The 72,089-nt window shown below is 37.5% G+C and overlaps 1 protein-coding gene across 1 annotated transcript; it reads right to left on the bottom strand.

Annotated features, from left to right (window-relative positions):
- Window positions 1-19,153: 19,153 nt before the first annotated feature.
- On the bottom strand, window positions 19,154-54,059 carry AGPAT5 (1-acylglycerol-3-phosphate O-acyltransferase 5). The gene is made up of 8 exons (XM_072408432.1): window positions 53,631-54,059; window positions 43,068-43,134; window positions 42,753-42,868; window positions 41,461-41,550; window positions 36,647-36,737; window positions 34,054-34,215; window positions 25,516-25,639; window positions 19,154-23,217 (listed from the first exon to the last, which is right to left on the bottom strand). The coding sequence occupies exons 1-8, from the start codon at window positions 53,847-53,849 to the stop codon at window positions 22,992-22,994; spliced, it is 1,095 nt and encodes a 364-aa protein (XP_072264533.1). The 5' UTR covers window positions 53,850-54,059; the 3' UTR covers window positions 19,154-22,991.
- Window positions 54,060-72,089: the final 18,030 nt, after the last annotated feature.

Genomic DNA, 72,089 nt, shown 5'->3' with positions numbered 1-72,089 from the left:
CATTGCCATCTTACGGAAGCCCCCATGCTGTTTGGAGGGGCAATTCACTGTTACATGTTCTCACTGTTAAGTAGTATCTCAATGTAATGTGCATATTTTGTGTTTTTACTCTGTTTTTACGGTTTCTAGCCCTGGTGGCTGTTATAGCACCCCACCACTAGGTAGAGCCCCAGATGTTTACGTAGGTCATCTATAGAAATGGTCCAGTGTCTGTGTCACCATTGGGGAGATTTCCCTTCACTTCATCTCTCAGTAGCAGGATGTCAAAGGGGCAAGAAATCCATCTGCAGTATATTTAATGTCAAGTGCATATAGGAGATAGTTGGGGGGGGGGGGGGTTGTTCCATTCTAACTGCAAGTGCAATTGACTATGTAAAATAGCCCTAGTGCTGGATTCAGTGTTTTTTTACAGTTTACAAGTATCTGCTATATTTTTTACTTTACAGGACAGGTGTGGCTGCCAAGATTCGGGTGCAATAAGAAGTAATAGAAAAAACAAGATCCATGCTTCTTTTGTGAAGATTCATTTCTCTATGATGCCTAAAGATGTGGACATTAATAGGGCTTGTTTTTATTAGCTCCCACTGCTTGTCAGGCCCCAGAAAATGTGCAGGCCCTTTGCATCATAAAGGACCACTATAGTCAAAACACAAATGCAAATACATTTAATGTAATAACTTAAAACATTCACAATAAGGTATGAAAAAGTGCTCACAACTTTACAGAACCTGAAGCTTTAGACCTACTGTATGTTTGCTTTTTTGTGCAGCCTATTATTCTTTGGAGGCCTCGGCTGTAGAAAAGTCACTTGCAAGTATTAAAACTTCAAATACACTGTCCAATATGTTTTTCATTTGAAATATATAATGCAAATATTAAGAACATTTCTTTGCACAAACAACTTCATAAATACTATATCAATAATGCACATGGGTTTTTTAAATAAGGGCTCAAAATGTTAGGTATCCAAAGCTGTAACTAATGTGAACACAGAAATTTACAATAAGGTAGCCCTGGACAATCTCATCTATCCAGGTGGTTAAAGTGTTAAAAAAGTTGAGAAATGCACTATCTATTATAAAAGGAAAATGCAGCACAACAAAAAATGATGATGAATAAATCAACACCTCCCTACTACTCTTCTGCTCTTCTTTGCCCTCATTAATTTATTGTTGGCAAGAAACGGCTTGACTTCATTATCAGATGAACCCATTCAGGGCTCCAAACATGACTGAGAGCTAATGATTCACCTTTTACACGTCATTCCTAAATCCTGTCATCCTACAATAGTCACTGTGACCCCTGGGTTAAGCATTTCCTGCTTAGATTGAGAACTCCAGGCACAGAGATTGTCTGGCAATAATGAACAGGAAGAGGCCTCCAGACTGTTATGTCTCTTATTATATTCTTTTTTATCCAGTATACCAGTCTACTTATCTAGTTAACTCGAGACTTGTTATATAGTAATGAAATCACTGATTTTCAATAACTGTATTTTTGTTTCCAAATTCCTTTTCAGAAGCTGTGGGGTATGAATTAACACATTCTTTACATTTACAATAAAACACAGGGAAAAGTACATGTATTCCAATATATGCTAAGTTTAGTTTTGTTATTTTGCCTTGAAAGACACTTTAGGAAAATTTTAGGAAAAGTTTAATTTAAACCAAGCATAGGGAGAACATACAAACTCCATGCAGATAGCATCCTGGCCAGAATTCAAACCTGTGACCTAGCGCTGCAAAGGTCAGAGTGCTAACAACTGAGTCAATCGTGTTGCCCGTAATCGACAGTGTTTGCAAATTTAGATCAGGTACTCTGTAACTTTATGGGAATTTAATTCTGACTTTCATGCCCACCCTCTACTGCAGATACAAAGTCATATATAACACCTAAAAGTACTGATCTGAAAACCAGTGATCGGTCAGATCTTTGTTGCAGAAGGGGACGGGGGATGTCCTTTCTGCAATAAAACTTGCCTAGTGTATGATGCCTGGATTTACTGGGTATCCTGGCTTTCCCCAATTAGTGTCAGGACTGAATGAACTCTTGCATGCATGGGAGTTATATCATTCCTGCACGGCCAATCAAGATAGTCGAAGATCAGAACACAAGAAGAAAATGGCAGTGCCCACAATAGGACAGGGACAGGTGAGTATACTTAAAAAATTGTGGTCAGGCAGGTATGTCTATTTTACTGCACATGTTGGTTACCTACAAGTATGTTTTGAGAGATCAATGTGGGAGGGAAATGATGCATTACAATATTAATAGCTCAGTTCTATTAGCTACATATAGAGCATTTGAATATAACCAGCACCATATCTAATTATTGTAAAGATAATTGGTCATTATATAATAGTCATTAAATAGTGTTGTGCTACATTTTACCTAATACTTCATAAACTAAAAAAAATGAGCAAGACTCCTCTAATGTGTGCACCCAATGTTATTTTGACCTTTCTTGAAAACAAAAAGATCCTCTGCAATGCAGAAATGATATCCTTTTTTTTTAAATATGTGGTTTTATGAAAGGATGAGTTATAGAATGTTAGTCATAAATAACACAGAGCATTTAACCAAACAGATGAGTTCCAAAAAGTTTAAATGAATTCATGACTTTGTATGTTGGCCTCCAAAATGAAGCAGCAAGGATCAAAGGAAGAGATTACATGCTGCTTTGAAACATAGAGAAACAAAATATTGATCGGATTTCTACATGGTAAAATGTTGTTTTTCTTTCATAATGTACTTTACACTTCACAGTCTGAAATCCTATACGTCATGTCAAACTAAGGCTAGGTCTAATTTGATAACTGATCTGTGAATGGGGTGCAGATGGCTCTAAGAACTGTTTATTTGTTGAACAAATTAGATAGGAGTTGCAGTTGTATAATGAAAGAGGGCAAGAAATGTTAGTGGACCTGTTTATCAGCCTGTCTTCAGATGTAAAAGTAGGAAATCACAGACTACTCTAGGTCTCTTGATGCATTATTGATGCCAATAACTTGCTAACCAATATTGTCAAAAGACAAGCTGAAAAAGTGAGGGATAGCAAGGTAGGCCGAATTCTGGTATTTTTGACCCACTTTCACAGGCTTGAAAAAAAATACCAACGGTGGGGATATATTCTTAATGTTGCTCCATTCACTGCATTATTGCTGTTAGCAAGGCTGAATCTCACCCCCAGCCACTTAGGCGGTCTAGGGCACCATGGCTATTAGTGGAGACATTTCATACACTCCAACAACTTGGCTGTACAATACGAATTGTTCTGTCTCTGTAGCTGGCTGGGAACCCTTGTAGTGGTATGTATCTTATATTTTTATGTTGCATGCTAAGTTTCATTGGCAATTTGGCTTGCCCCAGTTGCCGGGATGACATCTATACATATTTGAGTCTTTCAACCTGGTCTATATTTTACTGAAAAGTGTGTTGTGGCTGAGCACCTCACCCTTACTTTTTGTGATGCCTCCCTTCTTTTTCCTCCTCCACTATACATCCCCATGGCTGCTGGGTCAGTGCAAGGAACAGGGCTCCTATGGGGTGTGCTATTGCCCTAGCCTGTTCCTGGGATGTTACCTTTTCTTCAAACATATGCTCCCTCAATACTGTACCTTTGGTTACAACTTTTGATACTATCTCAGAGCAAGGGGTCTGAAAAGAAGAAGAATTTTAGTGTTTACCCGTTCAGCTCATAGCTCATTCCATCCCTGAGCAGTTGACTTGCAATTTCCTTTATTCTGTCTTTTTTGAACATTTTGAGTTACTGACTCACAACTCTATAATGGTATGAGCTAAGACGTTCTATGAGTTTGGCATTATTTACCATTATTTTTATTTTGTGTGTCCCCCTCCATCTCTTTATAGTGTCTGAGTGTTTATAGTGGCTGTGTTTCTACAGCTTGAGCAAAAGGTAGACACCATATATACAGTCGAATGTCTTTCAAATGCATAGTAAATAACTATAGGACTTTATTACAATTTATAGGCCTGTAGAATGTACAATGATGGAGCTAGGGGCAGCCTTCCAGTAAACCCGGGGAGGTGTTTGGATGGGGCAAAAGCTAGTCTAGGGCAGAAAAAAGTATAAATGTGGTTCTGGCTTTAAGCCTAGGCTATGTAATAACACCTAGGGGATGATCCATGATGGCGTGAAGTGGCAGAAAATAAATACTGTGGGGGAAAGCTGCAAATAAAGGTAAGCATTTAACCAAAAAATGCCTTTTTAACATATTTTTTATTAATGTATTCTTTTTGAGGGCATAAATTCTTCCTTAAGTATTATCTGTTATCTCAGCTTTAGGGTTACGAATTGGCTATCAGTCAATGGTCATATTCTTTAAAACAGCAATAAAATGTGATTTCATATTTATTGAAGTATGTACAGTTGACATTCAAAAATCCGGCAACCTCGGGACCCGAGAAATGCCGGATTTTCAAAAATGTTTGATTTTTAAAAGTTATACTTACCTCCACACACAGGCCATCCTTCTCGCAGCACCCGCGGAAATCTGGCACAGTTCCGGAGTGCAGGCAGCAGGGACCTCTCAACATGTATTTAGTGTAGCAAGCAAGACCTAACAGCTGTTTCTGCAGAACAGCGCCAGGAAAACATTAGTGGCCAAAACAGTGTACTGCGATCCCTGTATTGAAAATGTGATCTGAAATTCATGCCTGAAAACTGAAGGAAACAGATTATTGATGGTCGGATTTTCGATTGTCAACGGTAAATGTTTTTATGTAGCAAAAGGCAAACGTATGGTCTGTATTATTATATACTTTCCCAAATACAAACATGTTGCTTTTATTTAACAGGCTGTAAAAAGTGCTATTTTTCAAAGAGTTTGTGTCTTTCTATGCCTGCATCAAAATGTCAAGTTTGCATTTTGTTTGTAGATATCAGACAAGCCGTTGACTTGATCTGTATTTTCTCTGTGTTTATCTTTTGTGCCAAAATAATGCCTTGTACTTCCTCTGTAATTCACAGCAATCACAATCAGTACAGTACAGGACAGAAAAGTAAGGATAAATGATAGTGCTTTATATGGGTCATGTGAAATGTGTGCTCCCAGGAAAAGGGACTCTCATCACCAAACACAATACAAATCTGACTTCTAACAAACCTGAGAGCACTTTCCCATGCCTTTTCCAGCTCTCTCCTGCAGTCTAGAGACATCCCCATCACACCCCATCACATATTACCAGTGACTCTATTTTATACAATAACCAGGATCAATCAAGAATTGTAAAATATAAACTTTTGTTCTCCACATTAACTGTGTGTCTGAAATGTGTAATATTATATATATATATATATATATATATATATATATAATTATGCATTGATATTGCTCTCTTGCTCTCCCTCTCCAGAGAACTAAAGGTCATCGCCTTTTACAAAAGTAAACTCTTCTGTTTTTGAAGTATCTCAAAGTTCTAGAACATAAAATTCAAGTAAAATCTAAATTTAGCTAAGATTCCTCTTTCTAACTAAATATGACATGTATTGGCACTAGCTTATTTATCTAATTAATTTGCATTTCTTGCTGTGAACCTTTGTTGTGAAAGCAGGACCCTTTTGCCCTTATACAGTTATTCTATTTTAATATAATTTTGTGCCCAATAAATAAGCCAAGAAAGCTCAAAATTAAAGGCAGAAGATAAATTATTGTGACAGCAACTTTCTAGGGATACCTCCCAAACCTGACAGTAACTGCTGCTGACATTCTTAATAATGAAACACAAAACCAAAAGTGACATGAACTATCAAATTCAACTGTGTGCAAATATTACATTTTTAAAACAACAGCAGTTCTTAAACTAAACTTTCAAATAACTTGTGTGAGTGTTTAGCCAAAAAGCATTTCCAATGATATCACTATGAATATATAGATATCACCATGCATTACTATTTGGACTAGTTTATTTGGCCCTAAGAGATGAAAAGAATCTTTTGAAAAAGTTAACCTCTTTTAACATTTTTTAAAAGTGCTACTGAATCCATGTTATCCACAGTATTAAGTGTCTGAATAACAAGATGTCTGGTAGGTGTTTGGGGTAATAATATATAAAGGAAACAAGAGACATGTAATAGTATGCAGGGATCATGACATATTCTTCTTTATAGTCTATAAAGAAATAAGAGAATAATAACAGCAAGAAGAGACTATCCTGCCTTGATAGAGCCATCTAACGCCAACATTCTTGTTTGCAAATAAGTTCTGAATATCTACACCGACTTTATTATGTATGCCTTTCAAAGTCAGGAAGAACCCTTACGGCAGCTTATTGGGAAGCAGAATATTAATAGAATTTTCATCCACAGAAAGGAAAGTTACTTAGAAGTGAAACAGGTATGCCAAGGCGTGCAGAACTGAACTTTTGAAGCTGTGCCTGAAAAGGTAGGCAAAAGGCAAAAGAGAGGCCCGTAGCCGTAAGAATTTACGCATAAGGCCACATGACGGGGGTGGGAGGCTGGGGGGTGTTAAGGGTTAAAAAAATGTAATAATGCTAGAGGGGGCTGTGCTAGTGTGGAGCATGGAGTAGGAGGGGATTAGGAAAAGGATGAGTTAAAAGGGGCTGGACGGAAGTGAGAGGCCCTCTTTTGGAAGAAAAAGTTTCCCAACCACCCACCCCTTTTATAGTTATAATTTGAAAGTGTGGTTAATTTTAGCGGTTGGGGTCCTGAAAGGCAAGGATCCAGTGCATTGGTAAAGTGGTGGAATTTTGCGGGGGGGATTCTCTTTGGTGGGGTCTGGCCCTTTATGGTGAATGGATGATTATGGCTCCGGAGGCGGTGCTGGGCGGCTAGGGGCCAAGGTGGAGATGTTGGAAGAATTAAAGCCCTGTTGGGTGCCGATTTTGCCTTCTGAGACCTGCAACCTGGTTGTTTGGGTGTATAACCGGGAGTATGGAGTTTGATAACATTCGGGATATTGTTATTATGGTTAGGAATTGATAAAAGGGGGGGGGGGGAATTTGGTTGTTGAATAAATAGGTTAATGATAATGAAGTGTTATGTTATGTTAATGTATGCTTGCATGTGTGTAAATGTATTTATTTATTTGTCATTTATTTATTATTAGATATTTGTTAATTTGTTAATTTATTTAATGGTGTTAAATTAAAAGGCTGCTTGCCAGCCAATTTAAATCCAAGATTGGTGTCTGGGTATTTAATGGTGGAGGAGTGGTTAGTAAGCAGGTGGGGGCTGGGGGTTGGCAGAGGTTCTGATGGTGGTGGGGAAGGATGGGCTAGAAAGTCCCAGCTACCCTCGGCATGATGAGTCACTTTTATTGTATGTGGTATATGATCTGATTTACAATGCCTTGTTCTTCACTGTCACTTTGTAGTGTTCCAATGAACAGTAATAAAAAAGGAGCACAAAACTTCCTTGTGTAAGAATCAACAATTTATTGTTCAACAAATACAGCCTGGCAGTTTATGATATAGTGACCAGATATGATTTTTGAAAATTGGTGAGGCTGCCATTACATTAAATGACTAATAGATGGATCCTGAAAGGGACAGTTTTTAAAAATCCTTTTTTTAAGAATTATGTAAATTTAATATATGCAGCCTGCAAGCTTCAGTTGTCATTATTCCTCTTTCTGTAAAGACTCAGCAACAGATAAACTAGCAAGTGTGTTTTATTAAGAAACCCATGCGATCACAATGATTAGCTCCCATTGTGCTCACATGAACATCAACTGATTATCATGATTATTAGTGTAAGCTCTATTAGCGACAGCATAGCTGCAGAACTAGGAGCGTGCAGCAGTTCTAGCATAGAATGTAGATTAACATTCTCTCAGTGAGGGCAATGTGCTGGGGAACATTAATTTAAAGACTGTTGGCAGGAAGCAAAAAGGGAAACGTCAGGCTTTGCGTACAACTCCATCCGGCTATAACTGCAGAATTAATGATCATTTTTGGTTTGCGCTGAAGGAAACCTCTGATAATGCATTTTTTTTCATTATTTACCAAGTCAGACTTGCTTAGGCTTATGGTATACATTACAAGTATACATTAAAAATGGTCACGTGTACATATGTGGGTCAGAGTGCTATATATACCAGCCCTGCCTTCTATGCTGAGCCCCGCACTGATTCTAATGAGCGCCCTGTATAATACATAGTGAATGTTTATTTTCCATAGATTGTGGGCATTTTAGAAGTTTAGAAAGTGAAAACCTTGTTTGGGTGATGTGTCATAACTTTATCTTAATACTTGGAAACCAGGAAAATATGTTAAACATCCATTTTTATGTAAATCTTTATCTCAGCTGGCAGAACAGTCTGGGAAATCTGCAGTGTGAACACTCAGCAGATTCAGGACTAAAATATGAATGTCATTAATGTGATTTAAATGTTTTAGTGTTCCTGTTATATTAAACTTCAGAAACTTTTAGAAAGTCTTCCAAGAGAACTAAATGTCAAATCTGAGCACATTTTTTAAATGTTAGAGATGGTCTGAAGGCAGCAGCTCGTTTTACAGTAATTCAGGTTTAAGCCCTAAAATTTCTAGTACTTAACTATATATAGATTTTTAGTGTTTGCTCGGAAACTTTGGATTTAAGAAGTAAACTAAACTTTAAAGCAGAACTAAAGAAACTTTTTGTATTGTGAAAGATCTGCAATTGCTAGTTAAAGTAATACATGCAAATTTCTTACTTTAACTAGTATACTGTATTATGCAATCCATCTTCCTCCAACATTATTTGTAGGCGCTGAAGGTGGTCCTGTGCTAGTGGGAGGCGATGAAGATAGTGCTGCATTAGTGCGAGGTGATGAAAGTAGTGCTGCATTAGTGCGAGGTGATGAAAGTAGTGCTGCATTAGTGGTGAGGTGATGAAGTGGGAGGTGATAAATGCAGTAATAAACTAGTGGGAAGTAATGAAGACGGGATGTCACTAGTGGAAGGTGATGAAGGCAGTGCTGCATTAGTGGGAAGTCATAAAAAGGCTGCTACATTAATTGGAGCAGATAAAAAAGGGCTGCATTTTTGGTAAATGATAGAAGCTGTTTATTAGGCTACGCCCCCCTGGACAGGTGGCAATGTCAATTACCCAGGGAGCAAAGTCCAAGTGACGCCTGATACCTGAAAGTAGGGAACCGTAGTAGTTAACTGGCTACTATAATGCAGGGATGTCACCAGGTTGCAGCCCCCAGGCTCTTCCCACCAAGGACAAGCAGGATCTGATATAGTTATAAAAGACAGGCAGGTAGTGAGTACAGGACAAGCTGGGTCTCAGTAGAAGGTGTAAAGGCAGACAGGTTGAGGTCCAGGCTGGTGGTGGGAAAGAATCAAGGTCAAAATCGACCAAGGTCAGGCAGGGTCAGAACAATCTGAGGTTAGGCAGGCAGCAGATGATAATAAGGGTCAGGACAACCCAAGGTCAGGGCAGGTGGAAAACAGGCAACAGAGTCAGGGTTAAATTGGGATCAGTGTCTGAGAAGTATAGTAGCAGTTAGCACGCCATGGATCCAGCAACTTGTGCGTAGAACTAGAGAGGCCTAAATAGGACTAACAGCCAATAGTAGGACAAGATCATGACTAGGAACCATTCTGTTCATTGGTAACAAGCAAGCATTCATGAAGTCCAGGGCACTGCTGTTCACGTGGCATGGCTGAAGAGAGCACTGTGAGCAAAGGGGGGGACACACAAGCAGAACTGTATTAGTGGGAAGTCATGGCGCTAAAATGAATAGCCAATGTTGAATTCAAGTGAAGTAATGAATGAGGTGCTGCATCAATGGAAGGTGATAAAAATCGATGAGTGATGAATTGGTGGGAGATATTGATGTCAGGGTGTCGGTAATGGGAGGTGATGAAGGTAGTGATGCATTAGTGGGAAGTGATGAAGGTAGTGCTGCTTTAAAGATAAGTGATAAAGGCAGTGATGAAGTAGTGGAAGGTAATAAAGTCAAGGGGTCACTAGTGGGAGGTGATGAAGGCGATGGCACATTTGAACGAGATGATGAAGGCAGTGTTACACTTCTGGGAGTTTCTATACCCTTCCTATTACCTACTCCTGTTTTCCAAATGCTTCTGGTAATTTAATGGGAGATTGTTTTTGTGCAGTGACGCACTCTGCCCTTTATGCAGTAATAAGGAAGGTATGGAAAGCCTATGATTTCTGAGCTATGCAGCCAGTAAAGATTAAATCACTGTTCCATACTCTAAAACTAAAATAAATTTGGGCTGGAGTTTGACTTCTTTTTTTATTTTTTTATGTATTTGTGCTTTTAATGAAACATAGCATTGGGGCATAAAAAAAATATTCCTAAGCCATCAGCAGCATAACAATTAGAGAAGCTGTGAATAACTACATTAAAGGAGCTTATGATACACAGTGATAAATATATTAGTCAAAACTGTAATAAAATTGTAATAAAAAAATTAATTTCAAGCACTTCCTGCCTCAGGTCAGTACACCCTTCATACCAAACATCAAGACAAAACAGAATACTGATAACTAAGAGATTTAAAGGCTGTAACCCAGTTTGCCTAGGAAACTTTAAAAACTTTGAAAAATCAGGTGACAACTGGAAGAGCCCTGTGACAGCATTCAGGCTGGGGGTGAGAGAGCCAGCACCTGGGCTAATCAGGTGTGCTGCATCCACATGTGCGCACATAAAACATGACAAGAAAATGGAGCAGAGAGATGGGCTCATCAGTCTCTTGCTGCTCTTTCACTGTGTAACTGTCGATTCATAGCCTGCAGGCAGGGAAGTGACCTACGGTACCTGTGTTATGTAATTGCAGTGGAAATTAGTCAGGCAACCGGGCTGGTTTTGCTGTATGGCAGAGCTGTGTAAATCTCACGACCAGATGGATAAGCAAAATACAAATTCATTGGAAGCTCTCAAATATATATTTCAAATGTGGAATTTGTTAGGTTGCTATGAGTTCAGTAATAAATCATAACTTTTCCCAACTGTAAAACTTAGGTAGGTGTATGTATTTGTCTTATGGCTAGGAATATATTTAATGAACCCAGCAGTAAATACCTACCTTTCACTGTTTCATTTATCGTCAGGAGTAAAACGCTCAGGAGGGAAACGCTTGGCACCTTCCAGCAAGGGTGGGCAGACGTCAGTTTGTAACCTGTACATGTAACCTATACTTTTCTTTACCAGTCTCTACGGTCAGATGGAGCACTGCAGAACTGAGTGATCCTTTTATTTTTTTCTGAATTGGCAAACTAACTGTAACTAACCTAATAAATTGTCGACACATAAAATGTACATTAGAAAAGGTGAAATTTTGCATGTTTTTCACAATTGTATTTATTAATAAATTGTTTTTTTTACAAATCTATTTTTGTTCTGAAGAAACCTTGCTAACAATGGCCAAAAGATGGCAGCAATACATTATATAAAGTAACTGCAAAATATAACAAGGTTTTGCAGAAAAATCACATAAAACAATATTATTAATAATATTATTAGCATTTAATTATAGAGCAATTACTGTTACACATCCGCAGCTACTGTGTAGTAAACAAAGTACATTTGTGACATTTGGACACAAGAGGTAAAGAGGTCTGTGTTAATGAAGGTTTAGATCTATGACATGCAGCTCCAGTTTGTATAAGAAATGATGTGTTTTGTAATTAAAACTTCAGTTGGAGCTTTGCAATTTCAGGCACATGAAAACATAGAAAACCCATTTGAACCAAAAATTTTAAACAGCATTAATGAGACCTGACTTCTCAAACTTTTATTTATTCTCTGCCCAATGTATAAGGGTTTTAGCTCATCTGCCTCAATTGCAAAACTAATCATGAGTATTTCTGAGCATAAAATTCTATTTGTGTTGTGTGCTCCTTTCCCTTGCTTATCCCTTTGTGATACACATCTTATTCAAGTGTCAGAAAGTCTAAAGGACAGAAAACCTGTGTCATTTATACTGAGCATATGATAAAAATGCAACAAGAGAGATGCATACAAGAAAAGTCACATCGTTCAATATTAGGCATATCCAGGGATATAGGCAGCAAATCTCATTTTCTGTAAGCTTAGCCCTTTCCGCCTGTTGTAGGGCTCATAAATAATAGCATCTTTACTGTTAAAACACAAGCGTGTAGCTGATCAGTCAGCACCTGACCATACCTACTCCTGTCTATTGATTTCTGGATTGGGAGAACAGGTTTGGGAGAACAAACCCTACTACAATAAGCTAAAGTGTCTGAAAAAAGTGGGGCATGACACCCAAATGGAGGGAGTTTGTCTAAATCCAGAGACCTAAAACTATTTTTTCTTTAATATTATTATAGTGCATGAATATGGGACCAGTTTAAATTGCCAAACAGGAGCCTTCAGATATAATTTCATTTGACAGTTTTAGTTGCTTTTATAGCAACCATTTATCCAATGTTTTGACAGCTTTTAATAGCAATTGCTAGCTGTAATTTGCAAGCACAACATCAGTAAATTCTTTCCTAAAATCTCATCCTTGATTAAATACACATGCCTATAGTTCAATGCAAAGTACACATCATTAAAGCAAGGTGTAAAGATTGGAGATCGTTTGATAACACAGGTCAACACAAAATTAGTTTTGATAATCATCAGAAACCACAGCAAACTTTTCTAAATCAGTTCAGATCTGTTTTCCCCTATCATGTACAGTTCCTGAGTTATGAGTACTATTACAGTTAACATTGTCTGTGCATGTATTTTGTAATAAACGTAAGCATCATTGAAGTGAATGTTAATACATCTTCAGTGTTAAGTAAAATAAGGCACACTGTGTTATAGATCTACTGAACAGTGTCAGTCAAATACCATTGTTTGTTCAGAAATGCTTAGAGTATGAAATTCTTGTGTACTCTTTGTCTGGATTGTCGTGGTACAGCATCCATTAGTAGTCAGCTATCATATTTTCATTCCAGAAACCTTGGTAGCGGTGCTCCAAGATTTTCCTGAAGAATTCTAGATGTGAGTGCAATAAATGTATTTTTAATTGTATGTGACAACCCAGTTTCTGGTATCAAGCAGAGGTGATTTTTCAGAAATTCAGAAATATTTTATGCGGATCAACCAGAGGCAGAAACTTGACACTGCTTGTTCCGGGTTAATAGGTATCTCTTGGTAGACAATCATACTTGATATAATGGTCTCCCGTAGATCAGCTGTCCCACCGGCATAGGAAACAGCAATATTTTGTGAATTCTCCTTGCATTCCCATCAGCAAGCCAATGACATTAGATCCCCACAGATGTTCCACATGCTCTTGTGACAAACTGTTAAGGAGTGCATTTATATCATGACAGTTGCACAGTGAGCCATCACTAGTGAAGAATGTTGTCAAGTTATGATTTATTTTTCTGTAGTGAGTTACAGTTACACCATTTGCAACCAAGTGCTTCTGTTTAAGCCTTGAAGCTAGAAGTTCTGCTTTGTCTTTGGAGAGACTTGGATCACGAACGAGATCATTCAGCTCTGCTTGTGTAAAGGTCTCTGGTTCTGAATCTTCATGGGCCAAGTACTCAGGATCAGATGATTCGGGGTTGTAACTGGTTGCAACTCCAGCACATTCCTCATCACCTTCTACAGAAGCAAGTACACCATGTGATGGTAATGAAACTGGCAATGAATCATCATGGGGAACAGGCCTAATTGCAGAATCGAGGCTGGGATATACAATTTTGTGCTTAGTTTTACCTGAGAATCCACTTTTGTTGACGCAGCAAAAATAGCAGTCAATTAGATGGTCTAGCAGTTCTCTGCACACCATCGGGATTGCAAATGGCATTGCTGCTTTACGACGATTTAACCAGTCACGCAATCCGTTGAAACAGCTGAAACAGATGACATGTGGAGCCCAAGATTTATCCTGGTCACCAAGTGGACAGCCTAAATACATTTTATATGTTTTCGGGTTCTGTGGTAATTTGGCAACATTGTGCTGTCATTGTGAATGAACCACACACTTAACAGAAACTGGATCATTAAGGCAATTTTTAGGCATGATGACAAATTAAATCAATCAGTTAGTGCAGTCTCTAACCTTAAAAAAAGAAAACTGTTGTTAAATGTTGTAATATGTTAAGGCTATTTATAACAAATTTCATATTTTCATTTTCATATATAATTAGCTGCATCACAAAAACTAGACGTGCTAGAGAAAAGCTGAACACAGATTTGAAATTCGCACCAAAAATACTACACACCCACATAAAATTATATCTGATGAAAATGACATGTTGACCGGTGTAATTAAATGATCTTATTTCTTAAAATTTAAAGACAAAATGTTTCATGAATAAATAAAACTATATATTGTTTTTCAAAAGCAGGTAAAAAAATGTTTTATTAAGTAATGTAGACTCCATGACCGGGGCATTACAATCCTGGCTTTAATGGTAGCAAGTCTGTCAGCCGGCACAAGCAAAATAATCTAAATACCCAACCTGCTTGACTCTCTAGTTAGTTAGTGTGGGATCAGTATGACAACCCTGGTGACATTATTTCTATAAAATTAGCGGTGGCAATTACCAAATATCTAATCTTCACTGGGTTAGTTTAGGAAGCAACAATATGCTGAGTCAAACAATACTTCTGGCTGAAAAATGACAGTCTTAAATTTTAAATAATGGATACTAGGCATAATTTATTTTCACTGTATACTGTACAGTTCTTTAACTTTCATTGCCAGAATAAACATTGGATGTGCAAATATGTTTCACATTATGTGCATGTTGTCAGAGCTAATGGTTGTATCTGACAGGCAATAAAGAGCTTTGCTCCATATGCCTTATGTAACTGCACAGTAAAGATATGTGAATATGTTCTTCCTTATTTATTATAACCACTGGCGCATCACACAGAGAATCTCCAAAGGCAAATATGATGAGAGAGGTCATTCTATGGTTGGTACATTATTATGTTAAAGACTTACCCCTCCTTCACATCACATACCTATAGTTTCAGACTATTATTATTAATATTAATATTAAACAGAATTTATATAGCTCCAACATATTACGCAGCACTGTACAATAAATAGGTTATGGCATCTCAAAACATAAACCCATGACCAATGTACCTGTCACCTTTTAAATTGATTCTCAGGGTTTTAAATGTTTAGAGGTTTGTGGTATTTTATTTCTTTTATAGGTTTGCAGTTTTTACTTTTCCCTAGTTGTGTCAACAGAGCTCTAAAGTTTTCTACAAATTACCAGATGATATCATACTCAAATGGTATCATACTCAGATGGTATCATAATCAAAAATTTAGCCACATGCATATTCTATATGTGGGCGCTGTGGGACAGACCTGGGAACATTTTTTCCATATTATTTGGACTTCACTTCACTGTCATTCACTGTCTTCATACTGGGCAGAAGTTGGAAACTTCATACATATTCCTTCAGTGTCACAAAAGGGCTCCCGGAAATCCTTGGTGCAGCAATTATTGAATGTGGCGCAGGCCTGCAAATCAACCTTTTGAAAGCGCTCTTCTCCTCCCACTCTAATTCATTGGCTGCATAGGGTGAATGGCGTTATGCAAATTGAGGACTGGGTGTCTACAGATGAGCCGAGTGCCAACAGATTTACCTAATGTGGTTTCATTGGATGCATTTTACTGATACTAATGAATATCACTCCCTAATTAGACAGATAATGCCGTGAACATGTTTATCTAAAAGACTAAGAGTTAGGAGTGCCAGTACCTCCTTTCCCTTGTACCTCCCTTTTTCTTTCCTTATCTTCCTCTCTTTTCATTTATTTTACCCCTTTCCCATATAGAAAAAGTCCATCCCACGCCTCAGTTGTTAAATAGTTTTCTGTTTCATCGCAGATGTTTTTTGCCAAACAACTGCTTAATATGTCTTTGGTTCTTTATTTTTTTATCTTTGTAATTACTGCATTGTTATTGTCTGAGACGTTGGGTTTAAAACAAAGTAAAAAAAAAAGAAAAAAGGCAGAGCTCTATAGTTTTCAAGCTAAAATTCACTCGAACCAATTCATAAATCACAGTAAAACTTATTTTCCTCATCCTTTGTAAAAGGTTATCTAATGCCTTTCACATTATACCTGAAAGATGTCTGCAGTGCTCTTCCTTTAGAAAACCCATAGCACTCTGGGGATCACTTGTCATATTCTAAATGTGCAAATATAATACAAAAAAAGAATAAAACCAAAATCCAAGTCATCACTGGGACAGTATAACAAAGGGCATGTAACAGAGACCATCAACACAAGTGAAAAATGAATGGTTATGAATATGTTCATGTTAGGGACTACGATCACTATCACTAGAAGCAGACACTGAAAACAAGTGGTGTTGTCATCAGTTTGTATATAAATGCTTTATTAAATAATTCAACCTCACAAAACCTTGTGGATCTCAGGGTCTATATGTTGGATCTTTTACAGAGAACATTGAAGGAGCTTGTTTAGTTAAGAAGCAGGCTGCGTTGAAGGAAACCTAGAGTACCTATACAGAAACAATATGTAAGCTACAATTTCTGACCCTATCCAAAAATACAGCTTTCCTGGTTGGTGTGGTAATCACTGACCTCAGATGTTCAGAGAATGGACACAGTTGTCTGCATCCCTTTTTCAGGTGTGACAAACTAGTGAAACCAAATTCAACTTACATCCAGGTAATTGTCAATCTTTGGAATGGGTTCAGCAACAGCAGTTTATATCATCTCCCATTGTGGGTCCCCTTTAAGGGTAAATGCGTCAGCAGGATGCATGTTTTCTGCAGTTGGACTCCAGTCTTTCTCTGTTATCCACTGACCTTGGAGGTTACATGGACCACTCTATGTCTGGCTTTTAGTAGCTTGAATTCATGCTTCAGGTAGTGTACATGACACTGCAAGTGTTAAATGGCTGATTGGACAAGACCAATCCAATTATATTTTATATGAGTGTGGGGATCATCCTTAAAATATAAAACAGAAAGTACAGTGATGCTGGATATACTACTGTTCACTGACTAAATGCAAGAGAACTTATTTCACATACAACTTTATGGTGCCGTCTACAATAAAAACATAGATTGCGTTAACAAAAACATACCTATTATTACACTAAATGTGACTTGGATGTTTATATACACTCAGTTGCACTTAAGCTGCGTACACACCTGCAATTTTTCTCGTTGGAAAGGATCTTTCACGATCCTTTCCAACGAGAAAAGACTGCACGATGCATGAACGATGCTGTACATACAGCACCGTTCATGTTCTATGGAGAGGGGAGGGGGAGAGCGACGGAGCGGCACCCTGCTGCGCGCTCTCCCCTTCCCTTTCATTAGGATCGGTCGTCGTCCATCGTCCATGGATCCGCCAGGACGGTCGTCGGACGATGGACGACGACCGACTGTACACACGGCAGATTTTCGCCCGATAATTGGCCGATAACGATTATCGGGCGAGAAAAATTTGCCGTGTGTACGCAGCTTAAATCTGCATTTGTTGCTTGTATATTGCGGGATATTTATATACCCTCAGCTGAGGTTTTACTCCAATCGCTTACATTACAATGTGAAATTATTACCATGTGTTCAAAATATATGTGAAAGCCATTGAGTTGCACAATCATACAAAGTGGAACTGTAGTGCGTATATATCCTGACCTGATCACACAAAGTGTGATTCTTTTATGATTGTCTAGCTGTACAATATACGTGAAAGCAAATGAAGGGCATAACTACAATTTTGATATTTGTAGCAAAATTGCTAATGGCATATACAGTATTGAGACGTCTTTATATATGGTATGAGTGCCTTCATAACATATGTGGAAATTGTTTAAATGCCAGGTCTTCACATGTCACTTATAAGAAAAGGTCATCATCACTAAAAACAAACATTCAAGAACTATATTCAGAAGGACTATTGTAAGCTTTTTGTCCATTTATGCTCCTTTGGAATACAAATATGCTACACCAAGGAGGGTTGGCCCAGTCCAAGATTTGGGCTGCATACAAATGACAGTTTAAATCATCCTAGTTGGATAAAATTGTTAATGCATTTTAGATGTATTAAGGATTTTGTTTTTTTTATCTATAAAGAAATATTGTATTATTTAGATAGGCCCTACTAAGACCTTTGTATCAGTATACGTTTAGACTGATGTAATGAAGATACATTACTAAATTCTGTGTAAAAAAAAAAAAAACTCTATGATCACTTTGTTGCCTTGAGAAAATATCTTATAAGTACAATTATTCTTAAACTATCTAATGCCAACAATTTGGCTTGTTTTAGGTTACAAAATTATTATAATTATTTTAAAGGTTGTCATAAGGATGCTGCCATAGAGCTTTTCCAACTTCTAGTATGCCTCAGTTGAAGGAGGCCATGGGGATGAATTAAAATATTATGAATTGTATATATGTATATTTTCTAATTGGCATAGCAGGATCTTGGAATCCCCAAAGACTACTTGAACTCATGGCAAAACAAAGTTTTTATTGGCTGTAACTAAAGCTACAGCTAAGATAAGAAGCTTGAAAACATGGTTGCAATTTTGTGTACTGACAGTGTGAACAATAGAGATAAATGATCTCCTTATATAAAAGTATTTAATGTCTGTATACCAAAAATCACATAAAAAATAAGAACACTATAGTTTTATGCAAACATTTAGTCATGCCACACAAACAATTGCTGATCAGTTGAAGGTTGTATGTCCTGAGAAAAACATTGCCCTGCTTTTGTAGATTGCTTCTTGAAATAGGACAGTTGAACGGCTGTGTTATGCTGCTTCTTTCATTAGTACTTCGGAGTTGAGGAACTAGAATAAGAATACAACTTTTTTTTCTGACCTTGTATACTTGTGTCAAGGACTCCATATAAGAGCCAGACAGCAAGCATTTTCAGAATTCAGCCTACAGATTCATGAAGGGTTTGCTCAAGGAATTTGATTTGTATTAGAGTGAGAACTAGATTGTAAGCTCTTCGGGGCAGGGTCCTCTCCTCCTGTATCACTGTCTGTATTAGTCTGTCATTTGCATTCCCTATTTATTGTACAGCGCTGCGTAAAATGTTGGCGCTATATAAATCCTGTTTATTAATAATAATAATAATAATAATAACAACTGCGATTTAACTTGTAGCATTTGCCTGAGGAGCAACTTTGATTTAAATTTATTATAAAAATTTTGAAACAAAATACAAGGAAATTTTGTAATACAATATGTCAAATGTTTATTGTCTTTACAAATTTTATTAGACATCACAAGAAAATATAGCTCTACAAGTGACTGAAGCTTGGTTGAAAACCATGGCACTTAACAATTAGATGAATTAATGTGTAACATACCACTGTAAATAAAATTCACATTTAATCCATTTATAATGTTGCTAAGCCCGAAAAACAAGGAGAATTATACTGGTGGCATTCTTAACAGAATAAAAAAATAAACAAAGAACAATCTTCAGTGCTTTTTATGTTCTTGCTATACCAATAAATGAAGCAAACAAGAATTATTTCCTAAAAGGTCCACTGAGTCCTCATTGCTTTTACAGTTTCTGTTCAGATGTTTAAAAACACATTTTAATGCAACAGTTTAAATCCCTTTTTTTTTTACTTACCAAAGCCAATGACTTAAGGTTATGATGTAAGATTATAAGAATGATACAGCTAGACAGATCTTTCTTTCCCACTAAATCCTCACTCCCACTGACAACTGTATTCTGATTCGAGAAGCATAGATTTCCCACATATAACCGGAAAAAAAACATTTTGATATGTATGTAGGTTTTGGGTGGGAAAACCCATACTAAATCCCCAAACCAGTTTGCGATCATAAAGGAATCCTGTCGTTTAGGTCAACCTGTCAGAATGCCAGTTTTTACCCTTCTAACTATGCCAAATGCTAGGGTACCACATCAAGGTAAACTTTCCATTTTAAAATGGAAATTTTGCTGAATGCATATTAGAGGGCAATTGCCTATGATAATTTTGTAAGTGACACAAAGTGAGAAAATGGAAAATTCTAAATTTGTACTTTGCTGCATGTGTTTGTATCGGTAATGTTATTCAGAATAGTGTGGGTCCTCAGCATTCAACACTTGTACTAGTCAGTCAGGCTTCAAGGCCAATCAAGCAATAACTGCAAAAGCCTCTAATACCATTTTGATGTTTGTGGCAGATGACAACCGTAGAAGCATCACATTTCTAAAACTAGCATATATACTAAGTGCTTGGTGTAATATGATTTCACACTGAGGACCATGTCCAGTTCCTTTTAAATTGTGAGCCCTTTTAAATTGTAAGCGATGTTAAAGTCCTCATCACTGGCACAGGTTGTATACATGAGTGTGAACAAGCTACTATCATAACCATTTGCACCCAATTTTCCCATCTGCACCCAATTTTCCCATCTGCTACGCTTTCTAAAATTATCTAAAGCTACATGAATATTTCAATAACTTTCATGCTGGCAAACTTCAGACCTCCTTGGGAGGCAAAACTTGGGTTAATTTTTTTACAAAAAGACAAGAAATTCCATTAAGTTCCATTATCTAACCTACACTAAAAAAATAACTTATGGTGGTTTCAGCAATATTGCCAGTTCTTGCTTTCACTGAAAACCTCTCTGCAGGTATACGTAAAAAAAACATTATCACTGGGCAATGGCAAACCATCTGACTTCTGAAATATTTGTCTTGTCTAAAGAGCATTCCCAGCTTGTGGGTTTTCCCACTAAAAAAATCCTAACACATCTAATTAAATTTAGGAGGGATGCAATAGTTAACTTGAGAAAAATATTCAACCTTTCAAAAATTGCTCACTTCAGTATCATATAGCCACATAGATGTTGTCCGAACGAACACATTAAAGATTGAAATAAATTACTCGAACTTCTAGGGGTAACTGTATAGCTTTATAGTTTTCTTTCCAGGCATAGGTGGCAAACAATAGATAAAAATGGCCACTTGCATAGTGAACACACCATTATTTTGATGAAGATCTATAAGTTGTCATTTAAATTAAAATTTTAGGCAGACATTTGGCATCACAAATATTTAAACACAAAAGCAATTATGTTTAAGCACTTTTTTAAAATGTAATTCCTTAACTCTGCTATAGAAAATATCCTCAGCATGCTCAAAAGATGAGCTACATTATAAAATACAGATAAAGTTCCAGGACATTGTGGGACTTACAGGTAAACTTGAGTATCCTGATTCCATAGACATCACAAAATGTCAAATGTAAGAACAAGATGGCTCACACAATGAACTGAAAATCTAATATCAATTTATCAAGCAGAACATTAATATAGGATATCCTACCTGTAAATGAACATAAGCTAACTACTAGGCCATACTAATTGGAAATGTATAAAACAAAACTTACTGTTGTACCACTTTTGTAAACCCTAACAAAAATTGTATAGTCCCCCATTTAATGTTGATATGTCTAAAACGTTTTCTCATCATTCATAGTGAAAGATGAAAACATCCTCATTGATATCCCAAGGTCTAGTAGATGTGTCTTGTACTCATGCAAAGCACAAGTTTGCATTAAACCAGAGCCAGGGTATAGGGGCATGGAAAAGAGAATAGGGATATAAATGGATCTCCTTTAAACCTGTCTCTATTCATCTCATGTGTAAGTAAAACTGTGCATAATACTCTTACAAATTCATATATTGTTACAAATAGAAATGTTCTAACCCTGTCTACAAAAATGAAATTATATATGAACCTAAACATTACAATTTCAACATGAAAATTAGAACGATCACAAAATGAAGGCAAAACAAAAAATAAGTTAAAAAGGCACATATGTGGATGAGGTTTAGTACATTAATTCTCCAGTGCATTGGCCAGCAGTACAGCATAGCACCATACCAGCAGTTTAACAGATGACACAAACATTTATAACTCTGACTTTAGAGGAAAAAAAAAAAAGGAGGGAAAGAGTACCTAGTGTAATTTGATACAAATACATGTAACATATAGACGCACAAATGAAACATGCAACACAATCAGAAAAGCACAAAAACATGCTTTTATAAACCTGTAGTATCTAGCACCACAACTTGAGTTATTTTCCTGATTTTATTTTAGTGTGTATTGACAGGGGAAATATGGAATAAGCATACACTAAAATTTAATTCCATGAAAGATTCCTAAATACAAACTCTGCTGTTTGATAATTCAGACTCCTGGACAACAGTTGTTTTGAGTTCACATAAAATTTTGAGTTCCCATGTTCCAGTATAGTGCAGTGCATTGATTTACATTGACCACTAATTGTATAGCCTTCATATTTTCTTGTAAAATATTTGCAAAATAATTGCAAAAATGCTTTTTGTAAATTTAGTTTTAGAATATTCCCTTACTCCTGCCTTGATGTGTGACATTTAAGAGGTCTCCTGAACACACACTATCCTATTGGGCAGGGAAGACCCAAAAATGAAAGGCTTTAAGATAGATAAGTGCATACATATGAATGGGAGGTGTGTACAGTGTGAATTTACAGTAAAACAAACCATTGGAGGTGAATGGTTAGAAACCACAAAGATGGGTTCAGTGACCATTAAATGTCTAGCTGCAGAGACAAATGTGTGTGCACCAAAACTGCAAACACGTTTTGTATTTTATGTATTTAAATTTTATTTCAAAATATATTTCTTGAGTCATAAATATCAGTTTCAGGCTAAAGTGAATGGCAAAATTCATTATTAAAACTTTATGGCGGAAGAAGAATTGTAATGTTTGACCATTAATTTATTTACACGGTGCACACACAACTGGCAAATAACAAAATAGGTATTCCATGGCTACAAAATCAGTAAACCAAGTGACCCTTTTCTTCAAAGTTAGGAAAAATTGAATAGTAAGCAATTACCAAAGATTACTTGCATGACATGTATTACATTGGTATCAGTCTTGAATTTTGTCTAGGTAATCATGGATAAGGCAATATTTACAATGTCTTCTGTTATGGCAAAAAAAAAATATTTTGGTATGAAGTACATCTTATTTTAGATCAAGTCTGTTTGTTTAGGCCTTTACGCTGACCCAAAGACAGCCAATTAAAGTTCCATAAATCCATGTGTTGACATAAACTTTTCTTCCAGTTTCTGTACATAGCATGCCAGCAGTTATACCAGTTAAAAGTAGCAAAGATGGCACAGTCTTCCTTAAGCCGAGTTTGGCGATTTGACCTTCCCCAGGAAACTTATTACGTTTTTCAGGATCTGTGGCCTCATAGAACTCTGTCAATAACCTAGAAAATAAAGAATACAAGTATTGTTACATTTATTTTAAGCTTTGAGGGACAGCTATGATGTTTACCCAATAATTATGGTCAGCACAAAATCCACATTAACCTCACAACAGTCACTGCAAGTATTACATTAGGTTCTGTGGTATATTGGAAGATAACGTGAGGTGCCTTCTAGACAAGCGGTCGCCAAGCGGTGGTCCGCAAGAAAATTTTGGGGGTCTGTGGCCCCAGGGCGGGGTCAGGAGAAGGACGCACCGGCCAGAGCCGCGTACCACATTCCCGTACAAGTCCTAAGGCTTGAGAAAGTGGAAGGGCTGTGTCCCTGGGCATAACCAGGCCACTCTCCCATTGCAGGCTTAGGTGGGAGAGTTGGCGGGGCTATGTCACAATGACATCACTATGGGGGAGGTTTCTCCCCCTTTAATCGACACCTGGCTTCCCGCGCATGCGCGTTTAGGAGCCGGTGATTTTAGTGGTCCGCAAAACATAAAAGGTTGACGACCACTGTTCTACAGTTAATGGAACTGTAACACAGTGGTCCCCAATCTTTCTGGCAGCAGGGCCCGGTAACAGAATAAAATGTGGCCACAGCTCAGTAGATGTACAGCTTTATACTACTCTGCTATTCTCAGCAGCTTGGCCTCCTGTCAAGCACACTAGCTGAGAATAGCAGAGTAGTGTAAGAGAGCCGATGTGTTGTCAGGTTGCAGAGCTGCTGGGAATGGCAGAGAAGTGTAAGCCTTCCATACATTGTTCTGCCATTCTCAGCAGCTCCTGTGTAAGGAGTGTGAGGAGAGCCGTCCACGTTCCTGCTGGTTAGGATCCTGCTGTCACACTCTCATTAGCTTTAGAGGAGAGCGGCCGACAGCGAGAGCTTCTGCCTCCTAACATTTGCCGCCCTCAACTCACCAGCCAGGGACCGACACCGGCCTAAGGCCTGAGGACCACTGCTGTAAAGAACTATGTCTGTGATTCAGGTAAAAACAAACATTCAGGGTAAATTATGTTTGACCAGCATTTACAGCAAGTGCTATCTCCACTAAGCACAGATTGTGCCTACTGCTGTCTTGTTAGACCCACAGACATCACCAGGAAATTTTCAGCAGTCAAGTAATGACTTTACAGTGGCCTACAGGTCCTATGAGAAATCGGCACCGCAGACTGATGAAATTAGGCCATTGTGGAGAGAATGAGTGTAAAGCTATGACAGATAACCATCCCCTAAGAACGATCCCCATTGAGGTCCCAGTTGCTCGACCTCCCCTCTCCACATAACTAAGCAGCACTGTGTGTACAGTGCTTGTTCGTTTATCTGTCACTGGAAAATTACTGAATTACTGAAAAAAAAAAAAAATTCTTCCAGCAACAATCATCTGATGTTACACTTCACCATCCTGATTCCCTATATTATGTGCAATAATCTATTAAATTTTGATCTCTGCCAGAACTAACAGATGGGGGGGGGGAAACAAGGGCGACAGACCATATGTTACATGCTATTGGTCTTCCAAATGATCCTGCTTAGACAAATGAACTGTCTCACAATGATTAAATCCAGTATTATCAGATAATACACAGCCTGCTGCTTTGTATTCAGACACTTTGTAATATTTATTGATATGTTTTAATTTTTAATCTTGTTTTGCCAAACAATGGAGATGTAATGTGCTCTGCATTGTGAGCTTACAAAGATGGAACATTACAAAGTGTTTAAGTATTGCATTCCAAGTTTTATGTTCATTCTCAACCCAAAACCAAAATTAATTGCGGTTTTCTTTATTCTGTATTTAAAGCTAACACCCCTATATTTTGTCCATCCTACAAGGGAAAAACACAATTAAAAGCAAATATGACCCTGGAAAAACTTTTATGCAAAAAGCACTGCTGCAGGTTACCGTAATGGAGTAACAGCCCTGTCACAAGCATGGGCATACCATGTGGATCACCAGGTTGTACAGGGAATCCTTCCCTTCAGGAAAAAGATCATATGACCAATGTTCCAGCAAATAAAAGTTCATGTGACTACACCTTGAGATATTATTTTCTGAAATGTTCCAGGTAAAAGCATTGTTATGTTAACCCCCCATTTTTTTTTTTTAGAACTGTTCGCAAAAGCAAAAAAAGCAAAAAAATGTATTTTATCTAATAGAAATATCACTTTTTTGTGCATTGCTATTACTTACAAGGGCTAAATCAGATATGTTGTTGATCAATGCCAGTACAGGCTGACAAGCAATTTCTAGTAACATGCATTAGATTTCCAGGAAGTTGTCATTGATCCTCCACACAATTACGTACCTGTCTTTAATTTCAAATCGCTCATGTAGCCACCTTCTCATAAATCTCTGCTCCTTAGGTATGTCCTTCACACTGATTCGCTCTACAGCTATATGAATTCTCGGGCATTCCTTGCACAGAAACTCTATACAAAGAAATAAAACAAAAAATTAAAATACTTATCTAGTCTGTCAAAGTGTTTAAGAAAAAAAAAATAGGTTTCAGTCCATATAAAAATTTTTGTTATTTTATTGTACAGAGTGAGTGTTCATGGAACGATGCAACATAAAAGATTGTGCCATTCAATAATTAAAAAAAAATTGTGTGAAAAACTAAGTATACCCCATGATAATTTGTAGAACCACATTTAGCAGCAATAACTTGATTTTATCAGTCTCTGACACGGTTATAGAAAAGCTTTGCCCCAGTACTCTTTACAACATTGCTTCACTTCACTGAAGTTTGTAAGCGTTTATATATGCACCACTTTCTCAAGATCCCAACACAGCATTTGAATTGGGTTGAGGTTTGGACTGTGACTGCACCATTGAAATTCCTTGATTCTTCTTTTTCAGCCATTTCAATGTAGTTTTGCTGGTGTGCTTGGGATCATTGTCCTTTTGAATGACCCAATATCAGCCAAACTTCAGCTAAAAAGTTGGCCTCACAGTTGTCTCCACAATACTTTGGTATACAGAGAAGTTTGTGGTTGACTCAACGACAAGATACCCAGGTCCTGTGGCCACAAGACAAGGTAATATCATCGCCCCTCCACTGTACTAGACAGGTGGTATGTGGTGCTGTGCATTAGGGCCAAATATCTCCACTTTGGTCTCTCCAAAAAACATTGTTCAAGAAATCTTTTGGTTTGTTCGGATGCAACTTCCCAAACCTAATCAATTCAGCCATGTTCCTTGTAGAGGGAAGAGGCTTTCTCCTGGTAACGCTTCCAAACAAGCTTGTTCAGTCTTTTTTTTTAACTGTACTGTCATGAACTTTGACATGCTAACAGAGGTCTGTAAAGTCTGAGATACAGGTTTTGGTTTATTGTTCTGTAATTTATCTGAACATTGCATGAAATAACCATGGAGTGAATTGGCTGGGACATCTACAAGTGGGAAGATTGGCAACGTTCTGGAATGTTTCACAATTATAAATAGTCTTTCCCACTGTAGAATGATAAACTACAGATTGTTTGTAAATGGCCTTATAATCCTTTCCAGATTCCTGGGCAGCAACAATTACTTCTCTAAGATCACTACTGATGTCTTTCCTCCTTGGCATTGTCATAACACACAACAGAATGCTCAAGACTAGCAAACTACCAAAACTTCTGGTTTTTTAATGGTCACACTTGTTGATGATCAGTAGCACCTGGCTGTTACTTACCCTCTCCATTCCATTGGAAGTGGTAAGGGGGGTACCTAATTTATCACACCCTGGTTTTACATTTTGCAGTGTTCTCCCCAGCCCCTTTTAGCTGGGAGCACCACCCAGGCACTTTTCAGCAGCAACCTGGCTATTTTTGGGTGGTTACTAAAAAGCTGGGTTACAATATGTGGGCTGCCACAGAATTCTCTCATCCAGCTTAAAAAAATGTCTGGGGAGAATAATTTTGGGTTAGTTTTTGGTAAATAATGACACCATGTACTATGTGATGTGTTAGTCACCTAAAGTTGTATTTATCTAAATTTAGACCTATGACAACATTTCGATCTGTTTTGTTTCAACCTCCCTAGCCTTCTAATAAAAAGCAGTACAATTTTTTTGCATGGAAATGTATTTTTCATTGTAGGCTAAAACTAGATATGGCTTAACTGGATTTTTAATAAATGTAATACTTTTAGTAATAAACTTTAAATACCAAAACACAAAAATCTGTTAAAATAATATATGAATATTTTTTTGTATTGGACTCAATACAGCTATTTTGTATTGAATCCAATACAACATTATTTGATTTTCCTGCCGATCCGCCCGCACCGACAAACCCCGGAGATCGTTGCTGCATTCGGCGGCTGGAGATCGAGGAGGAAGGACCTGTCCCCAGGACCTGCGGGGAGCAGCAGGACGAGGGGGGAAGACAACGGAGCAAGGTAAGTGGGTTTTTTTTTAGTTTAACGCTACCTCAAGTGTGACTCGGGTTTACCACTATCTGCAGGTAAAATACACCCCGAGTCACACTTGGGAATACCGCTAGGGGAGTTATTCAGATATTAATTATAATGCTATTAAATAAAGTAATGTCTTGGTAGGAAGACATAATACAACACTTGGCTTCGTCTTCAAAAGTCAACAGCTGTTTATGTGCTGTAATCATAGCTCTGCACAGCCAATGGCAAATATACAAGACAGGGTATGGGACGTTGTTTATCCATACTTTAAGTAAACTATTATGGGACAGAAAAAAAATGTTATCACTTAAGCGATAACACATATTTACATGTTTCTCATACATATTTTATCATTTTTACTTGAGAAATACATGCTCTGTATCATTTCTTTACATTACACTGATATATTTAATCCTACTCCGCTTGAAACCATAAACATTTTAAATGCTAAAAAAAAAAAAAAAAAAATACTTCTATCTTCCATTTATATTTTTAAGCATCACTCTAAAATACACAAATCCATTGCACTTCCATTTATGCAAAAAAGTTACTGCATAAATGAAGGTAAACCCCAGTAAACACCTAATTGTCATAAAAATTCATCACGAAAGATTTGACTATCCTGCTCAAGCCTGGAAAAAATGACAAAAAAATCATTGGAAAGACTGCAACTCTGAATGCAAACACTATGAAACAACCATAGTATCGACTGTGTAGGACTATACCCATCTGCATTACATTAAGTAAAATAAAAATCTGTGCTTTATATATTAAAGTGATGTTTTGTGTAAAACCTTCTGCATTGAAAAAATGGATTTCCCTTCTACTTTCCAAATATGTAGCAATTCAAAATGCTACAATGTAGTAATTGAAGTGTAACCACTCATTTCTTGTTGTCTACCTATAGATTGTATGCTGCAGGCAATGGGAATATGTTTTTCATTGAACCCATACAAATGTATGCATGTGTAACACTCCAAAGCCCTATTTATAAAATAACACACACAGCAAAGCCCTCCAGGTAAACCTGTTAACCCCAGACAATCCTTCTGCTGGTTCTGCTGCCATTTACAAAACTAGGGTAAGCAGAAAAAGTGCACAATATTCCATTATCTGTAACAAGGTTTCACCTTGAATTAGAAAAACTACCTAGTTATTTCCAAATATAATTAACTGCCTAGTGTTCTATGTGCACTTAATAATGTCCCCTCAAAAAGTGGGCAGGCTATGTTATGGTTTAACCCGCCAACAAAAAACAATTTGAGAATGTGGTAGGTAAGTCCTGTATTATTTAAAAATTACTTTCAGGTAAATCTAAAAGGAAATACAATAATGCATCTGTATATTCATTATTATATTTTATTTAAATATAGGTTTTACATGGCATCTAGTATTTTACATGGAACCTCCCATACGACAAGTCTCAGAACAGGACTAGGAGCCAGTCAAGTGTGGCATGAATGCAGGAGTGCCGATACGGAACATTGTGCTAGAAAGAGAGAGTAGGAGGAACAGGGAAATCATTTCATCATATTGTATGTCCAGTTGGCAGGCTGGGGACCAACAGATGATTTCAATGTATCCCTTCTACAAAAGCAGTGTCATCTACTTGTTTGTGTCATTTTTTGGGGTAAGGAAAACATACAATACTCAAAATACAAATATTTTGGCAAGTAAACCAGCTGTCTTATATGCATCTCATCTGCATACCTAGTGGTTTGTCTTTAACACAAGTGGTGCGTGCATAGGTTTTCCAAGGAGTCAAACCAACCTTCCAACTTACTCTAGACCAGTGGTCACCAACCTTTTTGGTCCCGCGGACCACTAAAGTTACCGGCTCCAGACGGCTCTTGGGCGGGGAGCCGGGTGTCACTCAAAGGGGGAGAAACATAGTCCCCCATAGTGACGTCATGATGTCATAACCCTGCCCACTCTCCCACCGCAGATCTGAGCCTGTGTCCAGACACAGCCTGCCCACTTCCCTGAACCTGGGATTTGTATGGGGGACGCTGTGCCCCGCCAGCGGGGTGGGGCACCGGCCAGAGACGCAGACCACCAATTGGCGACCACTGCTCTAGACAATGGCCTCGCTAATGAAAGAAATTTCTACAGTGTGAGTTGGCAAGTCAATCATTGCAAATGTTTAGTAGAATTCACACTTGAGATATGGAAGAACATATTTTTGTAAGGAATCTGGCCATCTATGGGAACGGACTACCAATTGTACCCTGCAATGCTAACTAGTGTATTTTCCCAATATAATAATAGAGAAGCATTGGATGTTCTCCTTTTAATAGCACAAAAATGTAGTTTACAACATACATTCCATTTACAAACACAATGAAAGTTAAAAAAAAAAAAAAGCTAACACACTGCAGGAGTGTTAACCAGCTGGGTTCTCTTACAAGGCTCTGGAGATGTGTGGCAGATCCAGGGATGTAATTTTACATAAGTACTTCTCCCTGAGGTATACAGCAATCAATGCAAAGAAAGCCTAACTTCACTTTAGCAGGACACAGCACATAAATTACCAGCAGTCATACCAGTAACTCCGGTATTTACACCAGTCTCCACCATCATTATCACCTCCCAAAGAGCACTTAAGTAAAAACAAAAAGAAAACAACTTAAAAAGTTGGAGTTTTTTTTCTTTAACGCATAACATTGTGTTCTGGTGATTTTAAAAGATCAACTAGGCTTTCAGGCTCCGGCTTTTTTTCTTTTCTTTGCATGAACCTCCTCTCTCATATACATAAAACAAAATCCAAGGTCCTACATTTATTAATTAACCTAGAATGTACAGAAAAAGGCTTGAATCTGTACTTTAAGGCAGAACTGCTCTATATCAAAGATAAAACAGATTAGAGATGGTGTACCTTACAACCCTATAGTATTGTTTACGTGTTAAACCTCCTGTTAAGTTTGTACTGTTGTCAGTCTTCACTCGAAAGAATAGCTTTTCATATTACTGTACTGGTGGCCATTCTGATCCAAACAGAACGTGTGGAAACGTTTAAAAAGAAATTGAATTGGAGTTGTCCTTGGGACAGAAAGAGAATGAAAAGCCTTCCATGGTGACTGGTTGGGGGTTTATAATGCATTCTACTTTAACTGCACCTAAATCCCAGGCAGTTTCCTCAGTCCTGTACAGTGCCTATGCTATGGAGAGGAGGATAAGGGGTGTTATGTAGTGTAAATAGGGGGACATAGTAGATATAGTAAGCATTTTCAAGATAGAACAAGAAATGTATTCCTGGTATGATCACCAAGTGAGAATGAAGGAGGGGGGGATGAAAATAAAGCAGTCACCAAAACCTGATAGATGCCACAGATAAGGGGTGCAAAATCGAGCTGTTTGTGAAAGATTCTATGAATTAAGCTAAAAACATAGTCACAGGTAAAAAGTGGACCCTATATGTGCTGCTTATTATCAGACTTATAAGTCATTCAATAAAAACAAAGGTGATTCAGGCAGCTTTACAATACCACAGTAACAGTAATAATATATCGGCCTAAATCAAGCCAAGCAGCAAAATGTGGTTTTATGGGAAGCACCACAAAAATAAGGAAGCTGAGGATTATCAATGTGTCTTTTCCCACAGTTTATAAAGGCAAAGGCAGGAGCAGCCGCATGTTTTGGAAACCGCTACACAATAAATACTGAACACAGGAAGTTTGCAGCTAAACATGGTTTTTGTTTACAAAACAGGAACAAAGAAATGCCACAGCATAAGAAGCCGAGCATAAGGACTGAAACTATTATAACATATTGGGGGAAGAAATAGTGCAGCTTTGTGCATGGAATAGCAATATAGTGTAACTACAATAAAATAGTAGTGTTAAAGCAAGAATAACTCGTATTTTCAATGGTTCTGTAGTGTAGTTTTACATTGACCTAGGGTATACTTTAGATTGAAGGCTGATTCATTAAGATCCGATGCAGAAGCTGGGAGCCACTTGGGAGAACCTATCCTTATCACCCATTTGAACTTTGCCTTAAAAACACAGTTTTGGGCAAAAAAGTTTCCATTTTAGACATACACTTTAGGTGTCACCATAATAAGGTGTTTCCACCTTCAATGATTAGCATCATGACCAGCAGTATTTTAGGTTGGTCATGTTCTCAGGCAGTATTTTTATATTCTCATATTTTTTTATTGTTTAGTCAGTCATTAGTACACCTAGCAGAAGATGAAAGCAGATTTCTAATAGGATTGATGGGAGATAACCTGCATTAGTCTAATGCTTTCCTTTTGGTCCAGGCAAAAGATATGTGGATGAGGAATGACCTACAGGGCAGCACGGTGGCTCAGAGGTTAGCACTCTGGCCTTTGCAGCGCTAGATCGTAGGTTTGAATCCCATCCAGGGCAGTATCTGCATGTTTGCAGGTTCTCCCCGTGTCTGCGTGGGTTTCCTCCCACATTCCAAAAACATGCAGTTAGGCTAAGTGACTTCCCCCCCAAAATTGACCTTAGACTACATTAATGACATATGACTATAGTAGGCACATTAGATTGTGAGCTCCTTTCAGGGACAGTTAGTGTCACGAATATGGACTTTGTACAGCGCTGTGTAATATGATGGCGCTATATCAATACGGTGTAATGATAATAATAATGAGGAAAACCTTAGTGTACTATATATCTGCAGTAAAAATTGTTGGGTCTTCAGGCTTGTTATATTGTCTAAAAGACTAAATAACTTATGAATAGACAGAAATATAAATCCACTGGCAGATACATATAGCTACTTCATTTCTGTATTGATCGGTTTGTCTGAAGTATATTAGTTTGCATTCTATTAAATATTGATCAGCAAGGCAGCTCAGTTCATTTATAGCTGGTGATATATAAATACAGGATAATAATAATGATAGTATGAAATTATTCAATTTAATAAAAGTCCTGATTTAAAGCAATACATAACATAAATAACAAACAATACATTTAAACTTATAAAATAGAGTTATATCTGGGTTGTATTTAGTTCTTGCAATTTCAGGGGAACAATTGGTGGTGGGGATTTCTATTTCTTTCCTGATACAGACAGTGAGATTCAGCTTGGAGCCAGGGGACTAGAGAATGGATTTCATATGTTAAACGCTCTGCACACAAGACACGATTGTCGCAGAGACTTTTATTTAACAGCAACCTTGAGCAGTGGTCGCCAACCTTTTTGAACCTATGGACCACTAAATGCACCGAATCCAGACCTTGCATGTGCACTTCCCCCATAGTGACATCATGATGCGATAACCTGCCCAGAGACACAACCCGCCCTGAGCCTGCCATGGGGGACTGGTTGAGTTGTGTCCATACGGGGAATATGGTCTGTGGTTCTGGCCAGTGCGCCCCTCAGTGGGGTGCTTCTCCTGACCCGGCTGATGCGCCCAGCTGCGAACCACCAAAACTTTGGTGACAGCTGATCTTGAACATGTAGTAGGCCAGGCAAATATACAGTATAGTATCTGAAGTACACCTGTGTATAGTAATGCAGAAAAAGAAAATCAAAAAGAAAAAAGAAAAGGGCAAAAGGACCATAGAAGGGACAGGTCCTTGATATTGATAAAAATATATATTTTTTTATCTTTTAAGAATAATGGTATACACTTAATACATGTATGCACTAAAAACATGTATACTATACAGCCCTTTCTTGCATATAAAATTTGTCAAAAAATCCAAATACTTTTCAACACATCAACAAACTTAAGTATAAATTCAAACAACTGCACAAATTGGCAATAAAACATTCATCCAGGCATTTTTTTCCTTGGAAAGAAATAATCTGAATACTGTTAAGAGACAATATTTTTATGTGGCAGTTTAATAGTGCTAATAATTCACAGGGAAATTAACATCATGCTGTGAACTGCTTGTCCTGGAAGATTTTTGGCAATGAAACACACAGTGAAGCGTCTTATTTAGAAGAAGCCCTATTTATAAAATTTCAGCAAGGGATTTACAACTGATTATACAAAGCAGAAGTTTTCTGTAAAAAAGCTTATGTTAAAGAACATAAATGGGGATTTTCGTGTGCTGCCATAAATTAGTGCTGCAGGAGTCCCGGGGGTCTAATGCAAACTGTCATAAAACTGCTTGCAGGTAATAAGAAATAAAGCTGATTTAAAAGTATAAATAATTCCCACCAATAAAAGGTGCAGGTCCCAAATAATAATTAAAAATGTTGAAGGCCCACTAAACAGCAGTACTAGCAAGGCCAAAAAGAGTGTTGGAACCATTCTAGCTGCTCTGTGAGCTAGTGGACAGGGGGCTTGAAATAATGTTCCTATGGTCCATCTCTAATTGAAATATTTTTCTTGCGCCTGAGATCTTTGGTAACGACTGTAAAAAACACATGATCACAAACTTTGAAAAACAAAATTCACACTAGAAATATAGTCTCGGTTTGTTTCTCCTTTAAGAATGATCATATGATGTCTCACCTGCCATTGATGGTGCTTCTTTCCGTTGTCCACTCTTCGTGGTAGTTGCTTCATATGCAACAGTAACATCATAAACAGCATCCAGGTAGTCCTGCATTGTGTCTATCGCTAAATGAGTCGCCTTCACACGTGGAGTCAACACATGCTTCAGGACTGGCAACCCTGGGGTAAAAATTGTAGTTTTGAAATTGTTAAATATTACCTTTAAAATGGATTGTGCATAATCATCACATATTGTTTTGGGCATGGGTGATCAGGACAGGCTATTCACAACCTCTTTATATAGACCCTCAACTCATTGATATTTTTGTAAGCCAAGCAAAATGCTTGCATTGAATAGAAAGAGTGCTAGAAGCGGGTCACAGTAATAAACCTTATATAGAAACAAGAGGAGGAAAATCAATTTCCTGCGCCAAAAGTGGGAGTCAAATTTGTACAGTTAACCAGGGAACACAAAGGAATGGTAAAGCACAATTTATTAAACATCAATGAAAAATAAAAAATGATAATTAGATATAATAGAGGAACTAAATCATAAACACATTTAAAAGTGCGAAAAGCAGTGCAGCAGCTATTTCCAACACCAATGCCTCCAGATAGCAGGCAGTTGAGCAAGTACCCCTACCACTAGGGGCAGATTCATACCTTTTTTGGGATTGAGCTACCCCATGCAGCTCGGTCACACGCATCTCAGTGACTGTTCTAAAAGAACCTGGAATTTGACAACTGGTGACAGATGACTGCCAAACCCTTTCATTCTCTATGGGGCTGCTGTGGGGGGAAGCTACATGTAGGCATCTTCACAGAGACAACAGTTCCCCGATATGAGGAATCAGTAGCCGCACTGCAACCTCATGGCCAGTTTGAAAATAGCTGGGTTCTTCACTACAAACACTTATCCTCTCATTAGGATAACTATTTAAATGTGTTAGCGACCCTCCCATCCAGCAGGCATCACTGCTTCCAAGACAGGTTACAGGGCAGTGTACATACAACATACCTTCATATAAAATGTACTTTTACCAGAACTAGATCTTTTACTGGGGGATGGTTACTGCAAGCTTTAGCACAGTCTTGGCTGGAACTGGAAAAAAAGTAAGTCTACTGGTTCCACTAAACTGTGCTGTCATAAGGACAACATCACTAAGATCAAAAAACAATACAGGAAAAAAAGTAAAAATGAATATAGATAAAAGCAGTAAAATAAAAACATATTAAACTGCTAAGTTTTCACCTCCGTTACCACAGCACAAGCAACTGACAGTGTACAGCCGTGGGAATAGTGTTTAAGAGCCCCAAGAGCTTATTCCACCTAGATATGAAATCTGTAAAATTAAACAGACGCAGACATGTTTTTGTTTTAGATGATGACTGAGTTACCAATTTATTACTGTCACTTGAAGGTTGTTTGGGGATAAGTTTGCATGCTCCCTAATGCATGTTAAGCCACAAGATAAACTTGCAAGCTTAAAGGCTAATTCTCTACAAAATACTGTAAGATCAGTCTAGTACTGGATCACTGCTTCAGAGGCGACGATTTTTAATCTCTCAGCTATGGGCACATTTCGGAGCACAGCTCTGCTTTGACTCTTAGATATCCTGTTTGAATGGACATTCCGGAATATGAAAGGGCTTCATAGCAGGAGAAATATATCGGAGACCAACAACAATGGCTGAAAAATGTGTGTGTTCCTCAGCCAGATGGACTGAGTGCCTGGGACAAAAACTTGTTTGAAATAAGATAGCATTTGGCTACATTGCCATAAACAGTTCAGACATTTATGGTAATCGTACAAAGCAAGCATCACAATTGGCACATATTTTTCTGGTAAAATCAACCTGTTTTCTCAATATTTATTAGTATAGGATATTTAAATGGTTCAAAAATATCTTCTGTTGATTCCAGCGGATGGTTTCGGAGTTCCTTAAGTACAGGTCTAAGATACCTTGATCCAATTGCCAGTATCACAGGAGGATGTGATAGAACTCCTTGCAAACCTTCCACACAAGTTATACCTTTTTTTTTCATTGTACTATTTAAAATAATACCATAATACAAGGTCTTGAAATCTGAGATGTAGCTCTGGGGAACAATGAAATCTAGACTGTTTATAAATGGCAAAATAACCCTTCCCAGATTGATGGACAGCAACAATTGTCATTGCTGTTGTCTTTTCCTCTTAGCATTGTGATACAACATGCCTGAACGCTTTATATGTGATCCAATATTGAGATGGTCACACTTGCTGATAATTTATAAGGTGCTTTTAAATAGCAGCAACTGGCTACCACTCACCCTCTCAATTGCTATGAAAAGGGTAAGAGTGTACTTATTGTTACATAAAGCTTCTGCAGTTTTTGCCAAATAATGTCACCATGTCATGTTGTTTACCCAATTTTAAGACCCTGAACCAGAAGATGATTTTTCATGATGACCTGATATGTAAAACCTTTTTAAAGAAGAGGGTGTACTTTTTCGCATGAGATTACATTTACAGTGAAAAACAGACTGTACTCTGCTAGAACGAGGTCTTTAAATATCTGTGAGTTTCAATGGATTATTTATTATGACAGTTTTTTTTTTTCATTTTACCTTCTTTCATGGCAAAGTTTTGGCTATCGGCAATGACCTGAGGTATATCAGGATTGTAGCGTGTTCCTTCTGGGAATATCACAAGGTACATCTGCAAATAGAAAAATATGTAGAAAAACTTAAAACCTGGAAGATATATTATAGAATGGATTTTCCTTGAGTATGTGATTGCTTTACCTTGTATGATTTTAAAATGTATGAACACAGATATATGAATTTGCTCTATAATGTTGCACAGTGGATATATTTGCTTTGCCAAAGCTCTCTTTGGACTGTATTTGAACCCAAGGGGCAGACAAGTCACAATCATGGCATAATAGACAATTTTTACAGCATATAACATCATAACCATTGAGATAACAGTGGCTTAACAAGCCCATTACATTACACAAATAGGATGTTTTATAGAAAAGGAATTTCCGCTCATCAGTTTGGCGTGGTGTTGCTTTAAGTACTTAATAAGCTGGTTCATTATGATCTCCTGAGCTGTACTCCTTTCATTAACATTTTGTACCTTCTTCCTTCCATTGGTCAATAAATAATATATATATGTCCAATTCAGTATGTGGCCAGTCCACACCAGAGCATTTTCTTGATGGGCTCTGGAGAAAATGCATCCTGCCACATTTGGGAAGTGTTGAAATGCCCATAAATGCTTAAAATGCATATGCCTCCATGTCCACTGACATAAATGGGGCATTTTTTGGCATTAGGGAGGAATGTTAACTTAGTCTAAACTCTTCTCTGACACATATGGTAAAAATGTCTTTATAAACGCTTTAAAACGTAAACATAAGCTGTATAAACATTTATAAGCAATATAAAGTCAGTGTAGACTAAAGTTTAAAAAAAAAAGTAGTTGTAATTTGCAAAAAAGCTCAAAATGAAATTAAAGTATATTAATAATCAGTAAAAGTTGATTCACACACTATCTAATTGAAACCAATGTGAGAAAGGTAATATTGCGTGAAAACATTTATAAACGAACCCCTATGTGTTTTGATACTACTGATAGGAACTAGGCTTCGTCTACATGGACTTTTTTGGTAACTCTTTTAAACTCCCATACGACTTTTAAATGGGAGTTTATATAAACAAAATAAAAGTGTTTGAAAGCAAGCCTAAAAATGCTTCAGAAAGCCCATATTGTTTTTATGGGAGTTTTTAAGAGTTTCTAGGAATGGAAATCAATGATAAACGCATGCAAACACTTCCATTTCACTACATTTCAATGGAAGCATTTATAAGCAGTTAAAAAATTTAAAAACGCAGCAAGAAGTGTTTTCCAAAATGCTAAAGAATTGACCCATTTAAAGAGCACAATGTTATAGAACACAGAAGTGCATACAGTTTGTAACAGTAGAATAAATTATCTGATTAATGCGCCATGCAAAAAAAAAAAAAAAGACTAAGTAGAAATCCTAATGGAAATAGGTTTATCCCTAAGTAATCTGTGGGAATACCAGCTCTTTTTATCTGAGGATTAGCTTGTTGGCAAAGCTTTTGTATAGCTAAATAAATAGACTTATGTACAAGTTTATGAGTTTTATACCAGCTTATAAACACTTAAGTCTGCTTAGGCTTTACTTGGCATAATGAGAGATATACTTCAGCAGGATTTTTATCAGTTGTATGGCATACAGGATACGTTTTTCTCTGCCTAATTTAACTCAATACCCATGTACCGCGATACTAAAACAAGACTACAGCCCCAAATGAATTTTTTTATATCATGGGTGATGGCACAACTTCATGTAAAATGATTCATCCCTATTATTGGGATAGCAAACTCAAATTTCCCTGAGGAACATCTCCACTTGCTGCTCGCTACATTGCCACTAAGACTGGTCTTTTTTTTTTTTATACCATGAACCATTTTACCTTTTTTTTTCGGAACAAGGCACACCCAATATTTGCTGCAGTATGTTGTGCACTGGCTACTACTGCATAGTATATCTGGTTGCCATTCACAAGTCATTAGAGTAACTTAAAAGTCTTAAACTCAATCATATATATGTCATAAATGGCACCCCAGAGTGTCTGACATAACAGAGCTAGCACAACCATTACCATGCATGCCACTCAAAAAGAGGGAACTATGTATTGTGGTTAGAATGGAGAATGTATGAGTTCATTGTTCAACCCAGATTTTGTATTTTAGGCTGGGTAGGAAGAAATTGTAGGCGGGTAGCTTCCAATGTTTTATGACTCAACTTTTTAGTATCCGCCCAAAAACAGCCGGGTGGTTACTAAAAAGTGCCAGGCAGTGTGCCCAGCTAAAATAGGCTGGGGAAAACAATGAAATCATACAAAGAAGATTGTATGGCTCGCTTACATGGGCATAAAAAAGTAAGGAATTTGTAATTGTCAATAACCTTACTCTTTAGCCATGTCCATGGTGTAACCACACATTTCTGTTGTAACCACATCCTTCCCATTATTAGTCCCCTATTTTTACAATGAGGTTAGGTCACACATTTTGTTGACATGCTGTAGCTAAATTAAATATACTGGTGTGGAGGGCCCCAAAATCTAGAGTTATGCAATGGTGAAATAGGCCAGCCTTTAAAAATAGTAATAAAAATATTTTAAAGAATTCTCACTGTCCACAGTAGCTGATTTGAAAACATACAACATTCCCAAATCAGCTACTTTGGACAATGAGAATGCTTTTTTTTAAATGTATATAAAAGAAAATAAAAGTGAGTGCCTTCGTTAATGATGCAACCTTAAAAAATTTTCTATGAAAACCTTTAAAAATATTTACCAAACAAAATAATCCCAGCAAAATACACTAACTTTGTGCCTACATACGGCTACAAAATTTATTTCTGAATCCATGTATCAGTGTTGGGTAAATTACTAAGCAATAATGTCATAGCATGAGAAAGGTGGGGATGAGACAGAGCATCATTTATACCCACAAGTGTCCCTATGCTCCTGTTGTCTGAATGGAGCGACAGGGAAGGAAAAGAAAGATTCATTTGTTCTGTAAGGAAATAAGTAACCCTTTTATTTTCCTATGCACAATTTTGTTTTAGTAATTTATATTATTTATGACAGATATATAGGAACAACTTATTTCTCATATTTTTAAAATTAATTAGGGTGTAAAATATTTTTACTGATGCTACAAATGTTAGCACCATCATTTCATAAGTTATGTGTGCCAAATGTGAAACCCTTTGCTCCCAGACAAATCCTTAGGCCATTGAATAAGTAACATTTCCACGATTTCAAGTAAAGCCCCAGCTACTCCAAGTTGCTCTCATACTATTATTAGGGAAATTAAAACAACTGGGATTTATCAAATGCTGTCAAGTGATGCACATACACCCAGCAAAACTCACAGATCACTATGACATCAAAAAAATCAAATAATGTGAAGACTTTACTTGCAATTTACTTGCAATCTGTGGCGAAAGTCATGGGAAAAAGTCATCTGGCTCAGCAATTCTTCAGCTATCAAAATTACTGTAGATTTATAAGAGAAAGGATAGCCAGATACGAGTGTTAACCTTTGTTATTTCATATTTTTCAAGAAACACACTGTGAATTCACTTCAGTCTCTAGATATAGATGTACAATCAATCAGATGGGAGCTAAAACGGTAACTAAAGCAACAACGAAAACAGTCTGAAGTGATCATACAACCAGGATTTCAATACGGTCATTTCTGTTTACACTCTGAGGATCCATTGGAATTGCCGTTGAATATGTTGTACATCTGGTATAATGGTGGACAGAATATTGCAAATGGAAAAAGAAAGCCTGTCACCCAAATGTTGTCATTTCTAAACTTCTCATGAGAATGCTAGCTGCTTGGCTGTCATCTTAAACCTCTGGCTTTAATGATACCAAAATCACAGATTCAAAACAAATATCCAGAGCTGTATCCAGAAGGGCAGGCCATTAGCATTTTCAAAGACAGATCAGCGATAGCAGCAGCTGCATTTTTCCCATAACAGATTTATTTTTAAAATGACATTTAAAAACACACATATGCTTGTACTTTGCATTTTTACATTTTTTTAAACAAACCGGCAAGAAAAAACAAAAAGTTGGTGACTGATTGTTTGGTTGCACCAATTGAAGAAAATTAAAAATGTCCAATGTGTCCAAATTGAAGGCACAATTACTGGCAAGCATTGACACCTTGCAGGAGAAAATACACTGAGCACAAGCTAAAGTTTTTTCATATAAATGATTATCAAGGGTCCCCGTCTGACAGGGGGGGAAGGAGAAGGACTCTGCTTGGGGGGGTGCACCGGCCAGAGTCATGAACTACGTCTCCCAGAGACATTGCAGGCTCAGGGTAGGTCGTGTCTCTGGCATGCACTCCCATTCATTCTCAAACGCCTAGGCCATCGAGAATTAGGGTGTTACACTTTCAAAAAAAAAAAAAAACACAACAGAATTTTTACTCTACATAAAAGGGTTGTCTACCCTTTTATGTAAAGTGAAATTTCTGAGTTTAGTTACGCTTTAACCCTAAAGCACAACAGAACATTACATTACTCAAATATAAAAGCTACTATTCATGACATTTCATTTAAAATTAAGAAAGCAGTAAAAAAAAAAAACAACATCCTCCTTCTCTGAGGCTATCATACTGACACAATAATGACTAGTAGGTTTGTGGCTTAGCATTTGGGGTGAAGTCATTGTTAACCAAAACAGACATCTTTTAAGGTGGTAGGCATTTCATCATGAAAATTACGGCTACATTCTAAACCTTTCCTGTCTACAACTGTGCAACCTTTTAATAAAAAAACAAATATAACTCCTGGCATGCATGTATTTGTATTCCTTACCCGAGTCTCCGCCTTCATCTGGGATTGCAACTTGTTACTCATATTCTTTTCATTAAACTTGGCACTCCGCTTAACATAAATTCCACCATGCTGTGAAGAAATTAGTAATTTATGACATTGATTACATTTGTCATTTTTAGTTTAGAAGTAATTTTTTTTTTTTAAAGCAGTTTTAATTTTAGGTTCTTTGCAGCAACTTCATAAACTGCATAAGCCTGTAAATGCCAAAGTTTTCATTTTAATTCAACTAACCATACATTATTAAAGCAATATAAGCGGTTACACTATTTACTAAACACAGGACACTAGAAAGGGTCAAAATATATGGCCAGTGGACATAGCAAAAAAAAAAAAAAATGTACATACTATGGCACTAGAAAGTTCAAATTATGGTGATATCGTAAAAAGCCGACAATTCTAGGAGTTACTTAACACCTATAGCATAAACAAAAAGTGTCAGATCAAGGCTACATACCACCAAGTTCATACATTTACAAAAGAGTTCTATGTCCATATTATATAAACTCTTTATCCATATGATCATTATAACCTTTTAAATTTAAATGCATGCCAATTTGTTTTCTGTAGAATTTTGGTATGCAGGCAATAAAGTACAGAATAAATAAAGCCAATGCCCACCTCTCAAAGCAAAAGCTTTCCTTCACTTATCGTGTTCTGGGTATACAAGAAGAAACAAAAGTTCATCTATCCCAAGTTAAGGAAAATTCCCTTAGATAGCCTTTACCAGTACAGGTATACCCATTGAAAGTTTTTTTCTTCTTCTACTGTTCAAGTGACAACTATAAAAAGCTTTTGATCTCTAACCACTCTGCTCTGGTCACAATAGTTACTAGGACTAATGGGGAGGGTTAATCTCCTATGTGAGGATATAGACACAAACCTGACAGTGATTCCAATGTTTCCCTTCTCCACTCAAAACTTCTAGTCTGCAAATACATGTTAAATTAGTACATTGTCGCCAAATGGTTGTGCTTGTCCCTAGTGAAATTCTGATACGTATTGTGGTCCCCCAATGTAGTTCACTGATCCGTCCTAGCAGATCAATGAATGATTGATCAAGAACCACTGCTGTGAATTTTAGTTTAGAGGAGCACAGCAAAGTCCCATTCCTCCCTCCCCTCTCCATTGAACAGAACGGGTGCACTCATTCATCTGTCACTGGAAAGGAAAAATCATTAGCAATTATCCTACCTGTGTATGTATACATACACACATACATATATATATATACATACAAACAAAAAAAATTAGGCAAATAGTTTCAAAGATACCTGTGAAAAATACCAGCCATACAGAGGGAGGAATTTTAGACCATCCTTCAGCACATAACGAACATGACCCAAGGCATTCTGCTGCACGGCCATCATGTCTGCAATAATCCAATCAACTGTGGACCAGAAAGAAATGTAAAAATTCTTTTTAGAATATCACTTGTTGATAGAGGTTAGTGTTCATTATTCCCAACATTACCTAACTGGAAACCCCCAGTATCAAGACAAAAATGTATGAACTAAAATGAAAATAGATAACATTTGGGTATAGAAATTTAAACATAAACACTATAAATTATTAAAAAAAGCACCAACCTGTACACTGGTGATTTGATAGGTATAAAACATTCTCTTTCTCTGGCAAATCTCCATATAATACTATCTAGGGTTTAAAAAAAGGAAAAAAGGAAATTCAGCAAATTACAGATCCATATAGCAAAACTAGACACTTGATAGGGGAATATGTTAGAACTACTTAATAATAACTGACTTCATCTGGGTGTTTCAGTTATATGCGATGGATGGCTCTATTCATTTTGTATGGTTTCTGACAGTACGCATTGCAGCACTCAACAATGGAAAGGAATCACTTGTTCATTGCAGTGCAACATATTAAAGTACAACTGTTTTTTGTGTTGGCAGACCTTATAAAATGAATGGGCTGCCTAATAAAATGCACATTAGCATTTATGTACAAATATACCGAATGAGGGTAAGGAGGGTTAATCAGCAAATCTTTTTTATGACATTGTAAAATATGACCAAATGTCTAGCACATGCAATAGAAGCTGGCATTGCCAGGCTTCCCTGGCAACCAAAGCTGACAATGCGCATATCAATCTTTTCTTTTATCACAGCGCTATCAGGCAGGTAAGTAGGGTTACAGCATAAGGGACATTGCCGGTCCCTTTTTGAAAAAACCACCTGCCTGAGTTTTATTTTGTAAAGTGGGGCTTTATTAAACCGAACCAGATGACTGATGCCTGCAGCCATCATACACAACATCATACACAACATCATACACAGCACAGTATTTTAACATTTGCTCCACCAAAGTTTGCAATCAAAACAGCAACACCCAACAAGCCAGCTCAACAGCTTCTGTCTATGGCCGTTTTTTTTTGGGTCCTGCATCAGGAACTCATTTCTAATGCTGGTCAGCAAAAAACATAATTGATTAACATGGAGAATTGAACATATCTGTTAAAAGGCTGGATTTGACATGCTTTGCAATGCATTTCTATAGATGCAGTACGTCCTATCACTGTGTATTTGTACTGCAGGCAAAGCAGGACCAACACAAAGCTGTGTTTTTATTGAACACTAACAATGTGTAATATTACATAGGTGATAGAAAGAACGCCTGACAAACAAGATCATCCCACAGACAGCAATTTAGGTGCCTGCTGCTGATTTCCACCATTAGCATTTCTACTTAATGTAAATTATAGTTTACACCATGCTGTTTATAAACCATACAAAACAGTAAAGTAAGTTTAAAATGTATATTATACATTTATAAAAATACAAACAACATGAACCCATTAATTATTATGTTCACAATGTTCAATGCCTTTCTCAAGAAGTAATCCATCAGACAAATTGAACTACATTCTGCTGCTGGTTCAGAGACTGCATTATGTTGCGAGTTTTTCAAATGAAATGTGACAAAAAATGTTGCTCTCTGTGAGCTGCCTGCTCTTCTCATACCCAGAAAGAAGATAAACACTTGGGAGAGATAACTACAATGATCGTATGACATTACAGTATGCAGAATTCACACATTCAAACTTCCAAATAAGATTTCAATATGATTGTGGTACAATGAGCATGACAAGGCCCAAAGTAATTGTGTTTGGGAATAGATGTCAAGCAGGTGTTCTAGAATTACTAACAAAAAGTACCAGGGTGGTTGCTGGACTGATATACCAAAGCAATGGTGGATGATTATGTGGACAAAAAGAATGTGCTGTATGCATTTCAATGTATAACGATAAATTACTTTACCATTCTATGAATTAAATTGAACTGCCCCCAAAAGAAGAACTAAATTTTAGGAATATAGGAATTTAGGAATATAGTTTTGTTGATAGCAGTGTGTGTAACAATAGGATTTACAATAGGATCTAGGTAAAAGACAAAACTCATAATCACAGTTCTACAACTTCTCTTTGTAGCAGACACAATGATAAATAATGTCCCTAAGTAAAGAACATTTACTATATACAGAAAGAAAATGTTCTCCAAATAGTGCAAACTGGCAGAGCCTACATGTCCTTGGGCAGAGAAAAATAATGAGTAGCTAGGAGGTTCCTATTATTGAAATATTGCTGCCAGCCTAGGGGCATGTTCCAGTGTTTTCAGGAAGAGACAACAAGTTATTATCATATGGGCTTTTACTTGTAACTGATTTTTATATTCTGTACTACGCCAAGCCACTGCAGTTTGCAGCAAAAAACCAACAACAACTCATTAGTACGAGCAGTAACAAGTGATTTCAAAGCACTGCACTTCATAAATATAAAAACCTAGGTTTATGTTTTTATGAAATCTTTTTTAATGAACAATTTTGAGCACGACCATAGACTGTAAGAGTACAGCTAACCCCCAGACAGATACAAAATATACCAAAGAAAAGCACATTCGCATTCTTTAATACATGAATGTAATTTTACATACAAGCAGTATAAGTATTTGACCTGGTATCAGCAAGGAGCCGATCAGTTCACATGCTCACAAGAAGCATGCTGATTGGTAGAGAGTGATGAGCTCATCATTGTCACACTTCTCCATTCACTCTCTAGTCACAGGCTGTCCAGGACAAGTTAGATTTAGGTGGGCTGAATGATGCTAACCACCAAATAGAGGATATCTAGTAGTACTGCAGGGAAAAACTAAAATAATTATGAATATTGTAGCATGATGGGGTGAATAGAGGTGGATTTAGTGATTTTATCGGACTGGACTATTCATTTATTCATAAAAAAAGTTTAAATAACAGAATATGGTGCAAAATTTCTGCCAGGGTTACTGCAGTTAGGACACGCCATAAAACCTCCCAACCTTGAGTTGGGAGGTCTACAAGTTTGCCAAACATTTGGTTCAAAAACATTTTTTTCAAAACCATAGTTTTAGAACCTATTTACAGTGAGTACTATCAAATACTTTTTGGACATCAACTGAGAAGACCAATGCCTTCCCTTGTTATTCTGTTTGTGTACAATATTTAATAACTAGTAGAAGTGTTCAAATATTCCTTAGTAAATAGTGCCTGGCGTAAATCTTGTTTCAGATACAGGGACCAGAAACCCCAGCTTGGTGGCCAGCACCCCAACACCCCTTTGTAGTTCTATTCAGTGAGCTCTGGTAACCTTACATTTCTGGCTGATGGAGAAGGATCCCACTCCTCTGCCTGACTACTGTCGCTCCACTTCTAACATCGCCCCACTTTTACCCTCCATGTAGTGCCCAATGACAGTGAGCCCATGCACTGTGTGGCCACGCCAATTGCTCTATCCCAACAATTACAGTTTTACCCTTCAATATTTTGGCACTGCTAACGATGTCCTTGGCATTTAGCAACTAGGACCCTTTAGGTACACTGAGCAGAAGAGCAGAGAGTAAGAGGCAGAGCTGTGCTTGTATGTGTAGGGTTATTGGCAGGGCTTTGCACAGAAATCATGATCAGGCTTCCTTTTAGTACAGTAATCCTCTCCTGTCTTCTCTCCAATGAGCTGAGGAAGCTATCTGAGTCATCGAGGCAGCACTTGTTTGTAGAAGCAAGGCAATGCAAAATATTATTTAAAAAGGTGCACGTATTTATACACATACACGCTGATTAAAAAAAGGGCATTTTTTTTCCTGTGCATTACCATGAAACCTTGTGTGAACAAGCCCTTGATATCAAAGGACATTAAATCCCAATGTAAGTAATATTGGTTGGTTATAGCTTAAAATAGATTTTAATATCAAAGACAAACAAATTGGCATTCTTCAACTTAAAAATAAAAAACAGACCATAAAACATGACTGCAGTATACCCCCGGTTTATTATGACACACCTTGTTATTACACATACACAATCCCAGGAAGAATGTATAATACTGCTAGGCTTTATCAAGGCAAACAGCAAATTCCAAAGTGCTATGAGAACAGAACAGAAATCTGAATCATTTGGTACACAGTCATTACCCTTCAAATCGCCTTACTGATAATAGCACTTTGTGTCAAAAACATCTGAACAGAAACTCTGACCTTTTTAAATAATCCCTTTCTTATTTAGAAGTATTTTCTGGAAAAAAAAATAAAAAAAAATACAACTCTACATATCTCTTAATGTCTATTCATTAGTGTGCATGGAATGGATTGGTACCTAAAGACTATTTATTTAGTAATGATTGATACATTCTTTTAATGTAGTTTCCCTTAAATATCTCTTTATTATATAGGTAATCAATATCAGTAAAGGAAATATTACTGAGGTTCTATCACATAAAATGAGGTATGCAATGTCTTGATATCAAACAAACAAGTAGTGGAAATAGGATATTACTCTCACTGCAAAAAGGTAAGTAAAAGAAGATAGTGATTACAGAAAAACGCTAAAAACAACAGTACAATGATATAAGATTTCACCAAGCCATGTACAGAATCAGTCAGTTTGGACGCATCTTATCATTCAATACTTCCTTATTTGATCTTCTACATAGATTATTATTGAAGACATGCAAACTATGAAGGAACACATATTCAATACTGAATTACAAAAAAGTGTTAGACCAGAGTATGTTTTATATTTTAGATTCTTCAAAGTAGCCAGCTTTTGCACAATTCTGACCTTCTCCTAATCACCACCATGAGGTAATCACAGGGAAGGGTTTTAGAACCGTCTTAAAGGAGTTCCTTGAGGTTCTCAGCAGTTATTGGCTGCTTTGCCTTCCTTTTGCACTCCAGATTATCCTAAACCACCTCAGTTGGATTTATATCATATAATTGTGAAAGCCAGGCTATCTGACGCAGCATTCCATCACCCTCCTTGGTCAAATGCTCTTTAATAGGAGGTGTGTTTGGGCTCATTGTTCGATTGAAAAACAAATGATGGATAACAAGTTGCTCCAAATGCTGTTAACACATGCTGGTTGAATGTGCCTTGAATTCTTAATAAATCAACTAAAAATGTTCACACCCCCTCCATGCTTCATGTTGGGAACCACACATATATTTCTGCTCTCCTAGTCTCACAAAGACATGCTGGATGCAACCAAAAATCTTAAAACGGATTCATCAGGCCAAAGTACAGATCCTACAGCTCTAATTCCAGTCCTTGTGTTTACTCTCCCAAGCAATTCTATTCTTTAAATTGTTCTTCCTCAGTAGTGGATTCTTTTCAGAAATTCGACCATGAAGACCTGACAGTTTCCTCCCAGTTGATGTTGAGATTTGTGTGCTACTTGAACTCTGTAACGCATTCTGTGGGCTCTAATCTGAGGTGCTGGTAAATTGTTGTTTCTAAAGCTGGTAACTAATAAACGTATCCTCTGCAACAGAAGTACCTCTTTGTCTTCCTTTCCTTGGCTGAGAGCCAGTTTCATCAGTGTTTAAAGGATTTCACAACTGCACTTGAGGATACATTCACATTTGGTGAAAATTTCCAGACTGGCTGACCTTAAAGCTGAACTAAACTGAAAATAAAAAGAAATCAGACTTACCTTTAATTTTCAGATCCCTCGATCCCACACTGTCCCGATAACCATCTTGGTACTGGTAAGGAGGAAACGCAGAAAGTTTCTGGCTTTGTCACACGATCAAGCACTGAACAGGCGAGAGATCAGGTGACGTAGCCTGCTGTAAAGGGTGACAAAAAGTGCCAATCTCACTGCAGAAGTGAGGGATGGGCATGTCCCCCCCTCAATATATGAAAATGTCCCTTCTGACCTCAGGTATGTGTAGAAGGAGCAGCCTTCAAAAAACAACATTTTTTACTTTATATAAAAAGGTTGTCTACCAACACAAAGGCAAAACACAAAGGACGGTTTCAAAACACATTAAGAAGGCAAGATATTCTAGAACATAACTAGAGAGGTCACACCTGTTTATAGAAAACCATTCCAGTCTACCTCATGAATCTGATTGAGAGAAGTGTACTAAGCTGACATCAAAGCAAAAGGTGGCCAGTTTGACGAATCTAAAATAGAAAACATTATGGTTTATGTTTTTTTTTAAATATTTTTTGTTTACAACATAATACCAAGTGTTGTTTTGTAATTTGGGTGTTTTCAATACCAGCCTACAATGCAGAAAGTCATTCAAATAAAGAAAAAAACAATAAATAAGAAGGTGTGCCCAAATTTTTATCCGGCATGGATATGGTAAATCAAAGAGACTACCATCAGTGAAAACCGTATGTCAAAATTATCAGACTAACTAAAGTCATACCTAGTACTTAACTTTCAAGAATATCCTACTCTTTATCTTCCAAGGGTACTAGTCCTATAATGTGCAGGGTTGGCTCATCTATCAACAAGAGTCTCCGGAACAGACCTCTGTATAGCCCAGCTTGATCCTTACAAATAAGGAGAGAATTTCCTCCAAATTTTGTTACCTAGAACTGTATTATATACTAATTTAGTAAGTTATTTTAACAATAATTAAATTGCTTAAATGCTGGTCTTGAAATGGTGATGTTAAATCTATCCAGCAAGTTCATTGGCAGTATCAAGTAAATGGTTTTCTTTGCAAAAGACTTCCATTAAACTAAATCCAAACATGTAACCAGCATGGTAATGTTTAATCTGCTGCCTAGAAAGCACAGGACCTACTAGCAGCACTTTATTTGCTTATGTAAAGTGATATCAGTGGTAAACCCGCTGTATTACAGAGCTATCAGCAACTTTTAATTTCTAGAATAAAAATATTAGGGGGAAGGTTAGGTGGAAAGAATGGTGTTCATTAGAAGAATTTAGAAACATCAGAAAAAAAAAAGGAGGATATGCTGAAAACATAATGGTATCTTTTCTCTTTTTAGGGGATCTTTAAACTTTTAGGATAATTTGTCACTTTGTACATTCAAAATATGACAGGTACATTCTCAATGTACATTTAGGATTTCATCAGATGAACTGATAATACAATCTGTAATAATTGGGTAATTGGGTGTTTTATGTTTTATTGCTATAGCTGTTGAGGAAAGCAAAAGGTTGGAAAAGGTTCCAACTACACCTGTCTGCTACCAAGGACAGGAGAAGCATTTACCAACACCATCAGGAGACTACGGAACAAAAATAAATATTGAGATGCTTGTATCCGGATAATTTATTGTAATAGAAACAAAGCTGACATTCAGGTAAAAGGGACAAATGAATGAAGCTCTGTATTCAAGGATTTAATAGATCCTTAAAGTACACCCATAAACAACAATGTTATATACACCCCCCTTGCTATGTAGGAGATGGAGAGGGGAGATATCAGTAGTTAAATGAGTTTCTCTAGGACAAAGAGTCAAAATTTACAGAGACAAAAACACCAGGAGCAGCTGGGCCTTCACATAACTAGCATTCTATTATGTTTAATGAAAAACACTATTCAATAAAAGGGGAAGGAGGGACGAATGAGCGGCACCCCACTGTGCTCTACTCCATCAGAATGAACGATGGTCGTGGGGGATTGATAAACTACATCAGGTGACTGCTGTACACATACCAGATGAGCATTTCACCCAAGACGAGCATGACTATTTGCCTCAGGGGACTAATATTGGACATATGTATGTAGTCTGGCAGTCTCCATGAGCTGACAAAGCTAATCATGTTTAACTATTTTCAGGACTAACCCTCCTGGCCATTTATAAAATCCACAGCCCTAGATCTCCTATATAAATGGCCAGGAGGAAAGGGAGATGGGAACAAAACAATGCTAGGTGCATGACAAGTGCAGTGCAAGTAGCCCAGAAGTAAAGTGGATGCTGTACTGATCTAATTATATAACTATTTGGGAAAAAAGAAGTTAGCACATAGGCCATACTCCCTGTTTGCATCTTAGGGTTATCAATTTCCATGACAATCAATCAATAAAGCATATAAGGCCCAGTAACACAGTAGGGACATACATATTTCAGACTATTTTATCTGCAAAGTAGATAATGAGTAACAAAACAGGAAAGCCAAGTTAACATAGATAACGGCTGGAACCAATCCATAGATAAAAGAATGCAGAAAACTTGAGCAAGCATTACTGGCACAACAGAATTAAAGCAAAAGTATATCACTCACTACAAGACTGAACCACAAGTTTGAAAGTCACAGGTATTATTGCCAACAATGACTGAACTCATTGCTAACCAGAGAATACTTCATACATTTAATCACTAATTTGGTGATTTTTAACTGCATTGTTATAAGTGGATTAAACTAAACATTTCACCATAGCCATTATGGTTGGCCTTAGCAAAAGTTAAGACTGCACAGGGAATCACCTTTTTTAATCCTTAATAAATTGGATTAGTATCAGCAATCACCTCTGTCCCAATAACTGTGTGAACCATCTGTGTGGGAAAAAACATGTAAATGGAATTGTGATAAACTACCAGGACCTAAATCTTCAGAGAGGTTGACAATGAGCTTATTAGATCTGAAGGTATCAATCAGATGACACTTTTAGGTGGAAATTGAAATTCAACACTTTCTCTAATATAAGCCCATACATTCACATACAAGCCTCCGATCCTGTCCCATGCTTATGGCGTGGCTTTACAGTTCCTTCGAGGAGCACATAATCACCTTTACTTCTGCACAGAGCTCACCTGTATAGAGTGAGGCAGTTTAATCCAAAATTAATATTTTTTTTATAAGATGGATTGGATACGTGACTCTGAGATTTGTTAAACACTAATAGTTGTAGGTTTTCCTAACAAAAGCATTATTTTGGGTTCCGTACCATTGTGGATAGATTGCATGTGTTGGTAAATATTGATTCTAAGTACACAAGTTGCCTGCACATAAAGTATGTGTGTGCAATGTTTTTGGACTTCCAACACATTGGTCAGCATTGGAAATACCAATCAGATTACTTATGATCACTCAGCCGAATGTGCATGAATAGGTTATGGATCAGAGGGGTGGGGATGGGCACTCAAAGGCAAAACTCTGACAGGCATCATGTGCGACATGAATTGATCTAGGGCAACACCACCAAGATAAGTTTTAGAAGAAGCGATCATTACTCCTGCTGTCCTAATTTGTTGGAGGGGGTGTCCATTATGTATCACAGTCAGGAGTTGAAGGTCAATGACCACTAAGATTATTCTTCCCAAATTACATTTTGACTAAATTCAGATTAATATTTTTAGCAAATGGTTTTACTGCTCACAACTACCTGAGAGGTGACACCAAAGTTTTTTTTTTTTTTTGGACCCTACATGGTGCCATTTGTTGCTCCTGCCACCTCTAAAGACTTTAATTAGTGTGGCTTGCAGATGCTTAATCAATTGAGCAAATGTTTTTATCCTAAAAAAAGTTCACATTTTTCAGTATACTGAACCTTTAGAGCTTTGATTTAGTAGAGTTACACATTTAAATGTCGTAAAAATAGTCAGCACTAGATTTTTCCTTTTTGATTACTTTTATGACTGCTGCCACAGAACAACGCCTACCTCCTTGCATAATTTTTACAAGTTTATATCTATCTGTCCTCTGAAATTGTTTCACCTGCACCAGGCATGGCCACAGAAACTTCCCAGACTAAAGTCAGCCAGGACCAAGGCAAAAATATCAAAGGATAAACACCGCGGAGGTCCTGGATGGTCAAGCAGTCAGAACTTGGACATTTGAGGACAGTTCTGAAAAGAGGAGATGTGTTTAAAAAGTGAAATATCAAACACAGAAGTTGTGTTTTTAGACGACTATTCAAAACTGAAAGTGTTTTTAAAGAAAAACTATAGAAAGTTTGACATGTGCTTGATTCTGTTATTTGTGTAAATACTTTAGTAGAATACCTTGGGAGATCCTGCTCAGGCCTGCCAGCCCCACCACAGAGCCTGTGCTTGCAGATAGTCCTACCTGCGGATCCCCCATACATCCCCACCTCATTCATTCCTAATGATAGACTCATACTTATGGTAGACAGTGCAATCAATAAAAAAAACTCCAAAGTTACAGTAAATAAAAATCTGCCTTTTATAAACACTGTACAAACGAAGCCATAGTGACAAATTCTATGTCACCACGACCTGACCTATTACCCAATTCATCTCAATGATCCTGTCCAATACCTGCTGCACGCTGACGATGTGTGACCTTCTTAGCTTCTAATTCCTCACAGTATGTAAGTATATTAGAAATAAAGGTGATGTCTATGGAGAAACATGTTCAGCTGAAATGACTGATTGGCGTTGAGATGTTCTGATCACTCTCATGGGCCTGCTCTATGATTCACAATGAATGGCTAGCGATTATACGGCTACACATGTGACTCCAGCATGTCATTCACCAACATCCAGTTGTCAAGGTCAAAGCAGCATGTATAGCACACACCCCACCCCCAGGGCTCCTTCCTGATTCCTCTATAGATGGGACAGCATAAAAAGTTGGTTGGAGGTTAGTGACAGTTCTATAAAGCAGTAAGGATGGTGACACATGAAAGACATGCTGCATATCACACTGGTCACAGGAAGTCCTGCTGCTCCTGCACCCACACACCTCCGTGGACACATACACCCTGCTAAACATGGGGGGCCCCCAGGAATCGGTTCAGACATGTGACTTGTAGCCCTGACCTACACACACACACCTCCTGCACCCCTACACCCACACATACACCTCCTGCACCCCCCCTGCACATGGGCCCCCCAGGACTAGGCCCAGACATGTTACTTGTATCCCTAACCTGGACCCCGGTGTAGTGCTGGAAGAAGAAGAGCACCATGCTCTGGTAGATGGTGTACAGCCGGTCGTCCCCTCTCCTGTACAGTCTCTCGGGCAGTACGGTGCTCAGGGCCCTCCAGCAGCCCCAGGCCAGCAGGTAGGTGGGCGCCGTGCCCAGCATGAGGGCGGCGGGCAGCATGTAGCGCAGGGAATAGGTGTGTAACACGGCGGACAGCAGCATGGCTGAGCGGCTCTCATTCACACCCCAGGGAGAGAAGAGAGTCCGATTCTACACCTACTGACACCCGGCAACACGTGAGGGGGGAGGGGCCGGGGCGGAGCGCCCACGCTGCTGTCTGACACATGAGATAGGATAGACAGCTGCATGGCTAGGGCTGGTGAAGTTATGGCAAACATTTACACACATAGGACAAGCAGCTGGGCACATGAACACACTGGCCTCACATCTCCCTGTGCAATGTACACAAGGGGTAGAGGCTGCTAGACACGGTGACGTCACGCGGAAGAGCACAACCTGTGCGGCCATCTTTGTAACTGGCAAATAACTTTTCAGTCAGGTAGTAATGTAAGCTAGGCAGTTATTGTTGTTAACCTGTCACTGTACATTACAGTGTATATAAGGCCATTTGTTCGAATTTTAGATAGGGTTAGTTACTCTTTTCTCCTCAGTGTCTCATTAAAGCAAAACGTCAACAATAATAAAAAAAGAAAGGCAAAATAGAATATACTGTTATAAAACGTTCAGCTTCAGTCTGAGAGCCAGCATCATCTCACTTATGTTTTCTGGACCAGCCCACCCTGTGACTAGACAGTGAAAGAAGAGGCAACACAGAGATGAACTTATTTCTCTGCTTTCCCTTCCTGTCAACATGCTTCTAATGAGTATGTGAAATGACTGGAATCTGCCTCTTTCTCTTAAGCTGCATACACATGTGCAATAATAGTCATTGGAAGGGATCTTTCACGATCCTTTCCAACAACTGAGCACTGCACGATGCATTAACGAGTGTTGTACATACATCACCGTGCTGCTCTATGGAGAGGGGAGGGGGAGAATGACGGAGCGACACCCCACTGTGCGCTTTTCACTTTCCTATGCATTACGATCGTTCGTCGTGCATCGTCCGTAGATTTGCCAGGACGGTAGTTCAGACGATGGATGACGGGCTCTTTACACACGCCAGATTCTCGTCTGATATCGGCCCTGAGCCGATTATCTGGTGAGAACCATTGGATTTGTGTGTACGTAGCTTTACACTCACTGCTGTATAGGGACTTCAAGAGGCTAATAAACAAGGAAAGAACAGAAGATAGCCAGGGTTTTTTTTGTAGAAAATACAATGTTAAATACACACCACTTTAAAACATAAATTTTCCTTTGGTCACTCCCATTGGACAATGTAGGGAGATAGACCAATGTACTAGATAATATTTTCCCTAATATTAACAGAAAAAAGTCTTGTATCCCAATGCTTTTCGCCTATTCAGCCTATCAGCACACCCGTACAGCACCTCTACCAAACTCTGCAGCTTACAGGTTTTTTTCCTCCTTATTCCCATATCCTACGTTGTGTTATTACTTATACACTCACCTTTGTGACTTCTTTCTTATCATGATCATTACTCATCCCAACCTTTGAACAAATGTTCTCTGCCAAGTCCCCTGAGGAAGCTCAAATAGGCGAAAGGCGTCGGCATACAAGACATTTTTCCGTTAATATTAGATCAGGGAAAATATTGTCTAGTACATTGGTCTATCTCCCTACATTGTCCAATGGGAGCGACCAAAGGAAGAATTATGTTTTAAAGTGAAGTGTGTGATTAACATTGATTATTGTTATACAATATATTGCCTCACCAAAAAAACGCTGGCTATCTTCTGTTCTTTCCTTGTTTAGTAACATTTATCAGGGTATGTGGCCAAATCTACAGAAGAGGGAAAGGATTAGCACTACTCTTTCCAATCAGACTTCAAGAGGCTGTAACCAGGGCAATTTCAGGTACTTACAATACTTGTAATTAAAAATACATGTGATGATGTAAAATTATTATTATTATTATTATTATTAATAATATTATTATTCATAAAGTTGTTAATAAAATGTATTTATATAGCGCCAACATATTACGCAGCCCTGTACAATAAATAGCGGTAGCAAATGACGTACAGATACAGACATTGACACAGGAGTAGAGGACCCTGCCAAGAAGAGCTCCCAATCTAGAAGATAAAAATATTAATAAAGCTATATTAATTTTGTGATATATTTTCCTGATGTTCAGTCCTACGATTTCTCCTTACGTCTTGTCTCATTAAAACAGGTGTTTCTATTGGAAGCTTTCTGTTTAGTAATAAAACCTGACAATGGTTCCAGCTTCTATGCCCTCTATCCAAACCTGAACATTTTTTTTGTCTTTTGTTATACTTTAAGTTTTATCTTTCATCCATTGGGAAATGTAAATATGATTTTTTGTTATTTTATTTTTGTACAATATTTTCTCACACCAGCTAACCACAGCTGAAGCAATACAATAAACCAAACAAAAAGTTTGTTCAGACTGCTGCTGAAAACTGCTTGACAAAATCTGGTAACATGGTTCTTTTTATTATTGCATTTCTTTACAGGTGACTGTAGGGAGCATTTTTTTTATCATTATATATTTTTTTGATGTTCAATTAATAATCCAGGGGCGGTTCACTGCCCCTGCTGCCTTCATAGACATGAACTGGAACTGCTGAAAACGGAATTGGGGGCCCACAAGAAGATCCTCCAGTCTACTTGCAGGTCATTCAAAGCCTGGACACAACTCACATAAATGTGGAAATTGCAGCTTGACCAGTGGAGCTCTGTGATTACCAGGCTTCTAAAAAGGGAACTAACGCTTCTCCTAATGGTTACAAACAAAACGTTTTCTATTTTATTCTGGATCATAACACATAAAGAAAATATGAACAAAAGCATATACATCCCTTTAATACATAACAAACATTACAATTATTTTCTGCTGATCTGCAGTTTAAAAATGAGAATTTGTTGCTGTTCATGCATTTTGTAAGTTTCAGGAACAGATGAAAACACCTGGTTAGGGAGAGTGGAATTATATATTTGTTTCCTGGTATAATATAGCAGTATGGAAAATCCAACCCTTTGTTTTTTTTATTTTAGGCTAGAAACCAAGATCATCAATGAATGAGGGTCTTAAATTTATGTTTTGCACAGAAAGTTGTCTATGTGACAGCCCGCACATAAATGTCACAATGTTAATTTGGAAAATTATATTAGGAGAACTGACTCAAGCAGACAAAGAATTTCCCATGAAGCCTAATGGAGGACTCCATATCAAGACGGGTGAATACCTAACGCAAAGGGAAGAATTTGCTGTCAGTGTGGCTTTCTTTGGCAAGCTGCTGAGGCAGTGTATGTGTGTCACTCTCTGACACAATATGGAATCTGAGTAATAATCATAAACAACAGGTTCACATTTTTTAGGTAGGTGAGCAAATATGGCCCATGAAGCAGATTTTCTTTCCTTCACTTTGCTTGTATTCTACACTGTTTGTGTTCTATTACCAAACTGATTGCTATTAGAATTTGTCTTGTTCAATTTTGTGATTAGTTGGGCTTTTAGATTTAGATAGAAGCAAACTCATAATAAAACGAATACACTGAGTGTGATAGCTGACATCATTCTGATTATTCTGCTCTCCAGCTATAAATTCGCTGACCTGGAACAATCATGCGGCCAGAGGAGTCACTACTCCTGATTAGCATACCTGTTAAGGGTCAGTAAATCAGAACATGGTAAAGTTATTGGTTCAGCTTGAAAACAAGACACCTTAGAATTTATAGGAGAGGTCAAAGATTGTAGAACACATATTTCTCCTAAAAACACACCTTCTTTAAATCAACTTCCTGACTCTGCCTATTCAGAGAGAAATTACTAAAATAGGATTTTAAAGCACTCCAGCCGCACATATGCAGCACTCCCCTTGCCACTCCTTTTTTCAGTCAAGCCACCACTGAATAGCTGATGCTTCTGGCTATGCTGACGCAAATTACCTCCTTCCATGATTTTAACTCTGTCACATTAAGCAGGAATGACAAAATCATCATTACTGATCATATGGCTGAGGGTTCATATTTAAACCATTGATATTCCCATTTGTTTTCAGTAACTGCACCGTTTTTTTACTTTCCAACTAGTACAAAATTATTAGTAAAACTGGCAGAGTTAATTACAATCTGTGATAAATGTTTGGTTTGCACAGTTACATTTTCAGGACAAGCTTTTTTGGGTGTGAGCAGTTCCCAGTCCAAGCAGTACTAATACAATTGTTTAACAGAATGTTAAAGCAGAACTCTAATTTTGCATTGACAATCAGCAATCAGGCAGGTCCTAATTGCAGGTCATGTCCCCCTGCAATAAAACATAGTTATCTAAAGGTTTGCTGTCTTCTTTAAAAAAAAGACAAGCTCATGACTGAGTAAACACCTGTACACATGCTGAAGATGGCCAAAGATTTGCATCCCAAAAGAGAAGAGGAAGATTACAGTGCCCAAGAGGTAATGGTGACAGGTAAGTAAAAGTGAAAAATTGGGATTAGACAGGTATGTTTATTTTATTACATAAGAGACATCCCTTGTCTCTTTTTACCTATAGTTCTACTTTAAACAGAGAACAAACACACAGGATATTAAAAATGAGAAAGTTATTCAGATAAGGGGCAGAGAAATTAGATCTGGCATGGGAGGGAGAAGAAAAGAGTTACAAAGGTGAGAATGGTAAAAAAAAACTATTTGATAGTAATTTAGTCCACATTGGGTCCATTATCTCTTGCATCCAACAGAAATATAATTTGCAGTTGAAAGGTTTTCCCCTCATAAGTATTAAAGTTGTAAGGACAAATATATTCAGACATTCTATAGCGTGGGCCAGTTGTAAGAAATGTCCCCCATGTCTGCATCTTTCTTATGTTTAATAATAGAAACAAATACATTAACCCAGTGCTCTAATGGGAACTGACCCTGACATTTTTTATTCATAATATAAACCCAAGTTATATTATGTGATAATGAATAATATACTCATTTGTTTGATTATATGGGAAACAAATAGGAAGTCATGGGATATAATAAATAGGGTGAAAACGTAGGTGTTTTCTCTTCCTTGATTTTAGAAGGGAGGTCAAGAATGTCATAAAATGATGGAAAGGATCTTCAAGGATGAGCAAGCAGCAAACAAAGCCATAAAGTCCACTGAAGTGGGAGGACAAGGCTTGCAATATAGTGGAAGAGAACAAAGCTTTGAAGAAAGTGATGGGGAACTACTATGTGGCAATAAATCTGCTGGTATTCCATAATAATAAATCTCTTTGGAAGAGGAAGCAATAAAATAGAACAAATTCTGTATTCTTGTGTGCCCATTAAACGTACTAAACTATTCACTAAAAACACATATTTTATTGAATAAGATTTGCATATTTACATTCTTTTTTTTTCTGTTTTGATTTTGTTTTGCATTTTTACACTATTTATTGCAAAATACCTTGTATTATTAGTAATAGTGACTATTCATGAACAATCCCATACAAGCCTACGTGTATCTGACTGTGTATGGTATGTCATCTCATCTGACTGCTATCTGAACTGTTGTGCTCATTTGTGTAACTGATTTCTTCTGAATTTGTATGGTACGACCTGCATGTTACATAGACTCATTGTTTAATTCTGAATTTGGGCATTCTATATTCTGTTCACTATGTCTTTGTTCCAGCTGATTCAGAAACTATATTTTTTGCCCTACTAACCCCACCACTACCCAGGTTTAACTGATCTCTCTAATCCCATCATTCTTCAGTTCAGTCATACCAGGGCCAAAATCACAATTTTTCAAACATCAGGCATGGTCATGTTGGACCCTGGTCACATGCCCAAATCTCAAGTGCCAATTATTAAGTGCTTTGCTGCTCACATGGACTTCTCTATTCTCTATTTTGCCTAATGTTTCTTCTGAGATTCACCAAAATCACTCACCAGCTGTCTGTCAAAACAGCTGTACCTTTTTCTTTGCTTCTGCTTGCTGGCAACATGTTGCCCAACCCAGGCTTCGCCCCATAGCCTTACTTATTTCCACCCTTTCACCAAAATACACCCTCTCCTCCTTAATCGCGCAGCTGAAATCTAATCGCCTTAATTGGCAGATTCGCGCTCCCTATTGTGAAGGCAGGAATCCGGCTGGTAGTGAAGCGAGTGTACGCGCATACTCGAGTCCGGACCGCGTGATCGCTGGCCGCGCGTACTTTTGCGCTTCCAGCGAGTGCGGATTTTATTGATGAATCAGGGGCTCTGTCTCTTAAAGTGTCTGTATAAATGCCCTATATACATATATCTAAGCTAAGCCCTAGATGTCCCTAAAGGTGTCCTAGGTGTGGCCACCTGGACCCATTAGTCCCTAACTGGCTTTTCGAAGAGGCACAGAAGATGTCAGGGCTAGGGAGTGAGATCAGCACAGTCACAATCACACAGAGAGCCTCGAGTTGTGGAAATAACATCTGCTTTGTTCACATAACAACAAAAAAAAGTTTTAATCAATAATATGGAAGGCTGCAAGGAAACTTGTATGATGATTGTTTGAAGAGGTAGAAGTGTCATTCAGTGAAGCATATAAGACAGAATCCCGGCACCAAACTAAGCATTTGATTAGAATGTATACACACAGTGAAAGTTCTGCCTCAGAAAGTAAAAGATCAAACTGGCAACTTCACACAATACTTTCCCATCCATCAAGCACAACTAAAATTATTATCCATAATTTGTATAGCGCTGCCATATTACACAGTGCTTTACAAAGTCCATAGTCTTGAGGTTTCCCCTTAAAGAGTATCTAATGTCATTCTGTTTTAGTTTTTTTTATAGAGTGATGACTTTGAGGGTAGGATAGAAACTCTGCCAATTTGTTTGCTGTCTGTGTTCCTGCAGATTTACCCTCCCTATTTGCCCAATGATCAATGTCACTGAGGCTCGGAGAAAAAATCCAAAACTGTTGAGTAATTACTGGATTAGGTATAGAAACTGTCTTGCAATGGCAGCACTTGATTTACCTACGGGACAGGAAGTGAAAAAAAAAATTAATACAATTTAAAAATCCCTGACATGGGACTGAAATTAAAAAAGAGACAGAAAGTGTTTAAACCATTCCCTACTCCAAAATGAAAAAATGGCTCTAAATATGCAATAAATACTCTCTGAAAATGTTGTATAATGTAGGCTTGGTAATCCACTGCCTTTCAGAAGCAGGGAGACTGCAATTAAAGGAACGCAACATAACCTGGAAGGTCTTGGAGGGGTGTAGGGTGCTTGTGCTTGGTCAAATGTCCCAGTACAATAAGAACTAGGAATGGTAAGGAAAACAAAAACAACACAGACCTTTTTGATGGATGAGTTTTGTAATGTAGGTGAATACAGGCCTCACTGTGGACAAGAAGAAGAGATTTTAAACAGACGTAAAAAACTAATTAGGCATACAAATTAGTAGGTTAATAACATATTTCCTATATTCATTTTTGGAGGAAATTACAGAAATATTTACTTAGAAAATTATTGGGTCCTGGCCAAATTGTAGCCATGTTAAATGTGACATTGAACAGAGTATAACTAGACTGATGAAACTCATATCCATGTGTAGGGGTATTGGTTAATTTCTGTAAACAGTGCTGGGTAAATGCACAGAATAGTTGCATAAATAGTGTTGTCATTTTGTTTGTCCTCTTCATAAAAGGTGACATTTAGCCAGGAGCAATCATTACTATTTACTGGTGGTTTTACTACTTTCGCTGTTCTAAAAGTGATTACTAGCATAATTGCCCCCGATAACCAGATAGAGTTTGCTACTCTGATAGTAGTGAACAATAAGGGCCTCAATGAAGATCAGAGTATAGGGCAGTGTTTCTCAACCAGGGTTCCTCCAGAGGTTGATATTATTATTATTATAATTATTATTAATAATAAACAGGATTTATATAGCACCAACATATTAAGCAGCGCTGTACATTGCTAGGGGTTCCCTAGCAATTGGCTCCTCTCAGATCAGTTACCACTGACATGAATGACCTTTTTATGTATCTGTAAGGGTGATATTCTTCCCAATGGCCAGCAATGTAAGAGGCATTCTTCCCACTGACCACCACACTAATGTACTGTGAGCTGTGGTATAGTAATTATAGCAATGGTTCCCCCATGTTGAAAAGGTTGAGAAATGCTGGTATAGAGTAAGGTAAACACAGAACTGATACCATATACAATCCTATTGACTTGTTATAAAACTGATTGTCTAAAAGTTGCAATTAGATTTTAAAAAACTATCTGATTGCCACTTCCTTAAAAATGTATCTTTATGTGTCCACTTATTTTATAGTTAAATGACAAGGAACATAGCCTAACTGAAGTAGGAGGTAGAGCTTAATTTTGACATAGTAATAAGTATAAAATCTATCAGCTATGTATACAGTCTGATCCTTTGATCTACAGGTCTCCCCAAACACAATCTTAATACATGATTAGTTACCCTGTCAGTCAGGATTAAATTTAATCGTAAAATAAATACTAATTGGTCACTGTTGAAACTCAGAAATATCTTCAGCTGGAATCAGCACTTGTTACAAGCTATACAAGGCTACAAATGTAAAACTGGTCTAATCCCAAACATGTTCCTTTCTTTTTTTAGGTAACCGTGTGTTCAAACCGTTTGTTTTAAATATTTTTCCAAAACATAAATGTACATGTAACATAGTGCATGTTATTTACTGTTTTTATGGCTCCCTTGTGTAAAAGGCCTGGGACTGCTGCTGAGATCCTGGATGTGATGTCAGACAACACAGTCAGGGCCATCACTCAAGTGACATTTGGGGAAGAGCTGTACAGAGGGCCATTAGACACTCCACACAAAAGTGAGAGCTGCGATGTACGAGGCAGGGCATTGCACTGGGGAACTGAATAGTTTACATCAACAGCAAATTACAAGTAAATAAAAAAACTGTGTATAGAGAAGAAAAACACTACAAATAAGCATTTAGGTTACTGTGCTTTTACCTGCATTTGCTAAATTGGTAACAGTGTCTAATTAGCAGGCCCTCGGAAGGGTTGGCTCACCTATTCCAACTCAGGTGGCATCAGCAGAACTCAACAAGGTGAAAAGACTGTAGGTAAGTAATGACATAATTATGGCAATGACGTTGGAATTAAATTTGAAGAAATATGTACCTAATGACCATGGTAATGACCAATAATAACCATATTTGTAAAGCCTGTAAAGGTGGAGTAATTATGGTAACCCCATACTCAGTGCTTCAATAGTAGATGACACTGAAGCAAAGCCAAAAAGCCAGGAAGTTCTAGTTCTGCTATAGGAAAACTCATCACTGCATAGAAGTTATACCAAGGGTTAAACAAACACAGTTTTACTGAGATTCCATCATTGATTAAAACCATAATTATACTTAAAAAGCACTGTGATTTTGGATGTGTACTGTTCTTTATTGCCATGTGGTTTCACTAAGTTATATTTAGCTTGCTGTGATACTTGATAATTGAAACTTCCTGAGCTGTTAAAGGACTTCATACAGCAGCAAGAATTTCTGGATCCTTTTCTCCTAGACATCGATGAGTGGGAAAAATCTTATAGAGCCTAGAAATCAACATAAAGTTATCCAAATGAACCACATTTTCTTTTTTTTTATTGGAGACTAAATAAAAGTCTCACAAATTGTTAAAAAAGAAACAACCACAATAAAGACAAGAGGAAACAGGGAGCAGGATACAACCACTGATAGTGTAACAGATTTAGTATTATCAAGAGAAAACACATGGACATGATCTTAGTGAGATCATAGGTGACAACACTTCCCAAATGTCTCAATAAAAGAATAGAAAAAAATAGACTAAGAAAATAAAGTGCAATAAAAACACCATTGTTAAAAAGTAGGCCTATATATTAGAATGTATACATTAGATACAAAAAATGTTAGAACACAATGCATTAAATTCAGACATTTTAGTTAAGGTTGGCTGCTTTAAAAGTAAACCAAGCAGCATATACAGTAGCACACTTCTTGAAGATACTTTTTGTTCAGGTATACAGAAATTATTTATTTTGGTTAACCATTCTTCATTGAATCAACAAAATGTGTTTTGCTGTGATTGCAATATCTTGTCATCATAAACCTGGCTGCCAAGATTAGAAAAGTAATCATGTCAAATTTAAAAGATGAAAAGTCAAGTTGTGGTTCAGCCAGATCAGCTCAGGGGTCAGTGTAACTCTTGATATAACAATGTTAAAGGACAGATAACAGTAGCTTACCTGTCTTTTTTAACACACCTTATAAAAGAAACATCATACACTTATGTTTCTGATCTCCTATTTCTGAAATACCCACCACTTTATCCAGGGGGTCTGGTGGGTCAAACACCTGTGTCCCTGTCATTTGCTGTTATTTCTCCTGCTGGTTTATATGTCCTGTAGTGATGTATAAACCTGTGGACAAGACCTTCCAAGATATTCGAGGTATCTTCTTTTTAGCTAGTCTGCTCTTAACTTTTATATATATATTTTAATCCTGTAATGGCCACCTAATGAAACATCCTGTAATGGGGTGGAAATGATACTGCACTGCTCCTGAATGCAAAGCAGCGATGTCACCCTCATATGGGCTGTGCTTGTTTGCTTTATGGCAGTCTTAGTTGGTATTATTCGAACATAAAATACAGGGACAAGAGTTTTGGTACCTCAGAAATAGACTCCGAAGAGTGAGCTCTCCTATACACAGACCCCATTGTTGCCCCTCATACTGTCATATCTATTTGATAGCTATACACAATCCTCATTGCTCTCCCTTATATTGCACACAGCCACGAGAACCCAATCATATTACACATCCACTTAAACTTCTAAGATTTGTAACCAATGTTTCCACAGTGACTTCTATATTACTTATTGAATCCCCAGTAAGATAAAATCTAGTTGGCTGCTATTACAGCACCGTACTTTACAGTTTATGTAGCATTTTGCCCAACCTTTTAGTGGTTTATAGCAAGCCCAATTCCTTGAGGTCATCTTTTATATAAAGACAGCATACATATGACATGCTGATTAACATTTTTTTTTCTTTTTAACCAAATTGCTTGCTGTCACTCTGTTGGGGTTTCAAGTGTGATGTTCCCAGGGGCTGTCCACTAAAGGAAATGAGGAATATTCTTTGAGAAAGCATGAAGTGGGAACATTTTTCAAATTATTTATAGGAACAGCACTAAGCACTGGAAATCCCAGACATCATCATCTAATAATAGTTGTCCAGCAGGCACATAGGGCACAGTTACATTACTTTATGAACAAACTGTCCAGTTAGAACTGGTTACAGCTAAAAGACTGTTTACTTGCGGTTACTAAAATCACTTGTAGCAATTTGTGGCACTTAGGAGAATCTCAGCAAAGCAAATCCTCAAGGGAAAGCAAATGACTGGTTATAGTATATTTTTTTAAGAAATTTAAGGAACCACTGGTGCTAAAAGGCAGAAAAAATACTGCTATTATATCGGGTAATTTAGCTTTCCTAGAACTCTTTTATACTTTTTTTAATACCTTCAGTTTCAGTTCATTCAACCTTCCTATTACATATATGTCCAAGAAAGCCTGTCATGAAGCTGGGCAATGCAGACAAAACATGATAAAAATGTATAAGTAGTGGTACCCTCACTAAAATGGCATGTGACTACAAAAATTAGGCATAGAAATATATGCATCTGCAAGAATGGGTAAAGCTAGAATTATACAATGTAAGCCCTGCTCCTCTATACTTCCCTAATGCCATGGCATTAGGGTGAGAAAAAAACATAATATTTGCTTTTTCACAATATTTTGCCAACAAGTTTCAGGGACCTCTTAAACAGAACATAAATAGTTGATGGGTGAGAGAAGACTTCTTACTAATTTTTTCAACTTATATCTATAAGGATGAAGAAACGTTTATAATACCAGGTTTCAGCAATTGACAAGCCTTGTGCTTGTTTAACAATTTCTGCACTATAACCCTTTTTTAGGACATATTCAATTCCTGAAACCTAAAATTCTAATCATTTTGTCTGTACTGATCAGGGTAACCATTCATCACTCTAAAGCAGCAGTAGCCAACCGGTGGTCCACAGCTCTGGCAGGTGCACCCCCCAGCGGGGTCAGGAGAAGGATCCTGTTTGGGGGGGGGGGGGTGCACCGGCCAGAGTCCCGAATCATGTCTTCCATATGGATCGCAGGCTCAGGACAGTGGGTGGGTTCTGTCTCTGAACACAACCCACCCACTTTCCAATTGCAGGCTCAAATTGATTGTCAAATTCTGCCCTGAAAAAATGGCACCCTTCTCATAGACATACACTCTTTGTTTAATTCTTCTGGCAACTCTGCATGCAGCGGCAGTGCAGTCAGAGGTGATCAAGTAATTAGAAATAGAAATTGCTCAGCACTATTGCATCATCCTTATTCTCACTAGAAGTGTGAACTCCTGGAGACTTATGTATTGTAGAATTCCTGTTAACACTTTTTGGCTGAGCTTTGCCTTGTTGTTGACAGTATGGTCAAGGTGAAGCTCAAGGGAATTAGAGTTTAAATGTTCTGTGGCCAAAGTTATGTTTATTATGAAATCTATGGTAATAATCTTTAAAAGAGAAAAAAGTCCCAGGAGAATGTCCTCATCCTGAGAACAAGCAAGCAACATTTCATTACATAGATGTGAACAATGTCTAGTGAACTGTGTAACATACAACATGTTAGCAGTGTTAGCCTAAACCCGTGCTTTATTCACATATATATTTACAGCAGGGATATTGAATTGTAAACCATAATCCACATTTAGGCTTAGAATAGTGTAACTCTGTGTAAGATTCTTCGGTTTGTTATATATTTATTATATTATATATTATATATATATATATATATATATATATATATATATAATAAAAGCAACCATGACTCCAGGAAACCCCCTTTTAAATGGCTTCTATTTATTTTGGTTTATGACTCTCCCAAGCTCAGATTGTCTTTAAAACTGTATTTTTTGTTGCCCCAAAGTGCATTTATTTGGATAAGTATTCCTCCTGTGTTTGATGCAATATTACCTGAAGGAATGTGAGGAGAACAAACATGTAAAATTGCCTGTAATGCACCACATATGGAACCATTATGAGCTGAGCTTGCAGCCTTGAGCTCTACCTATGTAAACAAATCTCCTCATTGTTAATGAACCCTCCTTAGAAAGAGCTGTATGTTTTTAAGGGGACATTAACCTTTCAGGTTATTTTGGAAGGGACATAAAATATTAATACTTTCAGCATCTTGTTTCAATTATAGTTACCCTACGTCTCCTTAATGATGTGGCTGTCTTGCAGATGGCACAGAACATAAATGGTCCTAATAAAGCCTGCATTATTCCATGCAGACAAAAGTCCAGATTTACAGGACTCTATTAAACCGAGGAAATAATGTGTTCTTACCTAAAGCAAGAACTGAGGTTGTTTTCTCTACATTACTGCCATGGGGATAATAATAGTTGGAGTTGGGTTTATTATCAAAGATGTCATTCTGTAGACTAACAATCTTTTATCTGTAAATGGTTTGTTTTTAATAGGATATTTATCATACTATAAATGGTGTTAAAAGGTTTATAAATGGTATTACCATTTGCTATTGAGAAGTATATTTAGAGTTTCTCAGAATGCCAGGAAATTGCCCATGTGGGAAAAATTTAAATTACCATAACCTGTAATTTTAATTTACAAGTTAGGTTAAAATTATCATGCATTCCATGACACCAAAGCAAAACTTTTTTTTACACATAGGATGGCTACTTTTATTATTAATAATAAACAGGGTTTGTATAGCGCCAACATATTACACAGCACTGTACATTAAATAGTTGTTTGCAGGGAATAACATGTAATTTATGTTTGCATAGTATGAAAATAAAATAATTAGGAATATAAAACATTTCAAAATCTAAATTTCAATTTGATTACTTTTACTAATTTATGTCTGTCATTTTATACAAATTATATGCTATATTGTGCCTGTGTATTTTTAATGAAAAAAGAGTTTAACATGTTTTTACCTTGTTTCATTTTTCGATTATGGTATTACCTGCTGGGCTTTAAGGTGGTATTACCTTATATATGATTTCCTACTTATATATAGGCAAATACGTCTCACACGCACAGAAATTGGTTTCCTAATCTCTGTTGTGCCATCCCTGCATCCCCTCTACCAAATGATAAGAAGCAGCAGCTACAAGACTGTAGGATGTGAGAGTTCCATTCTGATCAATTCTTTTAAAATGTTTATTTATCTGATATTCTAGTAAATACGATGTCTCTCTTGCTTTTTGTAGTACTGACCTAACTTCAGTATGAATTTCCTTATCTGCATAATTTTGCTGGGTCAGTAACTTAAAATTTATACAAGCCAGGGACAACAAGGCTGTCAGCATTTTTAGAAGGAGGTCAGCAATTGTGGCTTGTGTATTCCTCCCACTACATATTTCCATTTACCAAAGAATGGCCAATTGGAGAATTATATTTTTTTGTTCAATCATATTGGGGTTGTAGCTATGCTTGCTTTACTCTGAATTCCTGCCCTCTCCACTATCTGTAGAAGTGACTTTCAATCTAGTATTTTCTATCATTCCTCCCATGTCACTGGGATTGGAAGCGAGGGGAAATCCTCAAATGGGACAGTAATGAAGTCTGCACTTGGCTTCCAACCTTTCCACACTCTATACATTGTGTATGTTTGCTGAATACTCATAACAATGAGTGAATGAATATTATTCCACTTAAAAGAAACCTTAAGAGGCAGTTTCTGTAAATAATATCATCCCATGCATTGACATTTATTACATTAAATCAAAATACCTTTTCTTTTACTTTTATAAAACTTGCAGGTTTCAGCTGATAAATTATTATTAGAGTTTAAACAAACCAGCCTATTACATTTATTTAGGCTGGATATCCAGTTTATTGTATTCAAATATACATAATCATGTTTGTAAAATCTTATCTATAGGAGTTACACCTAAATAACCCATACATTGTAAAATAAAAAGACAAATCCAAGTTTTCCAGCATTGGGGGTGTTAGAGAAGTTGCCATGGCTTTGGAGTTTTCTTTTTTAACTTCAAACCATTACAACTGCATAAAAACATACTAAAAGTATTTATTGCCTTATGTATTGTGACAGAGTGGTACTAAAGGTGTCAGGAAAGTGCATTAAAGGCTCCAGGGAAATGAAAGTGAGGATGTTTGGATAGGTTTTTTGGAAAGAAACCAACTGGGTAAATGTGCACCTGCACTCAGGTGCAAGGGAGAGGGGAAATTGATCAGCAAGAGGCTGAGGGAAATGATCAGCAAGAGGCTGAGAGAGAGCCAGAGGGTTCCAGGCTGAGAAGGCAGCTAGAGGGTTCCAGGCTGTAAAGAGAGCCAGAGGGTTCCAGGCTGAGAAGGCAGCTAGAGGGTTCCAGGCTGAGAAGGCAGCTAGAGGGTTCCAGGCTGTAAAGAGAGCCAGAGGGTTCCAGGCTGAGAAGGCAGCCAGAGGGTTCCAGGCTGTAAAGGGAGCCAGAGTGGATTCCAGGCTGCATGAGAGGGGACAGAGCTCCATGAAAGCCAGCGGGATAAACCAGATTGGAACTGTGAGTGAAACAGTGTTGATTTAGTGTGTGTTAGTAAGACAGGGCACCTAAGTGAGGTAGCCAGAGGCCCAGCCGGGCTACTGTTTGTTATTTTTCTTGTGAAGTGCTGGAGAGTGTGCTGTAACACTTGCCTAAAGAAAAAAAACTGCTGTTATTTTGGTCATTTGGTGTCTGCTGCCTCATATCTGCCCTTTAAGCATCCCATTACCATGAGCCACCCCCAGGGAGATACCACAGTATGAATACTTTACATTAGGTTTTAAGTATATTGAGGAAATTGTAGTAACTTTCTTAATTAATAGCAGTCGGCCATTTATCCAGCATGATTGCCAGCAATATTGTTTTTTTATAACTTGGTTGCATAACTTTACAAGAATGAATGAAATTCCACATGTACCAATAATGGAACTCATGACAGCCTATCTTCAACAGTTATGAAGAGCTTTGAAAAATCAGGCCCACTGTGTAGCATATTATCTTAAAAGAATTCTCATAGCACTACAGGTCTAAAAATTTGTGGAGCACTTAAATCATAAAAAACAAACAAATAAATGTCATTGATTTGGGGAGGAGTCAAACCAGATATGAGTGAAAACCACTGATAAATAAAACATTTTAGGCAACTTTTCCACCAGTGACTGTAAATAAACCCGCATTTGTTTCTGCAGCAGTAAAATTCCTTTTTTTGTTTGCAGACAGTTGTTAAATAAGCCCCATTTCCTTCCTATCTGATGACTTTGCAAGGCAGAGGGCATTGACATGTAGCTTTGTCTGAAGAGGCTCTTACGTTAACATTCAACAATTAACAACCAAGTTCTAAATTATTACATACCTGGCAATGTTGATTTGAACACATTACTTTCATCCCAGAAGAAATGCAACCAAATCAACATACCTTACAAAGTTAAATATTTCAATTTATATTCTCATTTCCTTGGAAATGTGTGCTAATCATGTAGCTGAAGGAGCTGATTTACTATATTAAATGCATTGAATGTGAAACACCTGTGAGCCATTGCTGAGCCTTCATGAGTCAAGAGAGGGAACAATTTGCTGCTTTGAGACAATGTGACGTGTTCACGCACCTGTAATAAGGTTACCATGGATGTCTGTTTGGTCTATATTTAGAGCAAACATTAATTTAAATTCAGTGTTTTAGGACCACCTCAAAAATGTAAAGGTCAGTTCAGGTGATATGGATCCAATCTAAGCGTATCCAACAGGCAGGAGTTCACAGAACAGAACATATGATAGAAGAATTATACCTCCAACTGGCTCAAGAATTCCTTGGGAACAAACGATCAATGACTGCTGGAAACCATGACAAGGCAAAAACAAGTCAAAGCTGTTCTACTGGCACCAGTGGAAGGAACATGACTAAGTCAGAGATGTAAAAAAAAACTAAGCCACACTTGTGTGTTCATGGCAGTTGAAATGCCAATATAATGCTTCTTCCTAAATCAAAACTGTGTTTTGCCTATGCAGGACTTTTTAATTCTCCCCTCAGCAGAAAAGAATAAAAGCATTTGAGTCCTTTCCTCTTATGTGACTTATGTGACAGTACATGTGATTTATGGAAGTCCTTCATGATTATGGTGATTTATGATACCATGGAAGTCCTATGTAAAGCGGACCTATCACCAACATTTTTACTTTACATAAAAGGTTGGACAACCCTTTTAAATAAGGTAAAAATGAGTTTATTTGTCAACTCTTTTTAAAAAAAAAAAAAAAAGTCAAGGCCCTTAACTTCTGTCTTTACAGCCATGATGGTAATGGGACAGAATGAGAGCAGAGAGCCTCCTAGGATTCCTATGTCATGCAGCCCAGGGGGCTTCTGGCTGTTCAGAGATCGGCATGCGCATAAGATGCTTTTTTCTGTAATGGGTAAAAAATGCAGATCTCACACATGTGCAGTGAGATTGGCACTCTTTTTTGCCCATTTAGAATAGGGTACATCACCTGATCTCACATCTGCACAGTGTGAGATTGGGTATTGTAGCCAAAAAAAGAAAGAATAGGAAAATGTCCGTGCCTGGCGCTTCTTCAATGCTAGGATAAAGGCGGATTCTAAGACTGCACGGGACCCAAACGAGGACAGCACCGGAGAAATCGGGGAATTTGCAGAAATAAAGGTGAGGGCGGTTTTTTTTTTTTTGGTTTAATTTGGCTTTAAATCCCATGTATGCTTCAAAGTCTTTTATCTTTTTCTTTTATCAGTCTTTTATCAGGTAACTAAACAGTGGAGCAAAAGAAAGGCCAGTAAAAAAAGCCAGAAGGAGGGCTCTCAAGGTAAAACTCCTGCCAGTTTATTTCTTACCATCCTGCTGAACATATCTCTTCACTTCCCATCTAGGTGATATAACAGGTGAGAGGAAACATCTAAAAAGTTATGGCTATTTTTATCCCTAGCTATCTATACACTAAGTGAGCATGCTGCCCCTGGGTAGGCTGTGTTTAAAAACTGCAGGTTTGCTTTATGTCTTTAATCTCAATGTAACCGCTTGCCTACCAGTTAAACAAAGAAGGATGTTGGGAACACAAAACCCAGAGGTGGTCATTTTACATTTAGGTGTAACTCTTGTAGGACTGCTGATTCAATGGCTTTTAGAGAAAAGAAAATGATAAAGTAAAACCACACAAATCCATTGATATAATCCATTTATTTATAGTACATATTGATGGCTAAATTTAGATGCAGTATTTCTTTGTGACAAACTTTATTGTTGTCTGCTACTC

Source organism: Pyxicephalus adspersus, chromosome 4, assembly GCF_032062135.1.
Source record: "Pyxicephalus adspersus chromosome 4, UCB_Pads_2.0, whole genome shotgun sequence".
In the NCBI taxonomy this organism is placed as follows: Eukaryota; Metazoa; Chordata; class Amphibia; order Anura; family Pyxicephalidae; genus Pyxicephalus; species Pyxicephalus adspersus.
This window is presented reverse-complemented; position numbering and strand designations above follow the sequence as displayed.

Excerpts from the sequence above, each read along its gene's own strand:
- AGPAT5 (XM_072408432.1), bottom strand. The coding sequence starts at position 53,849 with ATGCTGCTGTCCGCCGTGTTACACACCTATTCCCTGCGCTACATGCTG. Across the intron at positions 43,135-53,630 it reads AGCACTACACCGGGGTCCAG|ATAGTATTATATGGAGATTT; the intron begins GTTAGGGATACA and ends TTTAAACCCTAG. Across the intron at positions 23,218-25,515 it reads CGATTTGAAATTAAAGACAG|GTTATTGACAGAGTTCTATG; the intron begins GTACGTAATTGT and ends TTTATTTTCTAG.